This window comes from Phoca vitulina, unplaced genomic scaffold, assembly GCF_004348235.1.
Source record: "Phoca vitulina isolate PV1807 unplaced genomic scaffold, GSC_HSeal_1.0 scaffold3, whole genome shotgun sequence".
NCBI classification, from domain to species: Eukaryota; Metazoa; Chordata; class Mammalia; order Carnivora; family Phocidae; genus Phoca; species Phoca vitulina.
In genome coordinates, this window is record NW_022589706.1 from 10,548,338 (window position 1) to 10,620,426 (window position 72,089).

Here is a 72,089-nt window from a genome sequence, read left to right on the forward strand (position 1 = left end):
CATATATATGTATATATACAAATGATTATATAACATGCAGAAATATATAATCATGTATATATGTTTATTATATATAATGTATATAATCTCATACTCTCTTAAGAATCTTCAGTAAAATTTTGAACACTACTTAGGGAAAATTTATAAGCAAAGCACAAGCTGAGTGACAGCATGGAGTCCTTGAAGTAGGATGGACTAGAGTTCTAAGTGTAGGATTTATTTTCTGGCTCTCCATCAGTTATTGACTATGAAATCTTGAGCAACTTCTCTGACTTTTCTGAGATGCAGTTTCCTCATCTATAAAATAGTGAGACCATTGACACCTATGTCATTGGACTGTTGTGTTGGTTTAAATGAAATAAGATACACTTTATAGATTGCATTGCACCTGCAAGTGTTTTCTATTTAAAGTATAAATGCATAATTACTTTTTTTTTTTGAATGGGGTCCTTTACATATATAAGAGCCCCAAGCCTGAACAAGATGAAACTGTTGCTGGAGTAGGATGCTCAAGACCCATCCTCTATACTCACCCATTACCCCTGACCTCAGCATAGCCTAGAAATTCAGGGCTCAGAAGTGCAGTTTGCACACTATTGACTGGGGGAAGTAAAACAGTGAGCACAGTCTATGTAACCTGTACCTAAAGTTGAATGTTTCAGTTCTCTCTCCACAGAATATGGATCTGACTATACTGCTCCTAACATTCCAGGAGCCAGAGGCAAAATACCAACGGAGAGCCACATATCACATGTCTAAATAGTTATAACTTAAACTAACATTCCACTAAATAAAATCTATCTTCCCTTCTGTATTGACACGCATGCTTTCAAAATGACCTAGAAGGCCAGCCTTAAACTGAGAATTTCAAATTCCTTGGAGTTCTGACCTCGGGTCTGTGTGACCCCCAGTATATCTTCCCTATCTTCCCATTTCCAAGACCACCCCATACTACAATGGGCTATGCACACATGCCAGTGGACATTCCAGTGAACATGCCAAAGGTTGATTCATACCGCACAGCAAAAGATCCCAATTCACTCTTGGCCACCTCTGTGTCTAGGGAGCATACACTGGCAGAATGAGTTTCCATTAAGACTGATCTGAGAAAGAAGCAAAGGCAGGCTGTGGGAGAGGGTAGAAAGCCTCTGCAGCTTGGAATCCCAGGTTTCCAGTTTCTCGAAGCATGTTGTGGGAGGGGAGTTTGGGCTATAAGATAGATGTGCATTCTTCGCTCCTTCAACTCTTCATACTATTGGAAGGGTACTAGCTAGAGGAGAGTCATGGCAGAACTGCTTTTACAAAAGTCTATGTGGGGAAGGAAGTTTGTAATCTTGACACAGGCTTTTCTGATGCTGCTTTTGGTACAGTGGAGGACTGTTGTGTCAATTCAGCCATCTTTGCCCGGTCAGTTGTTCCTAGTAACTGGTATCACTCATTTGACCAGTCTTTCACGAGGAAATGGAAACTCTGAAGACAAAATAGAAAACCCTACATTTTCGACATCTGTAGGTGGTGATGAACTTGTATTCATCAGCTTGAGCTGCCATAACAAAATACCACAGACTGATGGGTTAAAAGCACAGAAATTCATTTTCTCACAGTTTTCCAGAGGTTGGAAGTCCAAGATCTAGGTGCTGGCAGGGTTGGTTTCTCCAGAGGCTTCTCTCCTTGGCTTACAGCTGTTTGTCTTTTCACTGTCCCTACACGGCCTTTCCTTTGTGCACATGCATTCCTGGTGTCTCTTCTATATCTAAGGACATCAGTCTTATTGGATGAGGGCCCTACCCTTATGACCTCATTTAAACTTAATTATCTCCCTGTAAAGATCCGATCTATAAACATAGTCACATTGGGGGCTTTACTGATATCATTTAATGAATTCTTAACACAACTATGTAAAGATGGTATATTCTCACTAATTGTTAAAAGAATCTGACTTTAATTAAGATGCCCAGGAATATTTAAGCCAAAAACTGCTACACTATCACTTTGCCTTCTAGTGGCTCCGGTACAGGTAGACTAAGATCTTCCCTTCTGCCCAGCTTAGAGTTGCCCAAGGCAATGTGGAAGAAATACATTGCAATAGGATTTAGGTTCCCACTAATTCTTTAAATAAATAATAGCAACGGCATCCCTGAACATGTGGACACTTCTGTGTTCCTGAATTCACAATGTCAAGAACCATGTATAATAAACAGTATTTTGGTAGAAATTTAAGGTAATGCTTATGTCTTAACCACATGATTCCATAACATGACATTAGTCATAAGGGGCTTGATCCTGTTGCCTTTGGTTTATTTTCCTTTTCACTAATTCCTGGCACCACATGCTCCTTGATGAAAATGGAAAGCCTTCCTAGAATGCAGTGAGGAAAAATAAAGTCTCAGCAAAGTTGGTCACAATAATGAACAAATGACGAAACCTCACAAAACAGACATTGATTGAAAATATTATGTGGGTTTTGTTGTTGTTGTTGTTGTTGTTGCTGCTGCTGTTTTGGCAGCATTCTGAATTTCTAATCACAGCCATTGCTAATCAATAAAGAAAGGGTGTAACTTTTCTGTGAAAATCCTTCTCTTCTTTGGAAGTTAGCTGCAGAAGCAAGCACTGGCTGCAGGAGGCATTACTTGTTGCAGCATCTGGCTTCCCTCATGGCTCCAGATGCAGCTTTATTGGCCATGTTGGAGTTGCCTCTGGGCCTGGGGTTTTGGAGGAGGCTGCTGTTTCGATTTTTTTAGAATATCTTTCTTCCTGGAAGCTGTTTTCCTTTGACTAACCTTCAATTTTCATTTGTGAACTAGGAAAAGTGGAAGTTAAAATTTCTTTGGGCTATTTTCATATCCTAGAAATATAAAGCAAGACAAATCTGCCAGAAATAGTCTTTATTTAATACTCTAGTTAAAAATTATGGAATTATAAGTAAACTGTAAAATATTGTTTCAATAAATTTTGAATATTTTACTGTATATAATTTTTCCTTTAGAGATGGATTAAAAAATAGAGAACATATATATTTTGAGGGTGTTTTTTAATGAATAATATTGCTACTTATAAAATCATGTTTTATGAACATTATTATTACTTAATATTATGACATCAGAAAAATTTCCACTTCTGTAATAACTTGTGTCTTTATTTTTGTATTTTTATAATACCTGAGCATTAAGATAATTTTCACAGGAAAGAATAAGATATCCAAGTAACCTTTAGATATGAAGAACAGAAGGAAATTGAATTGAGCTAATAGTGGGAATTACATTAAATAGATTTAACATGAACCTATTTCATAGGCCTTTACAGTAAGCTAAATTATAATGAATAAACTATATAAATTTTGTTCAATAGACCAATTACAATTTTTATATAGGAGATGGGGAGATAGGTTGAGTAGGCAATGTGGAGAATAAAGATATAGTGTGGTTCCTAGTATAGAAATAATGGTGCCAGTCCGTCAACTGGCATACATGACAGAATTTGCTGGTCACTTCTGTAGAGAGATTTTTCAGGTCTAATAAAGGGAGAATATTCAAATAGATTTGAGGGGGGTTATAATAGGCCCTGATCTTAGTCCAAGCTAAGCCTGGACTAAGACAAACTGCATTGTCCAATATTCCTTGTCCTTTGGTCTGTTAGCTAGTGATTCTATCTGCATTCAGTGCAACCCACTTTGAATTACATTTTATCTTAGGCTTTCTTTGTATTTGTGGCATAGTTAGATAGCTAAAACAGTGACTTGGGTAGTTTTGATATGTCTGAGCACCAAGATGTCATGAAGGTCAGGACACTCAAAAAATTCATAATAAAAAATGACCTGTTGGTCCTTAAAATTCATGTAAGTGTATATGTTTGAAAGCTGGGTGCTGTTGGAGTAAGAAGGCCTTGCCTAAGGACCCACAGGTTCATGATTTTCTCTTCCTGGAGGACATTGATTATTTGGGATTTGGGAATTTATGTCAAGGGCAAGGGTTTGATATGAGAGAATTATGTTGAATATGTGTGAGTTGGGAAGGCTGCTGCCAAACCCTACAAGCCCCACACACATACACTCTCATACACGCATACACACATATATGTAGGTTTAAACAATAAAGTATAGAATATATAGACTTTCCTGTCAGGTAGATCTGTATTCATAACTCAGATTTACCACAAAGTTATTTAAACTCTTACCACTTTAACTTCCTTACGTGTAAAGGAAGACACAAATCCTTATTTCTGAGGATTATCATGAAGATAAAATAAAAAATATAAATATATATGTGTGTAGTGGAATTCCTGTCACAAGGGAAGTGCCCAGTCAATGATACCTACAAATATGGTTTCAACAAGTCATAGCTTTATCTAAGTTAATTAACTTAAGCTTGACCTGACATAACATATCATATATTCTCAGGAATATTCATTGGATCAATAAATTCTTGTAAAACTGTGTAGTCAAGATTAGTTTCTGAGATCACTAAGTTTCTACGGGCACTTAGAAACTATTTGGGTATAGATAGGCAGGAAAAAAGGGAGTTTTTTTGCAGTGATGTAGCAGATTATATTTTCTAAATATGTTCACAGTATTATCTTCCACCCCACATGATCTCCTGAAATGTAACATGTCATCCCCCAATAAGAGATGTACCCTTGAATGAGGAAGGGGTGTAAAGGAGTCCTGTAAGCACTTTGACCAACAGAATAGGACAGAAGTGGGACTCTTCTATCTGCTCCAAGTGTGACTCTAAACTGTTCTGGCAACTTTTGCTCCTGCCTCTTGAATTCCGGCTTCTATGTAAGAAATGTGACTTCTCTAAGATCAACATATTTGAGAAGCTCATGCAAGTTGAAAGGACCCTAGAAGATGATCTATCATGTTGAAAAAGAGATCAAGGAAAACTAAGGTTCCAAATCTGTGAAGAAGCCATTTTTGTATCTGATCCTCCAGCCCCAGATACCCTAGACTGACACAACATGGATCAGAGATCAACTGTCCAGCTGAGTCTTTTCAATATTCCTGACGCACAAAGTTGTGAGCATGGCTATTTCAAGTTACTAAATTTTGGAGTGGTTTATTACTTATCAATAAATAAGCAGGATACATAGTAACAGTTTAATTATGATTAAAGATGGTATCTCTAATTTCCTGCCACTAGACTGCATTATATTGGTGTCTCTCTTCTTTATTCTGCAACTTTAAAATAGTTGTATAAATAAAACCTCTAGTGATTGAGTCAATCAACTTGGAGAGTCTACATGAATGGGAAGAAGATTCTCAAAACTTTAATGATGAGGATGTAATGATCAGATAATAGCAACTTAGCTCAATCCTTGCCAGGTATTGATCCCTAACTGAATAAGCCTATGTGTGACAGGTTGTGTAAGGGTCACAGGCAGCAGGCGAAAATTCTGTATGAAAGATATTATAAGAGTTACTTTCAAATTTGAGCCTCAACTATGGGTTCAATAGTACCATATTCTGAGATTATAAAATGCTAGATTCTAATAGTTTTCTCCAGAAAGTATGGATTTTGAAAATGGATACACTTAGATTCACTCTTCCACCCACATCACTTACTTAAATTCTCTAAACCTTAGTGAGTTTCTTCAAGTATTAAAATGGCTATTGTAAAGACTAAATGTGTGAAATGTACAAAGGGCTGCAGTACACGTGTATATCTTCCCTGTCCTCTCCTAAGCTCAGTCTTAGCTCCTCATTCATATGGTTAGAGCAATAGCTATCATTCTCTCTCATGACCCAACAAATGAATCCAATGAATTCTTTCTCAAAGACAAACCAATGAATCAACCCAATAAATCCAGGGATATGACCCTAACCTAAGACTGCCTGATCACATTACTTCCCCAAAATTAAAAATAAAAAAAAAAGTATACTAAAAAAATCAGTTGAAAATGTATGCCCACACAAAAACGTGCACACAAATGTTTCTAACAGCTTTACTTGTAATTGTCAAAACTTGGAACCAACCAAGATGCCCTTCAATAAGTGAATGGAAAAAAAAAACAGTGTATTATATCCATAAAATGGGATATTATTCAGTGATTAAAAGAAATGAACTATCTATCAAGCCCTGAAAAGACACAGAGGAACCTTAAATGTATATTGCTAAGTGAAAGAAGCCAATCTGAAAATACTGCATAATGTATGATTCCAACTATATGACATTCTGGAAAAGGTAAGACTATGGAAATAGTAAAAAGATAAGTGCCTGCCTGGGGTTTGGTGGAGAAGGGAGGGAGGAATGAATAGGTGGAGCACAGGGGATTTTCAGGGCAGTGAAAGTATTCTGTATATTTCTCTAATGGTAGTTATGTCATTATACATTTGTCAAAACCCAGAGAATGTACAACACAAAGAGTAAACCCTAAGGTATAACTATAAATTTTAGTTAATCATAATATATAAATATTGGCTGATCAATTACAACTAATTAGTATAAATTACTATGTACCATATTAATGTAAGATGTTAATAATAGGGGAAATGCAGAGGGTGGGTTGGTGAGATAGCAGATGAGAACTCCTTTCATTTTCTCCTCATTTTTGTGTAAATTTAAACCTGATCTAAAAAATAAAGATGTGGTGTGTATACACACACACACACACACACACACACACACACACACACACAATGGAATATTATGCAGCCATCAAAAGGAATGAAATCTTGCCATTTGCAACGACATGGATGGAACTGGAGGGTATTATGCTGAGCAAAATAAGTCAATCAGAGAAAGACATGTATCATATGACCTCACTGATATGAGGAATTCTTAATCTCAGGAAACAAACTGAGGGTTGCTGGGGGGTGGTGGGAGGGTTGGGGTGGCTGGGTGATAGACATTGGGGAGGGTATGTGCTATGGTGAGCACTGTGAATTGTGTAAGACTGTTGAATCACAGACCTGTACCCCTGAAACAAATAATACATTATATGTTAAAAAAAGAAGAAGATAGTAGGAAGGGAAAAATGAGGGGGGGGAAATCGGAGCGGGAGAGATGAATCATGAGAGACTATGGACTCTGAGAAACAAACTGAGGGTTCTAGAGGGGAGGGGTGTGGGAGGATGGGTTAGCCCGGTGATGGGTATTAAAGAGGGCACGTACTGAATGGAGCACTGGGTGTTATACGGAAACAATGATCATGGAACACTACATCAGAAACTAATGAAGTAATGTATGGTGATTAACATAACATAATAATAAAAAATAAATAAAATAAAAATAAAAATAATAAAGTCTATAAATTAAAAAATAAAATAAAATCAGCCCCTCTTTTGTAGGCAAAGCCAAGTTATATGCTGTTGGCAGAACACATAGTACCATTGGCAGTAATATGCTGCTGGCCCCTTCATGAGGAGAAAAAATCTAAAACAGTATCATGATGACAAACTTCCCCCAAAAGCAGAGGGACACAGAGACAGATCTGGCAGCATTTTAGTTCCTGATTCCATTTGTTCCTGAAGTCCAGATTTATTCCTGACCTCCCTGTAGCTTATTGTTCATCCCTTACTTAAACTCTGGGAGTCAGCATAGCACTATTTCCCAACTTTCCCCTTAAAATCGTTTTCTTTTACCTACAGCTAAGAAAGCTAGTACTAGCACTGCCAAGGACCTCCAGAGCACCTTGTACATAGTACTCCACACTACATGGTTCCCAAACCTAACAGTGAGGCAGTACTTGTATTTTATACTACTTTTACAGTTGCAAAGAATTATCTTCCTTCATTATTCATCTTCTCATATGTTTTCAAACTGTATTATTATGTAGATTTTTCCCCAGCATTTTCACATAATTAATGTAACCTCCACCCTGATGTTCAGAACAATCTGTAACCAAAAAATTATATTTTGATTTCTTAGAAATACTTTGAAGTGTTTAAATATGTAAGTGAATAGAACCAGGACTCATCATTTTCTGAAAAAGTAATTTTAAAATATACTCTACAAAAATATTGTGTTAGGAATGTCAAACCACAATACATGTGTTTTGTGAAAAGGCCGAAACATCTGTTTCAGGATGAATAATGGTTAAAAATGGACTAGAATATCATAGTTTCTTCAAAGCACTTCGGATTGTCTTTACATAAATTTACTCATTTGTTTCTCAGAACTGGGCTTTTTCTCTTTTTCCCTTTAATGCATGAAAGAACAGCAAAACTCAGAAAATTCAGTGACTAAAGTGCCCAGAAGCCAGAGCACAAAGCTGGGTTGTGTGATTGCTTGGACTTGAACCTGTACATTCTACCCTTACATTCCATGTACGGTCTACTGGTCCACAATGTTACTGACACATCCATTCAGCAAGTACTTATTGGATACATACTATAGACCAGGTGAGAATCCAGTGTAATTAGGCAAACCTAATGCTTTTTATCATGGTCTTTTCAAACTAAGGAATAAGAGAATGGCATTTGTAAGTAATAATTAAAATATAATAACAGTTCCTCAAAAAAATTAAACATAGAATTACCATATGATCCAGTAATTCCACTGCTGAGTTCAAAGCAGAGACTCACACAGATATTTTTATACCAATGTTCCTAGCAGCATTATTCACAAAAGTCAAAAAGTGGACAAAACCCAAGTGCCCATTGACAGATAAATGGATAAACAAAATGAGGTATAGACATACAAAGGAATATTATTCAGTCCTAAAAAGGAAGGAAATTGTACCTACAATATGGATGAGGCTTGAAGATATTAATAGTAAATGAAATAAGCCAGTCAAATACTGAATAAGTCTACTTATATGGAATTCCTACTGTAATCAGATTCATAGAACAGAAAGCTAAATGTTGGTTGCCAGGAGCTGGGGGTTGGGGAGAAGGAAAATTAGTGTTTAAAGGGTATGGAGCTTCTGTTTAGGAAGATGAAAACAGTTCTGGGGATTGATTGCACAACAATGGGAATACACTTAACACCACTAAACCATACACTAAAAAATGGTTAAAATGGTAAATTTTGTTATGTATATTTTAAAGAACTAAATATAATAATAAGACATTTCATGTACTGTATTAAACATGTTATACATATCGATATATTTTAATCTCAACAACAATTATGAAGGATATGTCACTATTTTTCCCCATGTTACACATGTGCAATCTAAGAGGTTGAAAAGATTCAATCTAAGATTCAGAGTATGTCAACTATTCTTCAATAATAAAACTAAAGATTCAGAGAGTGACCTATTTTGAAGTTCACTCAGCTAGATAATGGCACAGCTAGGATGTGAACACAGTATTCTTTAACTCCCAAATGTGGCGTATTAATCACCACACTACAGATTATCAATAACACATTGAAGCTACCATACCTTTGCTCTCTGGCTTCCAATATTTTGGTTGAGAGGCTATCTGACAGTTTTGTCTCTCTGTGTGTTTATACTCCTTTGGAAAACATGTCTTTTTTCTCTTGCTTATCCTTTGTTTTTCATTGCCCACAAATTTACTGTGATGTAGCTAGGTGTGACTTACCTTTGGATTTGTATTGCTTGGAGTTTATAGAACTTTGTGAATCAACATTTTAGATTGTTTGTAAGCTTTTTAAGATTCTTGGCCATCTTCTTTTCAAAATTTTAACAATATTTATTAATTACTTTAATGCTAGATACATTTACCATGACCCAAAAATCAGTACTCACTTTTCTCTACCATACCTTTCTTCCATGTTTCAACCTATCTGGGTTTTTGTGGTCGTGGTTATATGTTTTTGTTTTTGATTTTTTATTGACGTATCTTCCCGTTCACTAATCTTTTAGTTTTAGTTTTTTTTTTTTTTTACCTGAGGAAAATCTGCTCAAATGAGATTTAAAATTTGTTATTTTATTTTTGACATTTAGAATTTGATTTTATTTTTTATAGATTCCAGTTTTCTGATTAAATTATTTGTCTTTTCTTCTATTGTCATAAGCATATTAATCAGTTATTTCAAAGTCTAGGTCTGATATTTATATCTATATCTGATATCTTTCCTGTTTTTTCTTTTGTTTTTCAAGATTGGTTTACTTTGGTAATGGTGTCTTTTACATAGTTATCTAGAACGAGAGAACTCATAAGAACACAACAATTTTGTAAAACAGTTCTCAGAGAAAGCTTTATAGTATCAGATAAGCACAGAAATTTTTACAAAAGTCTCCAAAGAAAATACAAAGCCATCACTTAAGAAATTTTCATACCAGGCAGTATCTGTTTCCAAATACCCTCCAGTGGAAAATAATTTTCATATTTTATTTAGAGAAAGACAGATGTTAAACTTCAGGTTTTCAGGGATTATTCACTAATGTCCATTTAATATGAATTCCTTCATAAAGTTAGATCGTATCTGAGGACTATGTCCATATATTTTTCATGAAAACTTTGGATGCCAATTTCTTTTGTTTATTGACAGTCTATTCTTCTAGTAGCAGGATAGAATCACAGAGGTATTTAAATGCATTTTATGGTAAATCCAAGCGTTGTTTCTCTTTCTTGTTGACAGTCAAGAGGAAAGTATTTTTCTGGGCTTTGACACATAACCTCAAACGAAACAAACAAAACAAAACTTATGATACACACAGGGCAATGATGCATATTTTCCTGTTGCTTAAAATCTTAGTTTGGCCATGAGTCAGATGTCAAGAGGCAACCTCAGAGGAAGATCTCTTTCATTGACTGGGATAGTATTCATATAGATGAAGTCACAATAATGTAGATGCTTATAGACACTGTACTGGAAAATAAACATCCAATTGCAGTGGTTTTGTTTCAGTGCTGGGCATCTTATTAGGAAAATGGCATAACTCACAGCTCAGTGAATCATGTAGATGGGTCAAGAGGGGTGAATGTAAGCTTGTGGTTGGGAGCCAACCAAATTTTATAGTGATGAAATCAGTATTTCTTGAAATCAAATTGACAACTGGTGGTGTCACAATCATAATAGAAAAACATAATATGCTCATTATACTGTGGCTTGTAAAATGTATGTACATCATTATCTGAATAGCATTTTGTTTTTTATACTTGTCCTGTGATGTAGGTAGGGCAACCTGGAAACAGACACAAGGACTTGTCTGAGATCTTCAAATTAAAAGTATAAAATATAAAGCATCAAGTTTAGAATTTAAAACAAACCTTCCATTTGTCTTCTAAGAAATCTGCAATTTGACTTTTTGAGCGCCTACTAAAGGTAAAGCAGTGAATTTGGTGCTTGGCCAAGAGATAAATATCAATTTTGGGGGTTCAAAATCTAATGAAAGAGATCAAATTTAGTGAGAGATCCTCTTTTTGGGGCATTGCCCTCAGCTGAAGAATGCCTCTTCACCCCAAGGTAAAGCCTCTAGGCAATTCTTGTCAGTAAGGGGGAATAGTGCCCAGGCCCTATTGTGTCTATTTGGGACAACTCTGAAAGACCCCCTCAGCTCCAAAATTCCCTATAGAATCAGCTGAGGACTTTGTTGTGACCTCCCTGCAGCTCACCATATCCTCCTTCCCAATCCTGCTTCCTCATTTCCACATAGGTGCCACCAACAAAGTTCTCAAACACATATCTACTTCAGAGTCTATTTTTTAAGTGCCGCAACCACATTTCTAAGGGTTGCTAAAAATATATAGAAATGATAAATGTGAAAAAAGTATTTCCTCTATATGAAACACTGTATGAACATAACTATGAAATCCACTGTTATATGAAACACGGTATTAACTGTAAGCGGCTTCAGAGGCTATTTGAGAATAATGGTTGGGATATCAAAGACAATACATTGGGGATTAAGTCCAAACTTCTCTACTAATCAAAATTTTATTAATTTGTGGCACCTGGGAGGCTCAGTGGATTGAGCATCAGACTTTTGGTTTGAGCTCAGGTCATGATTTCAGGGTTGTGAGGTTGAGCCCAGCATAGGGCTCTGGGCTCAGCATGGAGTCCACTTGGGATTCTCTCTCTATCTCTCCCTCCCTCTTTGCTCCTCCCCCACACACATGCACTCTCTCTCTCTTTCTCAAATAAATAAAATCTTTAAACAATTTTATTAATTCTTTAATAAAAATTAGTGAAATTCTTGCACATGGTTAAAAAGAGAAACTGCGTGGAAAGTTCTATGTTCAAAAGCAGTACCCTCCTATCTGACCCCCGCCACCATTGCACCCACTCCAAACTTTTGTTAAAATTTTATTACCTTAAGGAAATCATTAACTTTTGAATGATCGTCTCAAATCTCTATTAATTGTTTTATAAATCTAGGTAATATCTTGACTTGATAGGATGTTGGGTAAGGATATTAGCAATTTTCTCTTCCTTCTTCCTCTTGCCTCCATTTGTTTATCACTATTGTGTCTTTATGCCTTAATTGGCAAGGTCTGACAATGCTCAGTAACCAAAATTCAGTCCTTTATCCCATGAAAACAAGTGTACATTTTTGTGACTCATTCAACATTGTGTAATATGGAACAAAGGATAGTGTACAGTTGACATTTGCTTTACTATTGCCTCAGCCTAATAACTTTAATGTTGCTGTGACCTGGTGTCAGGACAAATAGCTCTCTCTTCTTACCCTCCACTGATTGCTTAAAATCATGCTGCATTTCGGTTTGCATATTATTTTGAAGATATATATCTCTACTTCTCTTCACAAAATTTTACTTTCATTTCTGTCTCTGAGTTCTTGTGTGTGTATGCCCCATAATGGCTGCCTCAGTCCCAAATTTAAATGAGCTTTCCTTTCCAGGGGCACTTGGGTGGCCCAGTCTGACTCTTGATCTCAGCCCAGGTCTCAATCTCAGGGTCATGATCTTGAGCCCCATGTTGGGCTCCACACTGGGTGTGGAGCTTACTTAAAAAAAAAAAAAAATTAAATGAGCTTTCCTTTCCAGACACTTCTCTCATGTTTACCTAGTCTACGGTTTCTCCAACATGGTGCTATTCACATTTGGGGGCTGTATAATTTGTTGTTGTGGAGGTTATCCTGTGCACTGCAGGATGATTGGCAGCATCCCTGGCCTCTGTCCCCTAGATGCCTGGAGCAATTTTCCTTTCCCCAGTTATAAAACCAAAAATGTCTCCAGACATTGCCAAAAGTCACGTGGAGCTTAAAATAATCTACAATTAATATCCACTAATCAATACAAATTATTTATATAACCTAACTTAACCTATGCATGTTTTTGAGACTGAAAACTAAAACTGCTCCTTTTGGTGAGGTTTTTGCTCCTTGCCTAGGCCTTTAGACCGGTTCACAGGGAATAGAATAAAAGCTGTTGTCTTCAATGGGTCTTGTGGTGGGTGTATTTCTCTTTTAGAAAGATTGATGGGCAGGCTGACATAATTACCAACAACACTAGCATGGTGTTGAAAATGTTTTGCCAACAAAGAAAACTGAGTTGATAAGGCTAAACATAATTTGCAAGAACTGCTTCCTCACAGAAAGCCTTGATATTGATATTATTCTAGTTGTGGGTTCATGATTTCATCTATGTGACCTTCTCATTAATAATCGTATGCCAATTATAAGCACCAACTAACCATCAACAAGAAGAAGGGTGTTAAAGGGAGAGCCAAGGCAGAACTCAATTTTTATTTTGTTGTAATTTTTCAGCAAGGGAAATAACAATTCTAGGATTTAATGGTCCTCTTGGTATTGAAGAGGTTTAGGTCTAGGATTTAATGGTCCTCTTGCTCTTCACCTTGCCCATCCCCCAACCAGCTTTTCAGGAATTATAGGAATTATAGAAGGGAAATCTGGATTGCATTTTAAGAATAGGAAATCCGACTTAATACCCTTAAATTCAAACCAGTGAATACATTTTCCCAACCTTTAATTCCTCAATCAAGAAAGAACAGCATACTGGAAATCTCTAGAAGGCAAGTAACATATTTTTAGTCCCTTCTATGTCCAGATAATCAGAGAAGATGTTTAACCTTCTAATCCTTTTAATACTTACAGTGTTTACCATCTCCCCTCTTCCCCTATTTCCTCAAAAAAATTAAAGAATTTATGAAAAATCTTACCATGAGTCACAAGTAGCACTTTGGTTAAAATCCATGGCTTCGGTTATCAGAACTCATTCTGCTCTTCTGCCTTCAGAGACCACGATAACTCTCCTTAGAAAAGAGATGAGCCTTTATACTCCTTGTGGGCATAGCACCGCACATCTGATGTGGAGGAAGTAGTTGCTCCTCTCTGTTCATCTCTAGGGGGGTGTACTTTATGCACTTTCGTGGAGAGTAATGGTACATAGAGGTTCCTAACTCTAGTAAACTACTACTGGTTTGATTACTGAACCTTAATAAGTCCATTTAAGAGCCTTATTTATGAAAAATGGAATATCATTTCACCACAGTGTATGAAGTATGCAAGGAAACTCATAAGTTCATAAAGAGTAAGAATTTGTACTTTTGATCCCAAAGAATTAACATATATTTCCTGCCTGGTACTTATATAGCAGACTTTGTACTAGGGCTTTGGGATACAAGGTTATGTAAGCATAGTCTCTCTATTCATTTTCTAGAGTTGCTGTAACAAATCACCAAAAATGAGAGGATTTAAACGACAAAAATTTTTCTGTCACAGTGTGTAAGCCAGAAGTCAGTAAGCAAGGATGTCAGCAGCCCTAGGCTCACTCTGAACCTGCAGGAAAGGATCATTCCTTGCTTCCTTCAGCTTCTGGTGCCTCCAGGCATTTCTTGGCTTGTGGCTGCATCTCTCTATTCTCTGCCTCTGTCTTCACATGACCCCTTTCCTATGTCTCTTATAAGAACATGTGTCATTGGATTTAGGGCACACCCAGATATTCCAGGATGATCTCATTTTGAGATCCTTAGCTTAATTACATCTACAAAGACCATTTTTCATACTCACAGGATCTAGGGTTTAGGGTATGGAACATAATTTGGGGGAGCCACCATTCAATACCTTACAGACTCTTACCTGAAGGACCTTGCAGCTTAATATGGGAGACTGAATAGGCAGAAAAGTGAGATATAGATGCTGAGACAGAAGTTGGTTTAGGGGGTAATGAGCACACAAAGGAATAAAACATATACCACCTGGAGAAATTCAAGAAAATCTTCACAAAGAAGGGAACCCTTGAGCTTGGTCTTGAAACACAGGAGGAATGAAAATACAGGAGAATAAACTAATTTGGGCTTCAAGAGGAGAAAAATATACTATATTCCATCACCTGCAGATGTGTTTTGTTTGGTCCACAGGATACTTGCCTATATAATGTTTAAAGATTAATGGAATGAGTTGCCACCATTTAAACCTGGGATATTTCAGGATGTCCTGCTTCTTTTGAAAAAGTGAAGTATCTAGCAATGTTGGGGCTATATTAGTGCATGACAAAAGTCATCTGAAGCTGATTGAAAGTACTACCTTTGGATGGGACCTGTACATTTTAAGTTTTAAAATATCCCTGTAACTGCCTCTTATATACATTGTAATTAGGTCAAGTGTCAAGTGCCATTTGTTGTTATTGGATTTCTTGTATAATGGAGTTAAGAGGAAAGACGAGTTTGGGTGTCAGGTGGCTCAGCTGGAAGAGCATGCCACTCTTGATCTCAGGGTCATGAGTTTGAATCCCACATGGGTTGTAGAGATAAATAAAACTTAAAGAAAAGGTGGAAAGATAAGTTTAATCTTATCTATGTCTCCATTAAAAGTGGGAAAGTCTGTGATAGAGAGGACTTTGTGATTTAAAAAAAAAAAAAAAGTAAGAAAGCATACCTGTGTATGGAAGGGAAGAATTTTCTTTAAATGAAAGTGTCTCTGGGGTAAAAATTGAAATTTTATTATAATTGCTTACTTCATTTATATTTCTTGTGTATTTTTCTTCTGTGAGTATTTGAGCTTTCCTCTCTTGACTTTATATTTTATACCTGGGAAGATGTATTGAGAAGTAAAGAGATCTCTAATATATAATGATCTATAATAGCCTTTACTGCTATCTCATTGCTAAATAGGGAACTCATGTTTGGGAAGAAACTGGACATGCAGGCTTGAAGCCAGGACATGTTCTAAGCATTGACTATTCCTCTTCCTCAAAAGCCTGGCCACCTAACTAGAAGGAACCTGTTGGGTATCACTTGCCTGTGGTCCAAAACTCCAAAATATTCCTGCACAGCGGATTAGCTACTGGCAATACATAACCATCCATTGCTGTAGGCCGAAGAATATTTGGGCTCCCTGCAGGGCTATAGGTTTGGAGGTGTTCCCCATGCATGTTTCAGATAAGAAATGTCCATCTAAATCCAATAATTGGCTAATTATGCAATTTATTATGGTTTTTTTAATAGTAGAAATTGGTATCCCACAGTAAGAACTCCAGTTGAGTTAGGATTTGGGATTAGGATAAAAACAGAATTTTACTAAATAGAAATGGAGAGCTCTTTGTCTGACAAAAATTCAGGGCTTGCCAATTTACAAAGTCCAAAATCATTATTTGGTGACTAATAGTATACAGTAACACAAAAAGGAGATCTGGCACTTCAGTATGAAAAAGGTCTTCTGAAAGAGAAGGCCAAGAATCTTTTGCTCACAATGGATCAAGACAATAAAGTCCCCAAACAAATTTTAAGTCTTAGGGCTCAAGGCTACAACCTAAATAATTAAAAACTAATTCTGGTGAGTTCAGGGAAGATGGTGGCAGAGGCAACAACATAGATTTTGTATTTTCCCAAATGCCCACAAAAAATCAAAAGAAACAACTACATAGTGAAACCCAAACCCAAAGCAACACACACACACACACACACACACACACACACCCACACACACACACAGTCAAATAAGAAAGTATCCCCATGGAACCCAAAATATAAAATGGTGGGGGGAAAAATCACCAAGTGTCGCAAGACTGAAAGTTAAGGTAGGGTATTTGGAAACAGTACCTAAGGAGCCTTGCTCACTCAAAGAATGGGTAATTACAGAAGGCTTTTGTCAGGGCCCTTTGGGGCTAAAAACAGTCTGTCATTTACGAACTCTAGAAACTGACTAGCTAGGGAGCCATTCCAAGACAGGGCCTCACACTGAGGAATACTGCTGTAAATGGAAGCAAAACTGGGCAGGATATGAGGAAAATAGGTGAAAAATAGACATGACCGAGATACAAGGGGAAGAGAGGAACCGAGCCAAGGAATCTCAGAAATTAAGGTGCCATATTTTACATTATATGAAAATAACAGAAAAGGAAAAATCTAGCTGAACCATATCTTCTTTGTTTTAAATTTTTAAAAGTTTTTTAAAGTTTTTATTTTAATCACTTGAGGCTCAACATGACAAGTACACTCCTTAATCCCCATCACACATTTCACCCATCCCCCCACTCACTTCCCCTTTGGTAACCATCAGTTTATTCCCTATAATTAAGAGTCTGTTTCTTGGTTTGTCTCTCTCTCTTTTTCCCTTTGCTCATTTGTTTTGTTTCTTAAATTCCACCTATAAGTGAAATCATATGGTATTTGTATTGCTCTGACTTTTTTCACTTAGCATTCTACTCTCTAGCTCCATGTTGTTGCAAACGGCAAGATCTCACTCTCTTTTATGGCTGAACAATATTCCATTGTATATATATATATATATATATATATATATATATATATGTATACCACTTTTTTATCTATTCATCAATCAGTGAATACTTGAGCTCCTTCCATATCTTGGCTATTGTAAATAATGCTGCAATAAACATAGGGATGCATGTATCCCTTTGAATTAGTGGGTTTTTTTTAATTCTTTGGGTAAATACCTAGTAATACAACTGCTAGATCATCCAGCAGTCCTATTTTTAACTTTCTGAAGCACCTCCACACTGTTTTTAACAGTGCCTGCGCCAGTTTGCATTTCCACCAACAATGCACAAGTGTTCCTTTTTCTCCATATTCGTGTCAACACCTGTTGTTTCTGGTGTTATTTTAGCCATTCTGACAGGGTTGAGGTGATTTCTTATTGTAGTATTGATTTGCATTTCACTGATGATGAGTGATGTTGAGCTTTTCATTTGTTGACCATCTGGATGTGTTCTTTAGAGAAATGTCTCTTCATGTCTTCTCCCCATTTTTAATTGGAATACTTGGCTTTTGGGTGTTGATTTGTATAAATTCTTTATATATTTTAGATACTACCCTTTTATCAGGTATGTTATTTGCAAATATCTTCTCCCATTCAGTAGGTTGTCTTTTTTTTTTTTTAAGATTTTATTTATTTATTTGACAGAGAGAGACACAGCGAGAGAGGGAACACAAGCAGGGGGAGTGGGAGAGGGAGAAGCAGGCTTCCCGCTGAGCAGGGAGCCCGATGCGGGGCTCGATCCCAGGACCCTGGGATCATGACCTGAGCCGAAGGCAGATGCTTAACGACTGAGCCACCCAGGCGCCCCCCAGTAGGTTGTCTTTCAGTTTTGTTGCTTAGTACCTTCGCTGTGCAAAAGCTTTTTATTTTGTTGTAGTCCCAATAGTTTATTTTTGCTTTTATTTCCCTGACTCAGGAGACATATCTAGAAAAATGGTATTATGGCCAATGTCAGAGAAATTATCACCTGTGTTCTCTTCTAGGATTTTTATGGTTTCAGGTCTCAAGTTTAGGTCTTTAATCCATTTTGAGTTTATTTTTATCTACGGTGTAGGAAAGTGGTCCATTTTCATTCTTTTGCATGTAGCTGTCCAGTTTTCCCAACACCATTTGTTGAAGACACTATCTTTTCCCCATTGGATATTCTTTCCTCTTTTGTCAAAAGATTAATTGACCATATAATTGTGAGTTTATTTCTGGGTTTTCTATTCTGTTCCATTGACCTGTGTGTCTATTTTATGCCAGTACCATACCATTTTGATTACTATAGCTTTGTAATATAACCTGGAAGTCTGGAATTGTGATACCTCCAGTTTTGTTTTTCTTTTTAAAGATTGCTCTGATAATTTGATGTTCTTTGTGGTTCCATACAAATTTTAGGATTGTTTGTTCTAGTTCTGTGAAAAATGCTGTTGATATTTTAATAAGGATTGCATTAAATGTGTATATTCCTGTGGGTAGTAGCGACATTTTAACAATATTTGTTCTTCCAATAGATGAGTATGGAACAATTTTCAATTTCTTGATGTCATCTTCAATTTCTTTCATCAGTGTTTTATAGTTTTCATAGTACAGGCCTTTCACCTGTTTGGTTAAGTTTATTCCTAGATATCTTATTATTTTTGGTGCAATTTCAATGGAACTGTTCTCTTAATTTCTCTTCCTGATGCTTCATTATTGGTGTATAGAAATGCAACAGATTTCTGTAAATTGAAATTATATACTGTGAATTTACTGAATCCATTTATAAGTTCTAGCAGCTTTTTGGTAGACCCCTTCAGGTTTTCTATATACAGTATCATGTCACCTGCAAATAGTGAAAGTTTTACTTCTTCCTTACTGATTTGGATGCCTTTTCTTTTTCTTTATTGTCTGAATGCTGTGGCTAGGACTTCCAATACTATGTTGAATAAAGTGGTGATGGTAGACACCCTTGTCTTGTTCCTGACCTTAGAGAAAAGGCTCTTGGTTTTTCCCCCATTAAGGATGATGTTATCTGTGGGTTTTTAATATATGGCCTTTATTATATTGAGGTATGTTCCCTCTAAACCTACTTTGTTGGGGTTTTTTAATGAATGGATGTTGTATTTGTCAAATGCTTTTTCTGTGTCTCCTGAAATGATCATATGGTTCTTATCTTTTCCCTTATTGATATGATGCATCATGTTGCTTAATTTGTGAATATTGAACCACCCTTGTAACCCAGGAATAAATCCCACTTGATCTTTGTGAATGATTTTTTTAATGTATTGTTGGATTTGGTTTGTTCTTATTTTGTTCAGGACTTTTGCATTTATGTTCCTCACAGATATTGGCTTGTGGTTCTCTTTTTTTGTTGTGTCTTTATCTGCTTTTGGTATCCAGGTAATGCTGGCCTCATAGAATTTGGAAGTTTTCCTTCTTCTACCATTTGGAATAGTTTGAGAAGAATAGGTATTGACTCTTCTTTAAATGGTAGAATTCGCCTGTGAAGCCATCTGGTCCCAGACTATTGTTTGTTGGGAGTTTTTTGATTACTTATTCAATTTCCTTGCTGGCAATAAGTCTATTTAAATTTTCTTTTACTCCTGTTTCAGTTTTATTGGGTTATATGTTTCTAGGAATCTATCCATTTCTTCTAGATTGTCCAATTTGTTGGCATATGGTTTTTCATAATATTCTGTTATAATTGTATTTCTGTGGTGTTTGTTGTTATTTCTTGTCTCTTATTTGTGATTTTATTTATTTGGGTCCTTTCAGTTTTTTTCTTGATAAGTCTGGCTTATCAATTATATTGATTTTTTCAAAGAATCAGCTCCTGGTTCCATTGATCTATTCCACTGTTTTTTTAGTTTCTAGATCATTGATTTCTACCCCAATCTTTATTATTTCCTTCCTTCTGCTGGTTTTAGGTTTTGTTTGTTCTTCTTTTTGCAGCTCCTTCAGGTGTAAGATTAGGTTGTTTATTGGAGATCTTTCTTGTTTCTTGAGGTTGGCCTATATTGCTATAAACTTTCCTCTTAGAACCACTTTTGCTGCATCCCAAAGGTTTTGAATCATTGTGCTTTCATTTTCATTTGTTTATATGTATTTTTTATTTCTTTTTTTTATTTCTTGGTTAACCCATTCATTGTGTAGCAGCAGCATGTTATTTAACCTCCATGCTTTTGTGGTCTTTCCAGAATTTTTAATGAGGTCAATTTATAGTTTCATAGGGTTGTGGTCATATGAGATGCATGGTATAACTTTGATCTTTTTGAAATTGTTGAGGCTTGTTTTGTGGCCTAATATGTGATCTATTCTGGAAAATGTTCCATGTGCACTTGAAAAGAATATGTATTCTGGTGTTTTAGGATGGAATGTTCTGAACATATCTGTTAAATCCATCTAGTCCAGTGTGTCATTTTCCTTGTTGATTGTCTTTTTTGGACAATTTGTTCATCCATGTAAGTGAGGTGTTAAAGTCTCCTGTTATTATTTTATTATTATTGATTGGTTCCTTTATGTTTGCTATTAACTATTTTATGGATTTGGGTGCTCCCATGTTGGATGCATGAATATATACAATTGTTATATCTTCTTGTTGGATTGTCCCCTTTATTATTATACAGTGTCCTTCTTCATCTCTTGTTACAGTCTTTGTTTTAAAGTCTATTTTGACTGATACATCTATCACTACTCTGGCTTTCTTTTGACATCCATTTGCTTGATGAATATTTCTCCATTCCTATTACTTTCTATTTGTAGGTGTCTTTAGGTCTAAAATGAGTCTCTTGTGGGCAGCATATAGATGGGTCTTTTTTTTTTTTTTAATTAACATAATGTATTATTTGTTTCAGGGGTACAGGTCTGTGATTCGTCAGTTTTACACAATTCACAGTGCTCACCATAGCACATATCCTCCCCAATGTCCATCACCCTGCCACCCCATCCCTTCCACCCCCTTCCACTCCAGCAACCCTCAGATAGGTCTTGTTTTTTATCCATTTTGTCGCCATATGTCTTTTGATTGGGGCACTTAGTACATTTACATTCAAAGTAATTATTGATAGATATGTATTTATTACGATTTCATTACTGGTTTTGTGGTTGTTTCTGAAGATTTTCTCTGATCTTTTCTTGTCTTTTTCTCTGTCACGATTGACTGGTTTTCTTTAGTAATATGTTTGGATTTCTTCCTCCTTATTCTTTGCATATTTATTAGTGGTTTTTGATTTGTGGTTACCATTAGGATGGTGCATAACATCTTCTGCATATAGCAGTCTGGTTTAGTAGCCATGAGCTCCTTTATTTATTTATTGTTTTTTTTAAATTTATTTTAATTTTTTCTGGGAAACTCTATCTCTCCTTCTATTCTGAATGATAGCCTTACTGGATAGGGTATTCTTGGCTGCAGATTTTTCCCATTTAGCATTTGAATATGTCATCCCCATTTGAATATATCATGGCACTCCTCTGACTTCGCAATTTGCTGCTGAAAAATCTGCCGATAATCTTATGGGGTTTCCTTTGTATGTAACTGTCTTCTTTTGTCTTGCTGCTTCTAATATTTTTTTTTAACCACTTTTTTCTGTGATATTTTGTCATTTTTATTACAATTTGTCTTGGTGTAGATCTTTTGTTGATTTTGTTGGGAGTTCTCTGTGCCTCCTGGATCTGGATATCTGTTTCCTTCCCCAGATTAGGGGATTTCATCAAATAAATTTTCTGCCCCTTTTTCTCTCTCTTCTTCTTCCAGGACTCCTAGGATATGAATGTTATTGTTTGAAGGAGTCACTGAATTCCCTAAGTCTATTCTTGTTTTACATAATTCTTTTTTCTCTCTTTTGTTCAGCTCAATTACTTTCCATTACTCTATCTTCTAGGTCATTAATTCATTACTCTGCTTCTTCCAGCCTGCTGTTCATTCCATCAAGCATGTTTCTCATTTTGTTTACTAAGCCCTTTATCTCTTCTATGTTATTCCTTATCTCTGTGTTAATGGTCTTACGGATATCCTCCACTCTTCTCTCAAGTCCAGTGAGTATCCTTATGATCATTGATTTAAATGCTCCATCAAATATGTGACTTATATCTGTTTCACTTAGACCTCTGGCCGTGGCCTTGTCGTGTCCTTTCATTTCGGACAAATTCCTCTGTCTTCTCATTTTATCTAAGTCTCTGTGCCTCTTTCTCTGTGTTAGGAAAGTCAGCTATTTCTCCTGTTCTTGAGGGTAATAGTTTTATGAAGAAGAAGTTCTGTAGTGCCCTGCAAAGTAGTGTCTCCTGGTCTCCAGGGCCTGGTGTTTCCCAGAGTGTCTCCAATGTGTGCTGTGTGTGCTCTGCTATTGTTACCTGGCTGCATTATCCTAGAGGTCAGTTGTCTGCAGAGGCTCCCTTTGCCAGTTGTGGGCAGTGTTTGGTCCCTGGTCTGAATTTGGTGCATTTTACCTATGTGTGCTCTGTTCTGCTTATGAAATAAGTGTTGTTACCCCACCCCTTGCCCCGGACCAAGATTCACAAAATTCCCTGCCTTTTCTCCAAGAGCAGCTCCAGTGCCTCTGAGATCTCCTAGAGTCAAGACTGCTGACTTTTAAAACTCCAGGCTTTAAGCCCTACTGGTTGCAAGATCTCACAAATTTTGGGCCCTCTTGCTTTCCAAGCCAGTTGCTCTGGGAATCATCTTCCCCATGCATTCTTTGTGTTAGTCTGTCTCTTACCTTTATCCATGACTATGGCTCCTTCCCCACCTCAGTGGCCTGATCCATTTCTCTCCCAAGCCACATATCCACACTCCTACTCACTTTGATGTGGCCTCTTACCTACCTTTAGTTGTGAAGTTTGTTCTGCCAGTCTTTAGGTCGATTTCTGGTGTATTTAGGATGATATGATGATTATCTACTTGCATTTGTGGGATGAGACAAGCCTAGGGTCCTTGTATTCCACTGCCATCTTCCTTCCTACTCTGAATCACAGCTCTTCTGAAAGTTTAGAAAAAGCTAAATTCACATAAAGATGAACAACAGAAATTTATCAAGTCAGATCTAGTACAAAGTTATTACAAGATGGAAAAAGAATAAGGAGCAAAATGGTAACTAGATATAATAAAGGCATACCAGATAGAAGTCCAAATAATACCAGACAATAGTCAAAAAAATAGAAGTCCAAATAAAATAATATGTGATGTCAAAAAGGCTATAAGTCATTAAAAATGATACAATATATGAAATTCAACAAAACCAATTTTTAAAAACCAAGAAATGAGTTGAAAGTAATAAAAAAAGAATTAGAACTTAAAGAAAAATGTTATTTCACAAATATATACAAAACTAAAAGGAAATTAAGAGTCAGTAAACACAGTAAATAATGCCTCAAGAAAAATAGAAGGTTAAAAATTTTTAAAAAGTAAAGAAAGCAATTAAAGGGATTCAAGAGAAAGCAAATATTGAAGACAGGCAAAAAAGATACAGTTTACAAACAATGAAAGTCCCAGAAAAATGAAAAACAAAACAAGAGAACAGAAAAAGAATATTAAAAGCTATAATTGAAGAAAACTTTCCTCAAATAAAAGATATAGATAAAACTATATATAAAAAGCATATACTATGTACCAACTCAGAAAAATTAATACCAGTAAATAGTATAGTAAAATTTGAGGATGTTAAAGAAAAAAAAAATCTTTGAGCAATGAGACAATAATAGCAAATGATATATAAGAGACATAAAATTAGATCATCATCAGACTTATTATATATATGTTTATATATTATATATTTTTATATATATTATATACATGTAGTTGAGAATAAACAAGAATTACAAAAGAAAGACTAAAGTGTTTAATGGCTTTATGATCTGATAATGTGGATATAGACAAATAATGAAAAGCAGGATTGAGGATAACATATGGACAAAAATTTAAGAGTTTTCAGTAATCATCAATTATAACTTTATCTACCTACCTACCTAACAATGAAAAACACAGTAGCGGTAAGCATCTCTGCACCCACATTTTAGTCTTTGAATACTATTTCTTACTAAAAGAATTTAACCCTTCTTCAAAAAATCTGGCTGAATCCAAGTTTAAAGGAAAAAAAATGCACAATGAAGCTGGAATATCTTCATACACCAGATAGCAAAATGTGATATCAATAGACTCAGAAAAAAACTTGAAGAGGCCACCACTGATGACAGATGGGAAAAATTGAGCTTCAATAATGATAAGAATTGTAATAGATTGAAATATATCAAACATACTTAAATCCATGAGTTTATAATGATTAAAAAACTAATTCATCTTTTATTTTTTTGAAGATGACAGGGAACAAATTTATTATTTTGCAAATTGAATAAATGATACAAACAAATCAAGCAGTTATCTTATATGAACTGTATAACTGATTAAACAAATAGCAGAAAAATAAAAGGATTTTTAAAATAAAATCATGGCTGTTAAGATGAAAATTAAGTTTCAGAATTAGAATACCAACAATTTCATAATCCCTAATAAATTAATGAATTTAGACATTGAATATCACTGGCTGCTAAAAACACACAAGAACAAAATCAAACCAAAGCATTATGTTGGAAGGACAGAGCTGTCTATATTTTACCAAAGGGATCAAACTTCAGTATGATGAAGTGTTCAGATAGAGCAGACAATTTGAAGCAAATACAGAGATCAGAGGAATATATTGAACCACACTATAAATATGCAATCAATAAAATCCAGACTGTGAGAAACTCTGTAAATAAAATGCCTTGAGTATCTAAGGGATAAACTGTAAGGAAAAGAAATGGAGTTGGGGGAACATATAGCTTTAAAGAGAAAAAAACAGTATTAAGTTAAAAAAAAGTGCTACTTAAGGTGAAAGAATGGTCTGGAATGTCTTGAAGTTACAGGACATCTGTACAGTTATTAATTATAGTTTGACTTCTTTCCAAGGAACTCAGTAAACATTGTAACTTTCTTAAATTAGGAGGTAATTTTCTACCTGTAAAAGTTGTTGCTGATGGGGCGCCTGGGTGGCTCAGATGGTTAAGCGTCTGCCTTCGGCTCAGGTCATGATCCCAGGGTCCTGGGATCGAGTCCTGCATCGGGCTCCCTGCTAGGAAGGGAGCCTGTTTCTCCCTCTGCCTCTGCCTCTCTCTCATGAATAAATAAATAAAACATTTAAAAAAAAAAGTTGTTGCTGAAACATAACAGTGAAAAGTTTTAGGGAAATAAATGACCATATGATGTTTTTAAAAAATATATTATTTGAGAGAGAGAGAGAGAGTGCATGCGAGTTGGAGGAGGGGCAGAGGGAGAGGAAGAGAATCTTAAGCAGACTCCCTGCTGAGCACAGAGCCCGTTGCAGGGCTCCACCTCATAACCCATGAGATCATGACCTGAGCTGAATTCACGAGTAGGACTCTCAACTGACTGAGCCACCCAGGCGCCCTCGTATGCTGCTTTTAACTTCATTTGGTCCTCTTTCCCACCTCTGTAGTTGCAAATATTCTATTTTCTTTGATAGCTTGTCATTCCTCAGATCTGGGCCTGACACATCAACTCCTGAGACACTCTGTTCTGATCATCCTTTTGCACTTAAATATTTACTAGCTGAACAAATTTATATTCCTCAGGAAAAGAAATTGTGTTGTTCACTCTTAATCATACTATATAGAGCTGCCGATGTGAGAAGTGGTTGAAAGTCAGGGCTCATAACTGAATCAGCAGTGATTTGAAGGATCTATGTCAACCACCATTTGTTTTATCCATGGCATCTGAATATCCATGAATGTGTCTCAAAGGCTTCTCATGATTCCTTGTTTTTAGCAGCTCTTGAAATATTTCTCTTTGGTGTCCTCCTTCCCCTCCCCGCACATACATAGAATCTGAAAAGGCAAGTACTCTGTATGCTGTGTAGCTTATTATTTAAAGTCATATCATCTCTAGATATCCTCTAATTCTGTGATAATTTGTTTAGTCATGTTTTTCCTATATGGTAGCATATGAGCATACAAAGGATTTTTCATTATTTGTTTATATGCTCGATGCCTGGTCTCCCCACACTTAGACATTATGGTTCATGAAGACACTAACTATATTTTCCTCTTCATTAAACCTAGTGCCTAGCATCCTACTAAAGACATAGAAGGTACTTAATATCTATTAAGTAAATGCCCAAGTGACTAAACAAATATAGCTTGCTAATATCCGCCTATAAGTGCATCATCTGAAGTAAATACATGATTCTAAATGGAATCTAACTACTACAGAGTACGTCATCATCTACAGTCTCTTGATCTGGATATTCCATGGTGTTAATGTAGCCTGTGAATTATGGAACTGTTTTCCCCCTCCTTTCTAAATAGTATGTCACACAGTCAGCTCATACTTAATCTGTTGCCAATTTAGTCTCATGTCATATAACTTGTACTTATCTCTTTCTTCCCCAACCAAATTTTACTACTGGCATTTTTAAAATAGTGCAATTTGCTTATAAGAGGAAATTTAACAGGGATAAATACATTTTCCAGTCCAAGAATCTAACTGTTGAGATCTTTCTGAATCTCCCAAAACATAAACTATCTTCCTCAGATTTATAGCAGCAATAAATCTGTCTTCATACAAGGCATCAATGAAGATGTGGCAGGATGAAGCCCCCTACAGAACACTGGAGACCCAAGTGTCCTTTTTTTCAGATTGATGTAGATCTAAAAATCAATGACATTTTGTATTCTTCCTCAGTATTGTTACTAATCCTACATTCTTTCTGTTTCCAACATAGCTTGGTAAAAATCTGATAAAAGTTGAATACTAGGCTGACCTCAGAGTGAGACCATTGTGAAAGAAAAAGAGCAAGTAGAGATGAGAGAATCATTGACTGAATAACCCATTAATATTATCAAAATGATAAGGATCATTTATATTGTTTATTTTTCAAAAAGGTATTTTGACTTCCTGTGATCCTCTTTTATTTATGAGTCCTCACAAACCATCTTGTTAGCATTTTTTTTTCTAGAAATTTGTAGAAATCAGTTCTTTTTCTGGTTCACAATTTCTGAAATGTATACTTTTTTTTCAGAAATTTGAGAAAATATTTGCAAACACCAACACTAACAATTTTATAAAATACGGCTTCATGGATTTCAGTACCCTATACAGTAAAAGGATAAATGTAGTTTATAACAAGCAAGTATTAGATGCTGAATTTGTCAAAGTATTGGAAAATTAGTCAGGATCTAATGATATCACATGTAACAGCTGATTTGTTTGAAAATGTTTTTGGACGTCTACCTATTGCTGGATATGATAGCACCTACAATTTCATTTTTACTCTTATTTTACATGCCTCAAGTTCAAAAAAAAAAGTTCTTGTATTAGCAAAATAGTCAATCTGTGGAAGATTGATGGGTGGAACAGACAGTTCCAAAAATGAAAATGCTTATATTGTCTCTGTAACACTTACAGAAAAAGTGGTTACAAATATCAGAAACGTTTTTCATCAAATCTGATAGCTCAGACTTTGGACTTTTTCATTTCTAACCATACAACAGTCACTTTGTAGATAGGTAAACCTTGAACATTTTTTAAAATCTTTCAGGGACTTCCCCCTCATTAGTGATAATGAGATAACACTTTATGTTGTGTAGTTTGGGAATGTTAAAAGAAGGTGGTAGGGGCGCCTGGGTGGCTCAGTCAGTTAAGCGGCTGCCTTCGGCTCAGGTCATGATCCCGGGGTCCTGGGATCGAGCCCCGCGTCGGGCTCCCTGCTCGGTGGAGAGTCTGCTTCTCCCTCTCTCTCTGCCTACTTGTGATCTCTATCTCTCTGTCAAATAAAAAAAAAAAAAAGAAGGTGGTAGATTTAAAGCACCTGTGATAATACTTGACATACAAAGAGAGCTCAGTGTTCGCTTTTCATGGTGGCTCTGATAATGAATAAGTGTTCAACTGTTCTTTATTTTGCATCTAACAATTCATCTGTTAATTGTAAATGAGCTATAATAGAATATAAAATCACAACGGGTATTTTTCTGTGTCTGTAACTGTAATCCTGCTGGAACAATTTTGGATCATCCAGCCTAATTCAACCCAGATTTGACAGAGGCAAAGAAAAATTAGATTAGGTGGGGCCTTATAAATTTCGTAACAGTAGGGGGGCTGTTTTTAGAGTATGATTTCCTTCAGCCAAAAAAGCCCAGTTCTGAGGGAACAATGGGATATGTGCTAAGACTTGGCCCTAAAGACACCAAGCTTCATTAATTCAGCGCCTTGACCAAAAACGTGTTAAAATAGGTTTTGTTACTTTTCCACAGAACTCAGAACAGTCTGTATCCATGCTTATGGGAAATGAAAAAGAGACCCAGATTCAAATGAGAAAACTAAAACGAAATATGGGAAGCGAAAGACCTGAACCAATTGTGGTTTATCTACATTTTATAATAAAGAGATTTAAAATCACTGAGATTTTTCTATCAGGACTTCATTGAAGTAGCTGAAAGAAACATTGTCATTAAAAATAAAACATATGGTGGCCACATTCAAAGGGAGAAAAACTACAGTTTCACCATTCCTTAAGAAAATGTGTCATTAGGCTTGATTTTGCCTCTTAATTCTGGATTATGGAGTAAAGAAGAAAAACCAGAGTATAATTTCTTTTATGAGTTATTTTGTTTTGAAATCATCTTTCCATTTTTAGGAAAAAAAATCAAGAAAAATGCCACATTATAAAATTGGAAGTCCTTTGAGAATTTTCTGAGAAACTTCTATAATTCTATACAATCCTATTCCAAAGAATACTTACAAACTGTTTTCCCTTAGATGACAGCTTAGCCTGGCTATGATCAGAGTAAGTGGCTTTGATTCCCAGCTATATGACCTCCTAACTGTGTGATTGTGGATAAATTACTTAATCTCTCCAAGGCTTAACGTTATCTGCAGAAAGGTGAAAACAATTGTAATAGTGAAGGATAAAAAGATAAGGAATGTAAAGTACTTAGCACGGGTCTGATATATGTCCTCTCAATAATAAAAATATTAAACTTATATGTTATATATACATTATCAAGTATAGTATTGTTATTATTTGGAACCAGACTGCCTAGTTCTAAATCCTGACTTTGCAACTTACTAGCCAAAGAATCTTAAACAAGTGACAATCATTTTGTGACTTGGTTTCTCGGCTACTAAAAAGGTAATAATAACAGGCCCTCCCTCTTAGAGTTGTTATAAGGATTAAATATGTTAGGGTATGAAAAACGTTCATGTATAAAGCCCTGGCATTTAATAAGTACCACGTAGGAGTTAGCAAGTACTATTGATATTGTTTTCATTAGGAATATTACTCTTTGAGATTTTCATCTTTTCCTACCAAATCAGAGTGATGGTACAGAGTGGGAGAAAAGTTGAAGAGGTATTACTATACACCTAAAAATAAATGAATATTTTTTGATTTTCTCTTCTAGAAAGAGTTCACCTTTTCTTGCATCCAGGGCTCTGCCATGATTTCCCTGCCATCTAAAGACTATATTTTCACCTCCTCTCCTTCCTTAGCTCTCTGAACTTGTCCTTCAGCCTCCATGTCACATTTTACTCTAGAAAGCCTTCCCTCCACCTTCTCCCAGCATGCACCCCGCTGTGGTCCTGGAGTGCAAGCGCTGTATTGTACTCCCCATATCACAACATTGCACCGCTGTCCATGGCCTGATTAATTACCTTTGTTTCTTACAAAATGATAACCACTTTGCAGGAGAGGTCCCTATTTATTTTACTTCTCATTATAGATCCTCTCTGGCATAATACATGGCCATAAGATATTGCCTTGGGTATTCATTAAATTAACAGAGGAATCTGAACAGGCCAGTGTGTAACATTTGCATGGCTTGGGACAAAAATACAAATTAATGACTATCTCAATATCACTTTATTTTTTTTATTACTATCTGCACTTTATTTTTTTGTATAGTTTTTTTATTAACATATAATGTATTATTTGTTTCAGGGGTACAGGTCTGTGATTCATCAGACTTACACAATACACAGCACTTACCACAACACATATGCTCCCCAGTGTCCATCACCCAGCCACCCCATTCCTCCTACTCCCCTCCCCTCCAGCAACCCTCAGTTTGTTTCCTGAGATTAAGAGTCTCTTATGGTTTGTTTCCCTCTCTGGTTTTGTCTTGTTTCATTTTTTCATCTCTTCCCCTATGATCCTCTGCCTTGTTTCTTAAATGCCACATACCAGTGAGATCATATGATAATTGCTGTTCTCTGATTGACTCAATATCACTTTAAAAGCAATAACAGAAATATCTACTTTCTTACTTTGATATGCTTAAGGTTATTGTTTTTATAGAACTAAAATTTAGGAAAATATGAAAAATTAATATCTTACCACAAGTGTGTAAATATTTTATTGATGTTCTGGAGGTATCTGGAAGAAAAGCCAAAAGCAGTGGAAATATATACAAAATCCTATATTTTTATTGCAGTAAAATCAGTGTGTTGCTTATAAACAACTTCATATAATGTGTGTACAATTATAGATATCTAAAAAATGAAAGTAAAATGGAACTGTATCTAAGATGTTGACAATCCGAATGTATATTCACTAAAAGTAAAACTTAGCTATAAAAACAGAAAATTTAATTTTATGCTTTTCAAAAACAACTTTTCTGAAATTCTAAAAAAAAACAAAATTAAAAGGCTAAATACAGAAATTAATAGCAAATTTTAAACTAAACAAAGCTGAAATTCTGATTTTAATTTTAAATTAGTTACTATATTAGTTACTATATATTTTATATTATGATTATAAATATGTAACACTTATGTATTATGTATGTATATCTACGTATCCATGAAATACATATTGGACCTTTGGGATATACAAACGATCGACATTTTGATATGCAAGAATATATTCTATCCATGCTATCTCAGATCAGAATTTGACCAGTTAACTTGTCTCTGCTCTTATTTAAGCACTGCACCGTCAAGTCTTCCCTGAAATCAAAAGCAGTGTTCACCTCAGACATCAGAGGCATGACAACTACGGTCTTTACAGAATTCAGATGCGGTTGTCTTTCATTTGAATGACATAGGGGCAGAGGAGTGAAGAAATATTTCTCTAGGGCCTCAATGGGGTCGGTCATGACAGCAAATGTTTAGGGTTTCTGGATTGTGTTTCAATGTGCTGAGTACTGGACCCCAAGTCACAGAAGCATCCATGAGTTCTTTAATAAATGTACTTACTTTTTTTTTCTGTTAGCGATATGTTGGGAGCTCCAAAGAAAAGGACACAAGGAAAAGACCCCTCTTGGCCAGACCTCAGGATGTACTGAGTGGGAGTCATCTTGTATACTGTAAATAGGTCATCGATAGCCTGTCTGCTTAACCTCAAGTGAAACAAAACATGGCTCCCTGAAGATGGAAACTGAGACTTTTCATCATCTTAAATCAAGCAAGTAGCGAAGTGCCTGGTACCAGATCTCAATGCAAATTTAACAAACAAATGAATGAATAATTGAATGGACAAGTTAATGCCACAGTGGTAGGCTCCTTCTAACTTCTGTAAAAACTTAAGAAAAGATAGACTGGCTTAGCATTCTTTTGGGACTTTAATACTCTAGTACATCCTTCCTTACCTCCCCTTACTTTCCACCCCAATTGTTATAATGCACTTCATGGACATTCTAGAGTGAGAATTTGAGTTTTCCATCTATCTTTACTCATTATAGACAGGAATATAATTCTTCCTTGATTTGGACTAGTATAGCATTCATATTCTATTTATATCCTATGAACATTAAAGCATTCACCTTGAATAAAAAACATTCACTTTGGTCTATATGTATTATATTGCATGAAAATCTGTGTATTAAATTTTTTTTTGTTTCCTCCATGTTTACCGCTGAAACATATACAAGATTACTAGATGGCTTGCAATCTTAATCTCTTTTAAAATGAATCCTGGTACTACTGCGTTATCTGACAAAACCATATTTCAGGAATTTTTCTGAAATACCAGAAACTCTGTAGGCATATCCATGTGACATATACACACATGCACACACGTAATCCTATAAGATGAAGAAGCATCAGTGATGTTCATCATGAAAAGCTTTTGTATGTATGTTTGTGTATGACCTATATTAACAAAACTTCTCCAAGAGAATTAAGTGAAACCAGACAATTGTGGGTTTTTATTTTCTCTTTTTAGAACAGTTTCTCTTATAAGATATTCAAAGAGTATAGCTGTCAAATGTCTTTTTGCAAGTTCACCTAACGTATTGTTTCCACATGTGTTAAACTTACAGCTCACTGCTGACTTGGACACAAGAGGGTATCCAGTTGCCAAAGCTTTCGTTGAAAGGCAATTTTATTCTGTTTCACTGTGGAGATATTTGGAGAACATTCTGATTCAAGAAATTCTGAAAGGTTTCTTCATACAAACTATAGCTTAACTTTATAGAAACTTTCCGTTAATTATACCTAGATGTTTCATATATGTGCCTGTGGTGGGATTTTCAGGCATATTCTTAATCTTTGTGGAGTTTCTACATCTTTGAGTGTGGTCCCACACAGCAAAACTAAGCCAACAAGCAGCAGCAAAGTCCATTAATGTGCTGCCTGCTCAGCACAAATATTTTTCTTTTTTAGATCATCATCTCTGATATTTTATATCTGATGACCCAGAGGCAAGGATAGGTTTTAAGTGAAAAAATAGTCCAGGTGTACACACACACACACACACACACACACACATGATTATGATATCCTACTCGTCATTAAAAAAAAAAAAAAATTCACACACACCTTGGTCTATAGTTACTATGGCCAAAAGCTGTTGTGTATATTCAAATAGTATTCTCCCACTCTTCCTCAGTCCCTCCCTCCCTCTTTTCCCCTCTCCTTCCCCATCTCTTCTTTAACTCAACAAATAACTGAGTGCTGAGTATGTGCTAGGTGTTATTTCAGGTTTTCAGTGGCAGAGTTAGAATACTACATAAGATAAATAGGGCCCCTGACATCAGGGACTTTGTATTTGAAAGGCAAGAAAGCTTACCTAGTCACAAGTAAGCAAGTTGACAGGTTGGATAAAGTTAGAGAATGACTGGTCTCAGGAAGAAGATAAAAGACAATGGAGGGACAGAAAGTTATTTGGGGGACCCAGGGAGGTGGGACAGAAAGGGAAACCTGTTTGAAGTGACAAGACAGGGATGTGCTGCTTCAGGTCTAAAGCTGATTGAGGTCTTCCTCTATTGATTTAGTACTTCCCTGACCTGTATCTTTGATTTCTGGGCTGGAGATCTATTATATTTTGCTGCCAAGCCTCCCGCTTTCCCTCCTCCTGGGAACATCAGCCATTGTACTGAGAACAATTCTTTCACCAACTCTAACTGTTCCCAGAGGGTTCCAAGTCATAGTGCCAGCCTGACCCTATAGCGGTACATGTGGCAGGCTTAGTCAATTATATTTCACCATCCTCTAGTCATAGCTAGTGGCCCATTGATGGACAGGTGGGTACCGTCTGGTCAGACAAGGTCTTTCTCTAAGATTGTACATACTGATGCTGACTGAGAGAATTTCTCTTATTTTTATGGAACGTGAAACAATATTGTTTGGATCCCTAGACTCAGCCCCAACCTCAGATGTCACAGTTTGAGTTAGTATTTAAATTTTCTTCCTAAAGTTATTTGATATGGGTCATTGTCACTTGCAACCAGAAAAGTCCTGACTGTATATGTGCACTCTGCTGATTTATTTCCATTATATAAATATACCCAAGCTTCTCTTGTTAAAAACAAGACAAATTACATTTTCCAATACCATGTCCTCATCCAGATACCATGTCTCATTCTTTTTCTCTTGTCCTCTGTCTTCTTTTTCACTAACTCCTTATTAAGTTGTATGCCCTCAATCTATTTCTTTACTTTCCATTAACCAGTCGTATTTCAGTCTGCCTCTGTTTCCACCATACAACTCTGAATTTGTTTTTAGCAAAATCACTACAATGATAACCTTGTTGCAAAATCCAATAGATACTGTTCAGATATTGCTCTGTATCGCCTAAAATAAAGAGATTTTCTGCCATGCTGGTTAAACCATCATTCTGACTTGGTTTTCTACCTACCTCTCTGATGATTCTTCCTCTCTTGATTACTATTCACCTTTAGTACCTGTGTCTCTCTTAAATGTTGTTGTTCCCCCATTGGTGCTCTCTTTGGAACTCTTCTCTTGATGTTCTTTCCCTAGACCATCGTAGACCTTCTCTGGGTTTTAATTGCCACATATTCCCAACAATTCCCAAGTCAATATTTCCTGCCCAAACCTGACTTCAAAGATCCAGACACATACATAAAGTAGCCCTTTAGACACTACCTATAGTTTAATAGAACCCTCACATTCAATATTTGCCAAACGTAGATCATATTCTTCATGAAGCTCAGTCCACCCCCTGTGTTCCCCAGCTCAGTAAAAAGCACCAGATGCCACCCTGTGTTCCAAGCCAGATACCGGAATCTATGAGGCAGTTAAACCTGTAGGGCTATCCTGAGCCTGAAATGAATTATGTAACACACTGGCCTGAAACGCTCAACAAAGAGTAGGCACGAAAGAATGAAAGATATGAAGAGAATCAAACCCATTTTAAGGAACTGTGATATATACAAGACATAAATGACTCGTAAACCAGGTACATAGACACAGGACCACATTAACTCATTTATTTAGTCTTCTATTAAAAGAAAAAAAACTCTTCTCCACTTCCTCAGCACAAAACCCATACTGCTTCTTAACATAGGCTGCAGGAATGCCTGAAAAATCCCTGCTCATCCTTCACTGGCATGTTAAGCTTTATCTTCTCTTGGGGACCTCTGGGCATTGCTTGCTGCCTCCTGAGGGCTCCCCCACTTCCTGTGCATTCCTCTGTATGAACATTTATCACATTGTGTAGCTATTATTTGTTTACGAGCCTCTCTCCACTATAGGCTTTGAACTTCTTAAGTTTGAGGGCCCTGTCTTAACCATGATGTCTCTAAGTTTGATGTGATGCGAAGTTCTCTGTGAAACATGCACATTTTAAATGGCCTATAAAATCCTCCCTCCCCTAATTACAAACTTGTGAACCGGGAGGCATTCCCAGAAAAGCAAAATGACTACAACGTTCAATGCATTTTCCCCTTTGTGTTTCACAGACATGTAGCAAAGCAACATTAGCTTACCTTCCTCCAGTAACAATAAATATATGTAAATTTGGTGAATTTAACAATTAGGTTTTCATATTGAATACCTGCAAATTTGTACTGAGGATTGGCCCCACCATCAACTCAGACTGAGAAAATTTGTTATGAGGAACATTTGCTTATCTCAGCTGTCTTTGATTTACTCTGTAGCTTGACTCCCAAGTGGAACCTTTTGATTTGAGTTCATTTCATGACTAATGCTATAAGATGCTGATTGCTTGAATTAAAGTCTCTTTGCTTCTCAAGCTATTCACATGCAATCATTAACAAAAGAACAAAACAATGTCAGCCTTCCAAGATCTAAAGCGCTCCATGTAGTGTTCCCAGGTTGGCTACAATACGAAAGAACTGAGAGTGGTAGTAGGAAGGTGTCTGGCCTCTTGATCTTCCTTGAAGGGTATTTTCTAGGTCTTGGTTCAGATTTTTGAAACTCTTTCATTAAATTATCACAATATGAGAATAAATGGATTCAGCCTACCTATTGCTCAATGGCCACCAAAGTCTTCATGAAAACACGGGTATTACTTTCCTATAGCTTCCATAAAAAAACAAAAAAGCAAAAAAACAAACCACAATTTCATGTCTGAAAAACAACACAAACTTATTACCTTATAGTTCTGGAGGTCAGAAGCCCAACAAGTCCTCACTGGGCTAAAATCAAGATGTCTGAGGGGTTGAATTCGTTACTGGAGGCTCTATGCGAGAATACATTTCCTTGCTTTTTCCAATTTCTAGAGCCCACTTTCCTTGTCTCATGGCTCTTTCCTTCACCGTCAACACTAGCAATGTTGAGCCAAATTGCTTACACTTCCATCTCTCTGGTTCTCTCTCTATCCATCTTTCTCTCTTTTTTTTTTTTAAGATTTTATTTATTTATTTGACAGAGAGACAGAGAGAGACAGAGAGAGAGCACAAATAAGCAGAGTGGCAGGCAGAGGCAGAGGCAGAGGGAGAAGCAGACTCCCCGCTAAGCGGGGAGCCCGACGTGGGGCTCGATCCCAGGACCCTGGGATCATGACCTGAGCCGAAGGCAGATGCTTAACTGGCTGAGCCGCCCAGGCTCCCCTCTAGTCCATCTTTCATTTATAAGGACACTTGTGATTACCTTGAGCCCAGCTGGATAGTCTCCCCATATCAACATCAGCTGATTAGCAATCTGAATTCCATCTGTAACATTAGTCTCCTTTGCCATGTAACCTTACAGGTTCTGGGGATTAGAATATGGACATTTTGAGGGGCCATTATTTGGCCTACCACAATTTGTAAGAAAAATCTTGATTGACAGTTGCCAGGGAAAATACAGGATGCCCCAATATATTTGAATTTCAATTAAACAATTAGTCTAAGTATGACCTATGCATTTTTAGTAAATTTTAAATATTTCATGGGACATACTTATATTTTTTAAAAAAATCATTATTTATATGAAATTCAAATTTAACTGGGTGTTTCTTATTTTTATTTGTTAAATCTGGCAACTCCACCAGGGATAGAAGTAAGTAATCCTGATTTCTGATCTAGAAACAAAAGCATCACTGAAACTCATTACAGTGTTGTATTTAAAAGTGAAATTTATGACTCTAACCCTATGGGAATTGTTAAGTAAAATGTAAAATATCTTTCTGATGGAATAAATGTGCCAATTAAAATGTTATCTTATTAATTCTCTAACAGAGAAGTCATGTGACAGTGTTATGAAAAAAAGCCGGATACAATATTGCATACAAATTATAATTATAACAACATAAACAGAATAGTTTAGGACCACGAAGATATTGGAAGCAAATACTCCAAAACATCAAGAGTGGTTTCACTTTCTTGGTAGGAATAAGGGTGATTGTTTTAAATTTTCTTTGTACCTTTTTTCTCCTTCCTTAATTTATTTCATGTATTGCTTTCATTATATAAAGATATAATAATATGTGAAGCGAGCAGATAATCGTAAAGTGTATCCTGCATCTCCAAGAAGTATTATTTTTATGATAGAGATAGTTAGGCTGCATTGGAGCAATACCAGGATACTTAGTATATATGAAATTTGTTCACCATTTATGAGTGGAAAATATTACATATTAGTGTATTGTGGCCATTCTGCAAATTTTTTTTACACTCCATTCTGTCCAAAAGTAAACATCAAAATATAGTCTGTTTCCTTTAAATTAAATTCATTCAAATGTCTGTTGGCTTAATAACACTTGAGAAAACATATCTCATTGGGGGTATTTAAAACTGTGATACAATCATGCAGATAACAGCATCAGGAATCATTGTCACACAACTTCAATGCCTTTGTTAATTAGCAACATTTGTGAGAACCTGGTCATTTCCAGCAACTTGCTCTTTTGATTAATGTCTTGAAAGTAAAGCCAGCTGTTAATTATGTTAACAACCAATTCCTTGGGAATCATCATAATCCATTTTAATGGACTGACAATTATTATTAATCAAACCCAGAGACCTGAAGAAGTGTTACAAATTTGAAAATTCAGCTTTGCTGAGCATCAGGGGATAAGACATGTGTGCAAGCAAAGAATGACAGAAAATTTATTCTCTTTTTTTTTTAATGAAGAAAGCAGTGCTTTTTTCTAATTATGTGAGTAGTCCTTTGATTGTAGTATTCAGCTAAGCCTCCTTTCGTGATGCAAAACAGCAAGCTACAGGGTGGAAAAAATAATTCAGAATTAGTTGTTTGGCATACTGCAGAAAGAAAAAGGATGTTAGACAGAATTCAGCAAGAAACAGAAAAATAAACAAAACCTGATACTGTGGCCATAAGTTCAGAAGAAAGGTCAATGGAAGTAGTAATAAGCTAGAAAAGAGGACCAAGGAGAACTCTGGGTTTTCCTTCCTGCCCTCATCCTCTATCATTTGTTACTTCTAGTCATTTGTTTTGGTAAGTGATCAAGAGATTTATGACTTTCAAACCATTGACAGCATAGGTAATGTCCCATACATTAATTCCTGGTTCTGGAGCCACAGGCTTTATTGATGGTAAATATTTAGTACATTTGAAAAAGACTCAAGTAAAAGAGTATTAATGCATTCTATTTTGCATTTCTGGTTAACAAATCTATATGAATAGCATTCATTCATTCATTCATCCAGTGCTAATTATCTAGCTTCTACTCTGTGAAAGACTATGCTGTAGGTCCTACAGATATTCAGATGAGCAAGAGAGATAAGGCCTTGCCCTCAAGGAGCTCACTGTGCGTTGAGAGGAAAGCAAACATGTAATTAAGTGAATAAATATATAATTCAAATAACTGTAATTTGCTAATAAGAAGTGTAGAGAAAATTAACAAGGATGATGTGATAGAGGTTCAGTAATAGACAGGGAGGGCATGTTAACTTAATGGTATAAACAAGGGATGATTCCTTTAGAATGTGGTATTTGTACATAAACCTGAATGACTGGAGTCAGCTAGGCAAAGATTTGGGGGAACAGCGTTCTGGGCAAAGGGTGCTAGCACAAAGTTTCTAATGTAGTAAGGGGCTTGGTGTGCTTAAGGAACCAAAAGACCTGTGAGCTTGGAGCATAATGAACATTGAGGTGGAGAGTTGTAAAATTTGAGCTGTAGACTGGCAACGCCCAGATCTTAGAGGGAGTGCATGACCATAGGAAGGCTCTATTCTGATTGCATTGGAAAGCAATTGGCAGAGTGTTTAGCAGGTCAGAGACATGATCTGAAGTTAGTCTGTTCCTAAGAGCAAAGGTTTTTCATGTGAATAATGGCAGAGACAATTGATGATATAAACACAGGAGTAGATTCTAAAATCAAATTCTGTTTTTCATATCTTTCCAACAAAACACAGTTAACATTTAACAAAAAAGAGTTTGGTTTTGAATTGATAGGCATTAATTTATTGAATACTCTTTTCTTTGTGAAGCTGATTGATTATTCCAAAATTTCTGCTCAATTATAAATACCCCATTATATATCATAATAATGATCCATCCTAACTAGTTTGTGTCTGAAGCTGGAAGAAAGCGTTCTGGTTATATATTCAGGGTTCTCAGCACAGACAGGGCATTGGAATATGGCAAAGACAAGGGCCCCCATATATTAGGCAGGAACTATACCCACTACAGGCTGGATCTCCATTGACCACTGCCTCCTTGATGTGTTTGGTTTCCAACCTTACTCTCTATCTTTGTATCACTTGCTTAAGATTCAAAGGTCTCTGGTAAACATCTGGACAGCCTGTTAGAAAGAGTTCCAGTGGGAAAGTTTGAGGACTTACCCAGGGGGTGTAAAAAAAAAAGAAAGTGATAAATTCCTATGAATTCCTTAAACGAACAGATGAAGAGATTGATATCGGAATCATAAAAGAACTTGCTCTAGATACCTGAGCTAATTTGGGACAGAAATATAACTAGAATCCAGGTCCTTCATCTTTTATATCATTTACTTTCCACTGCACCGCAGGGCACACCTTACTGTGTTTTTATGGAAATCCAGGCTTATCCACACAGGCTAGACCTTCTTCCAGGAACTTTGTTCTTCCTTGCTAATGTATTGAGTAGGCCACCTCAGCCTGTGTCTATTAATCAAGGTTTAAAACAAGCAAAAAATAAGTTTTGCAGCTTTCAGAATTTTAGGGAAACATCTTATGTAAGACACACACATATACACACATATATACTCAATGCTATATGTGAATTCGAAGTTTTAAACCTTTCATTGGCTTTGTCATAGATCATTGTTTCATAAAAAAATGAATAAAATGGCTAAAAATCCCAGAGAAATTCTGAAAACAAGATTGAACACAATTAAGAAACGATGTGCTCTTATTCTTGACAGATAGTTATTTTTCTTCTCTGGCAGGACAAAGTTCTGCCTCGATTGATATTTCAATAATATGTAAGTATTGGATCAAGTTTTACTCCAATACTGCCGTTCATAACTGTGACGTAGGTAAGAGTTAGACTAACTTCTTGCTTTTGCAGGAAAAATGTACTGACTGGGATACAGGAGTCCTGGCTGCTCATTCCAGGCAAGTTCTAGAAACCTCTCTGATCTAGAGGAAAATACTGGCTTGCACTAAGTTCTCAATTTACCCTTTGTAAAATGAGATGGTTGTAGGGAAAGCTTTCTAACATCCCTCTTTATTTCTATAATTCTATGAGGTTGCATAATTGGAAAAAGTCATGGATTGTGAAGCTAGTCTTAACTGAGGCACTAACTAGCTGTGTGACTTGGTGCACATCTCCTTCCCTCCTCTGAGTTCCAGCCTTTTTATCCTTACACAAAAAGGACTATGACTTGCAATTTTCCTTATGGATTAAAAATTCAATTTAATGATGCAAAGAAGATAAGGCTTTTTGAATTATGTTGTTTTCCTGTTCAGAAGATGACTTTGTGCTGTATCTGTCTTCCCAGGCCCCTTGCCCATTAAATGTGTATGTTTATAGGGTGAGCAGCTGGGTTTTGTAGCACACACTATGATATAAGAAAAGATATCATAGACAGGACAATGTACAGTTTTTAAGAGATGTATGTATATTTTTTTTCTATGTTTGGAAAAAATTAACCTGAAAGGAATTTGAACCTCTAATTATTCACATGATATTTTAACTAGTTGATAATTTCTGAATATAGATAGGGCTTAAGTGGGTCCTAATGCATTTCTTATTGTATAGCATTATCAAAAGATAAAAAGGCATATGGGCCTTTTCTACACATAATAATAATAAATGTTTTCTTATGTATTTTAGAACTATAGAAAAACATAAAATATAACTCAGTTCTAATTCTGTCACCCTAGGCATATTGAGTTCCTATCATATTGGGGTACTACTCTCTTGTATTTTTATATTTGTTTATAATTTGGACTATAATATAAATGCTTGGTATCATGTTTAATTTTAAAAATGTAATTATTTTTGATATGGCAATATGGTTTTTAATATCTTAGAGATCTTTCTTGGCAGTAAATAAAAATTAACTCTTATCATTGAATTTTTTTCTATTTTATTGATTCTTAATTATTTAATTGTTTTATATTTCTAATTTTCCTATTATTTTATACTTTAGCTTTGCCATGTTGTATTATATATAATTCATTCATGCGTTAAACTCTTACTAAGTGCTTTCTATGTGTCTGGCGGAGTGTTAGGTTCTGGGAAACCCAATAATAAATAGCACATGGTCCCTGTCTTTGAGGAATTTGCATTTTAGCTAGGGAAAAGTCATGCAAAGAATGTAAGAGGTATCATTGTAAAAAAAATAAATAAATAAAGACCTAGAATAACAGAAAACAAAGGGAACTTAAATCTATCTAGTCATGATTGAGGAAAGAAATGAAGTAAAGTTGGAACTGCATCAGAAATAAGGAATGAAAATTTATCAGACCAAATGTGTGGAAAGAGCCTATATATGCAAGTACATAATGAAAAGCTCACCATGATAGGGGACATGTCTATAGTTTCCCAGACCAGCTCAAACAATGATGAGTGACTGATAATGAGTTAATAAAATAAGCTAGGGCCAACCAGAAAGCTGTATGTACTATGGGAATGGATTTTGAAAAATATCTAATAACAACACTAATGACAAAGATAACATTTACTTAATATTTGCTCTGGGCTAAGTACCGTGTTAACCACTCAATATGATGTGGTGTTCCCTACTATTACTGTATTCATCTTAGAAAGAAGTAAACTAAGTCACAAATAGAATAAGTAACTCAACTGCACAGAAGTGATGGTGAAGCGATAACTCAGTGGTATGGGACTCTACAGGCAGTGTTCTCACCAACTTCTGAGCCAGAGCCCCACAACGCCTCCCTGTAGGCTATGACAAGCTTCTCTGTAGACATCAAAGAATTAGAAGGATAGAAGTGAAAAACCATGCTCTACAAAGATCTCTCTATTGGGAAGGAAATATTTGTTTCTTCCTCTGGCAATCTCCCTTGCTTCCTATATTGTGGCATCCTTGAATTACAATAAAGAGAACTCCTTTGATTTATATTTAGATGAATTTGCTTCCCAGCACACATCTCGAGAAAGTTCCCTGCAATTGTTTAAAGCTTTGTTTTTTGACCACAGGCCAAGAAAAATGCTTTTCTCACCAACTTCCCTCATTTATCATTTTTGTATTAGGGCCTCAAGCAAATAACCTTATTTCTTCTATGATATTAACTTACTTACAGTAATGATAATATTTATGTAGTAGCTTCACCCATGAATACCATTATGTTCAACTAATATTGATCATGAGCTGAATGTCATAATTTCAGGACCAAGCTTATGCCTTACATGTGGACCTTGACTGGTAAATAAAGGGGCCACTAGAAAGTCCATTAGCATTTAGCAGCATGGCTTCAATGGTAGATTTGCAGGAAAAGGGGACTCTGGATAAATGTTTTGGAACTTTTGACCGATCTGTTTATGAGACCAAGGTATGTGAGTAAAGCTTTATAAATTTCCCTAAATTTAACCTCAACTCGGAGTCTTCTTACTCTTCCTCTAACTGCTTTAACCAACTGGATTTTTTCAAAAGCAATTGGAGTATTTTTCCACTTTGTGAACCTATAGTTTATTGCAGATATAGAGATGTGAATAATTTAGAAAATGCCTATGAGAAGGTAATGGAAGTGATTAAAAGTTTGGAAAGTAGGTCATAAAGGAAAACCAGGGAAGCCAGGAAGAAGTAAAGAAGAAAGGGTACTTAATAAATTTTTATGTTCTGGAAGAGATGGTATACAGATGGAGACAGTGAATGTTTCCTCTTTTCTCATTTAGACCAAAAGAAAAGAAGTTGTGCTAAAGCTGAAATATGAGGAATTAAGGTCTGACTTAAATATATATAGAATATATATATTATAGAATCTTCTCTGCAGTTTTTTTTAAACATGGTAGTTTATTCAATTTAATTAATACAACACAAATAATGACTCGAGCACAAGTACTATGTAGAGATAAATAAGTCATCTAGCAGTTTGGGTGGATGGGGGACCATAAAGAATAAGTAAATTAATGCTAAAAGAGAGATAAGTAGAAGGAAGAATGGCAGTGCTGCTATATCTAGTATATAATTAGAAATTGGAGATGAGAATCAGGGGCTATAGATAAATATGTAGAAGTCATCAGGGTATAAGTGATATTTTGAGAAAATAGAAGTGAGTGAAATCTTGAAAGAATTTTCAACAAAAACTGAGTCTTCGTTTTGATGAATTTAATCATATGACCAGATCCTAGATTTTCTGTTTTGTGATTATAGAACGAAGTTTTCTCCTAGCAAACCCATATATACAACCATTGCAGATGTGTATTTTATTTTAAATGTATTCTTTCCTTGTGTGTGTGTGTGTGTGTGTGTGTGTGCTATAATAGGTTTTAAGAGATAAAGAAAAAATAATGCTGATAATTCTAAGTAGGATTTATACAAATGTTTACATTGGAGAGCCAGACAGCATATACTGAGATTATTCTAAAGTCGAGCCGATGTAACAGGTGAAATGATGATAAAGCATTTGACTCAATGCCTTCTCTTCCAAGAGCTGATAATCTACTTGGGAGAGAAACAAACATAAGAAATGGTGAAAGTAGATTATTTTAACACATGGCACCAGAATTCATAGAGGGGTCTCTTTACTTATATAGTCTAAAAAAAAGAGACATCTATCTTTCAAATATGAGGGAAGGATTTTATAACAATAGAATATTTGAGATCTTCTGTAGGAGACATGAGGAGAACTTTGCTTTTGTTTCTGATGTGAAAATGTGGGTGGTGACTGAAAATAGATGTTCAAAAAAAAAAAAAAAGGAATAGAAAGTAGAAATCTTAATGATCCATCATCTATTATCTTAATAAAGAGAAAAAGCCAAGAAATGTGATGGTCTTTTTTAATGGTGTGATGCTTAAATTAACTTAAAATAGTTTCTCTTGATGAACCCCCCTCTGTCTTCTAAGTAGACAAAATAAGTATACTCAGTGTCACCTAGTAACAAGGCTAGGTGTGATGGTTCATTTTATGTATTAACTTGACTGGGCCAAAGGATACCCAGATAGTTGGTAAAACATTATTTCTAGGCATGTCTGTGAGGTTTCCAGAAGGGATTAGCATTTGAATCAGTGGACTGAGTAAAGAAGTTCTGCCCTCCCCAGGTCAGGCATCATCCAAACCACTGAGGGACCAAACAGAACAAAAAACTTGGAGGAAGGGTGCATTTTTGTTCTTTCTTCTTGAGCTGGGATGATGATCTTCTCCTGCCCTCTGACATCAGAGCTCCTGGTCTCAGGCCTTCAGATTCTGGGACTTATGCCATCAACTTCCCATGTTCTCAGGTCTTTGGTCTCAAACTCAATTATACCAACTGGCTTTCCTTGTTCTCCAGCTTGCATAACCACATGAGTTGATTCCTAAAATGGTCTCTTTCCTCTCTCTCTCTCTCTCTCAATCTTTCTATTCTATTCTATTCTATTCTATTCTATTCTATTCTATTCCCTCTATTTCTCTGAAGAACCCTGGCTAATACACTAGGTGATTCAGATTAAACACCTGTTCACGATAGCAAAAAGTGACAGGCAAGAGTTTTCTTTGCTCAAAAGTATCAAGAAGTTAACAAGGAAAAAATGATGGTGGGGACAGGAGTTAGGAGAATATAGTCCTGTGCTTGCTCTAGGAGCACATGTTAGTTGCAAGGAACTGCTGAGAACCCAAGAGGTCCTGAGATCCTCATAAACCAGGGGATCTAAAATGTGGAGTTCAAGGCTGCCCATAGGAAGGGGCATGAGAAAATCTACACACATTAGGACAGGACCCTGAAAGGCTACATTTTTAAAGAAAGGGTGAACTGGAAATAGAAACTTCTGGCATGGCTCAAAACATCTCAACGCATATTAACCCCTAAAATTAGACCTATGTCATATGGAGTCACCAGCACCTCCAGACACCTTGAAGAAGCAAGTTTGCATCCGACCTGATGAAATATAATATTATTCTAAGTCTCAAATTATCTTTAAAATTTGTTCACATACATTGTCTAGTAGTCAATAAAAAATCATCAGACATGCAAGAAAAAAAGACAGTATAAACACTAGAAAAACACTCAAAAGGACTTAAGATAGTAGAGTTATCTGGAATAATTTTAAAGTAGCTTAGGATGTTTAAGGTGATAAATGATAAGATTGAAAATTTTGGCATAGAACTAGAAATTATTTTTTTTTAAAATGAAAGAACCAAATAGAAATCCTAGAACTGAAAATACAATATTAGAAATTAAAAACTCAGTAGATTTGCTTAACAGAGGACTTGACATAGAAGAAGTGAGAATAAAGTAGACAATAGGTCAGAGGAAAAATTTAAAAAGGACAGAGAAATGCAAAAGAGAAAATAAAAGACATAGTGAATACAGTGAGAAGAAATAACATGAGTAATTGGGGTCCCAAAGTAGAGGAGAGAAAAAAAAAGGAGAGAGAGAGACAGAGAATATGTTAAGGAATAATAACAGAAAAAATTTACCAACTTTTAAAGACATCAAATCACTGCATCAAAATGGGGCTTCTGATTCTAGATATAATATAAATACATTCCACCATACTCATCTCACAAACTACAACAACAAAACAGAACCATAGAGCCAAATTTTCTAAAACAACTGACAAAACACTTTGAAAGTTGCAGAAAAGGAAGACTGTCCAGGAGTCTCAGGATTTGAGGAACAAAACAATGGTATTTCCTTTCTGCATCTTCAAAGACTATGGACAGCACCCAGTCTATCTTCACAACTGTGCAATAAGGAGGTAATGCACATTCCCTCCTCCCCAACAATAGAGCTGGGGGAGGAGTTCAGAAGGGAGGGAGTTGCAGAAAGAAATTTGCAAAATCTGTGTATGAATTCCTGAGCAGACCTCTAAGTGGCTCATGCATGAAACTGACAAGAAACAACACAGCAAGAGTTGAGAACTGAGCAGGGATCTGAAATACAACGTAGGATTCAGGTTAGCCTCTGGGAAACACACAAATGCAGCAGAGCAAAATAGCACTGCAAAGGCTTTGAAAACAAATTGACATTTTAATTACAGTTCACAAAAATGTGCATTTTTTTGTGGCCTAAACAGGTTGACTGCCTGCTAAATAGATTTTAGGAGCTGGGGTCTCATAACATAATACACATAATTTATAGGATAAAATCCCAAATTACGCATCATAGCAAGAACCACTATGACCTCAGTATCAATGAGAAAAGGCAATAGAAAATTGCTAACACTGAGATGGCACAAATTTGGAATTGTCTGACAAGGATTTTAAAGCAATATATGGACTGAATGTTTGTGTCTCCCCCTACCCCAAATTCATACCTTGGTCCCTAAGCCCCAATGTGATGATATTTTGAGATAAGGGCCTTTGGAAGGTAATTAGAATTAGATGAGGTCATGAGGGCAGGGATTAGTGCCCTTGTACGAGAAGATACCAGAGAACTTGCTTAAGCTCTCTCTCTCTTTCTCTTTCTCTCTCTCATTTCCCATCCTGTGAGGACACAGTAAGAAAGCAGCTATCTGCTAGCCCAGAAGAGAACTCTCACCAGGACCTGACCATGATGGCAGCCTATTTTGGACTTCTAGCATCCAAAACTATAAGAAAATAAATTTCTGTTATGTAAACCACTCAGTCTATGGTATTTTTTTAATGGAAACTTGTAACAGACTAGAAAAGCAACTTTCGTAAAAGTGCTCCAGCAAACAATTGCAAATCATCTTGAAAACAAATGAAGAAAATAGAAGTCCTCAGTAAAGAAACAAAAGATATAACATAGAACCAAAAGAAAGTTTTGAACTGAAAAATATAGTAATGATAAGCACAACAACAAAACATCACTGGATGGGCTTAATAAAAGAATGGAGATGACTGGAGAAATTATCAGTGAACTAGAAGACATATCTAAATGAATTGTCCAATCTGAAAGCAAAGAGAAAGTAAACTGAAAAAAAATTGAATAGAACTTCAAACCATAGATATCTCAGGAAAAATAACAAACATGGCATTCATGTGATCAGAGTCCCAGAAGAAAAGAAGAAAACATAAGTCTGGAAAAATATGTGTTATATTGGCATAAGTGTAGGTATGTAGAATGATAAAATAGTATAGATTCCAGAAATAGAGAGTACATAAAAGTCAATTGATTTTTGTCAAAAGTATTAAAGTAATTTAATGGATAAAGGAAAATCTTTTCCATAAACGGGGTTGACACTAGACATCCATATTTAGAAAAAATAATAATCTTAAAACTTTACCACATATATATAAAAGTTAATTTGAAATGGAACATGGACATAAACACAAAATCTATAACTATAAAAGTTCTAAAAGAAAACATCAAAGGAAATCTTTGTGACCATGTGGCAAACAACTTTTTTTAGACATAGTTCCAAAAGAAACAAACATAAGGAAAAAATTAATAAATTATATTTAATAAAACATTTTTTTAAATGCTGCTTTTTGAAAGACACTGTGAAGAAAAAAAAAAAAAGGACAAGCCCATAAGTGACATATTAGGATAAAATATTTGCAAAATATATTTGTAACAAGAGACTTTATCCAGATTATACAAACAATTCATAGTAAGAAAACAACCCAGTTTTTAAAAATGGCCAAAAATTTGAACAGTCCACTAAAGAAAATACACAAACAGCTAATAAGTGCATGAAAAATTTCTCAACAACATTAGTTATTGGGGAAATGGAAATTAAAACCACAGGAACTATTGACATACTCACTAGACAGATAAAAAGCTAAAAACTAAAAAGACTGGTGATAGCAACTTTTGGTAAAGATGTGGAACAACTGAAATTAGTACACATTGCAAGGGGTATAAGATGTGAAAACCACTTTGCAGTATCGAACTACTTTGAGTGTTTCTTATAAATGTAAATAAATAATTTCTGAAAGATAGAATTCTACTCCTGGATATCTACCAATAGAAACGAGAATATATGTACAAATAAATATTTGTACAAGAATGCCCATAGAAGCTTTACACATAATAACTCCAAATTGGAAACAACCAAGTTGTTTATCAGTAGATAAATAGATAAACAAACTGTGCTATTCATTCAACCAAATAACTATTCAACAAGAGAGAAAATAACATGCAAAAATCTCAAAAACTCTATGATGAGTGAATGCAGACATATGCAAAAAATGTGCATACTGTGTTTCTCCATACAATTCTAGAACAGGAAACATTAATCTCTAGTGACAGAGAGCAGATATTCATTTGCCTCATCTGGAATGAAATTGTGGAAACAGGTATAAAGGAGAACAAAGGAAATTTTTGGGGTGATGAAATGTTGTATATTTTAACTATGGTGATGGATACAATATTCTTTTTTTTATTTTTTTTTAATTTTATTTATTTATTTATTTATTTATTTATTCATTTGAGACAGAGAGATACAGAGAGAGAGAGAGAGTAGGAGCAGTGGGGAGAGGTGGAGGGAGAGGGAGAAGCAGACTCCCCACTGAGCAGGGAGCCTGATGCGGGGCTCGATCCCAGGACCTGGAGATCATGACCTGAGCCGAAGGCAGACGCTTAACGACTGAGCCACCCAGGCGCCCCTGGATACAATATTCTATACATTTTTCAAAATTTACCAACTTCTATGCTTAAATGAATGTATTTTATTAATATATATTATACCTCACTAAATTTATGTATATATTATGCATATGTATACACCCAATTTGATACATAGAGTGTATATGTATGTGTATTTACTTATGTGTTTATAGTATATGTGTGTGTGAATGTATATTTTTTCATAGAAAAAAAAAGGAGAGTGAAAACTTTATCAGTGTTCCTTAAAGAAAGATTTTTATAGGAATATAATTCTTCTAGAAAGTCCACTACTATAATATAGCATGCAAAGTAAGAAAATTAAAAATAAATTCAAGATGGATTAAAGACCTAAATTGAGACCTAAAACCATAAAAATCCTACAAGAGAACACAGGTAGTAACCTCTATGACCTTGGCTGTAGCAACATTTTTCTAGATATCTCCTGAGGCAAGGGAAGTAAAAGCAAAAACTCTTAGGATACATACAAATAAAAAGCTTCTGCACAGTGAAGGAAACAGTCAACAAAACAAAAAGGCAACCTACGGAATGGGAAAAGATATTTGCAAATGACACACCTGATAAAGGGTTAGGATCCAAAATATATAAAGAACTTAGACAACTCAACACCCAAAAACCAAATAATCCAATTAAAAAGGGGCAAAAGACATGAAAAGATATTTCTTCAATGAAGACATCCAGATGGCCAACGAACACATTGAAAAGATGTTTATTGTCACTTACCAACAGGGAAATGCATATCAATGCTACAATGAGATATCACCTCACACCTGTCAGAATGGCTAAAATCAACAACACCAGAAATAACAGGTGTTGGTGAGGATGTGGAAAAAAAGGAACACTCATGCACTGTTGGAGAGAATGTAACCTGGTGCAGGCACTGTGGAGAACAGTATGGAAGTTCATCAAAAAGTTAAAAATAGAACTACCCTATGTCCCAGGAATCTGGGTCACCCAAGTGTCTGTCCATTGATAGATGAATGGATAAAGAAGATGTGATATATATACAATGTGATAGATACATATATGTATACAAACACACAATGGCATGCTATCATTATATATATATATATGATGTGATATATGTATATATGATATATATATGTGATGTGATACACACACACACACACACACACACACACACACAATGACATACTATAGTATTCAGCCATAAACATAATGAGATTTTGCCATTTGCAACAACATGGATGGACCTGGAGAGGATAGTGCTAAGCAAAATAAGTCAGAGAATGACAAATACCATATGATTCCACTCATGTGGAATTTAAGAAACAAGACAAATGAGCAAAGGTGGGTGGGGAGAGAGAGAAAGAGAGAGACAGACAGACCAAGAAACAGACTTTTAACTATAAAGAACAAACTATAGTTACCAGAGAGGAGGTGGGTGGGGGGATGGGTGAAATAGGTGATGGGGATCAAGGAGTGCACTTGTGATGAGCACCAGGTGATGTATGGAAGTGTTGAATCTCTATACTATACACCTGAAACTAATATTACACTGTATGTTAACTGGAATTAACATAAAAACTTAAAAAAAAGAAGAAACTGAAAACAGAAAAGAAAATTAATGCCCACAGAATTAGATACCTTGAAAATCAGAAAAATAATGACTGCAACAGAGAACAAACTGAGCTTGCCACAGGGAAGGGGGTAAAGGGATGGGCAAAATGGGTGGAGGAGAGTGGGACATAGAGGTTTCCAGTTATGGCATAATTAAGTCATGGGAATAAGAGGTACAGCATGAGGAATATAATCAATGATTCTGTAATAGCATTTTATGGTGACAGATAATGGCTACAGTTAAGGTGAGCGTAGTATGTAGAAATGTTGAATCGGTATATTGTATACCTAAAACTGATGCAATGTTGTGCGTCAACCATAGTCAAATAAAAAGTTTTAAAAGATTCATTATATTACCATCAGTTATACATTCAGTGACCTTCATAATTATTTATCTTAAAATTAAATTAACTAATTAAATGCAGCAAAGAATGTATTGTTTAGAGGCACTTATGGTAGTAATTGATGGAATAAATACTGATTTTCTAAGGCAAGCAAGGTTCTCAATGTGACAATTTTGTAAAGCTGAATTATTTTAACAAGCTCTTAAAATTCAAATATATTTTTATGTGTTATAGACACATATGGAAATGATATATTTCATTTTCTTCAGCAGCCAGAAAGATGGTTATCAATGTTAATTTCCTTTGTTAAGAAAATTCGGAATGATCTCTTGGATTAGCTTTCATAAAATTGTTGCTTCACTATTAACATGGTTGTGATATTCTTTAACAGGCACATTTCTACATCTTAAATGGCTATTAAATATAGAAAAAAGGGAACCTCAAATTTGATGTAAATGATATTTGATAAGTGTGTCCTTTAGTGACAATTAATTATTTTAGTCCTTGATAATATTCCCAGGTCTCTAGAAAAAGATGGGGGAAAGCCAATTTCCTTTAAAAAAAAAAAAAAAAAGAAAAACCTGTGTTTGGGTTAATGTTCCTTTCTAAATGAAATTGTGTTGCTTATTTCACAATCTCAAAAGTTTACAATTTTTAAAACAAGTAATTTGCGTTTCAAAGATAATTTGAGATTTCCAGGTCATTGAAAAACTGTTTCCTTTTGTATAAATGTAGTAAACACTTTAAGAAGATAAAGAAAAAATGCAAAACACCTAAACAAAATTAGGCACTTTTTTGTTTTTAGCTAGCTGGCATATACTCCTCAACTCTACTTCAAACAGATTTATTAACAAAATATGAAGGGCTTAATAATTTTCAAAGAAAAATATTGCCTCTGGAAGTCAAGGACCTTTTGTGTCGTGAGCCAAACGTGTCTTCTGTGTTCCAGATACCTCTCAACTTTCTGGTGGGAATTTTGCAACATGCCATTTTTATAAAGGTTAAGAATTATTGGATCAAATGTGGATGTAATTCCTAATTTTAAAATATAATTAACAATACATACTTGAAAATCTTTATTTCCCTAGGACTATTTGTTCCTCATGTGAACAGGTCTAATTTTGTGCAACTCTGCAGAGAGCACTTTCTATGCCGGCCAGCAATCCTGCCTGGTAGCATATCCATTGAGTCTATCCAGGGTTGTGTGTTTAGGGAATACAAATCAGAATTCTTTGTTTTTCCTTTCTCCCACTGACTCAGGAAATAACATACAAAAGGTAAAAAATGAGTAATTTCACCCTTCTTGAACCCACACTTTCTCCTCACCTCACTCCAGCCCCATCACAAATATCACAAATCTTAGTATATGTTGAATATCTTGGCCTTTTTCTAATTAAAGGCGGCTACCCAATTCCCCAGGCAGTGCAAAAACACTTCAGGTCCTAAAAAGAAGTGACTTTCAAATCGAAAAGCTAGTAAATAAGTCAGTTTGAAGCCCAAAAGCAATTATCATTACAGGGAAGTATTTTGTTAAAAGTCTATCTTGAGTTGGCTAGTTTGGGTTTTCTAGTAATTGGAAGGCAGACAGACAGCAATTTCGATCCCAAACATTCATACAAAGACAATTTCTCCACATTATAATGACACTTAGGTAAAGATATTTATGCTAGAGTTGCCTAAACAGCAACAGTGTTTGTCACTCTCAAAAACTCTGTGGGAAAGAGATGATTTTATCTTAAACTGCATTTATATAATTCTAATTATACCCATATTACTGGAAATTTTAACTGGTTATATAATACAATTCAATTCAGGATCTGAGTCTTTATTTGATGCAAATCACAGCACTTAACTTCAGAAAGGAGATGATTATCAAGGTGGTTAAAGTACAAGTAATTTAAAATTTGCAAGGAAGGAGTCGAAATCCCATTACACAAAGCACAGGAGAAATTTTGTAAACAAAGGGCAAAGGGCCATGGAGATGCAAGGAAAAAAAAAACTGTAGCAGCTGGTCCTGGGAAAAGGGTGAGGTAATGAAGGAAGATTTCATGGAGAAAGTGACATGTGAGAAAGTCTTGCAAGACAACTTTATTTCCACAGGCAAAGATGGAGCAAGAGGGCTTTCTAGAAAAAGGAATGGTTAAAAGCCTGGAGATGGAAAAGCGTGGGGGTGTGTTATGGAAGCAGAAGCCATAAGGTTTCAATAAAGGGGAGAACATGAATAAGGTAAAAGTAGGCAATGTGTCTTCACTGCAATCTGTGACAAATATGTGAAATTTCCCATTTTGAAGACGTGGACAGCCAATATATTATATTTTGCAGGAAGTAATATGATAAGGGCCATTTGGGGATAAATAAATAAATCGACATGGAGAATAGAATGTTGGAACTGGAGACACCAAATGGAGAGTTGTGACTCACCAGAGGTGGCTGAAGCAAGAGAACTAAAGGAAATGCAGGTTGCATTCAGTCAGGCGCCCTTGGCATAAAGAAAGGGAGCAAATGAGAAAGGCGTAGAATGAACAATTTACAAAATGCTCGAAAAGGGTGAAAGAAAGGGAAGGGTGTCATTATGAATCAAGGTTTAAGACCTAAAAATTTGGCAAGATGATTGGATAGAAACAAACTTGGGGAATTCAGTTGGAGATATATTTAAACGAAGTGGCAGTGAGGATAAATGAACAAGAATTCCTCTCACTACCATAGCATGAGCCATCACTGCTATAAAGACAAGACACTAAAATTACATTCATTCATTCAGAAAGCACTTATTCTCATTGTGTCAACTATATTTCAGTAAAAAAGCACCTCTTCTAAAAGAGAAAATAATTGAAAATTCTGTATGCATTTTTATATGTACTTCACATGATAAAAATAATAGCTAATATTTATTTAGGATTTTTTTATATGCCAGGGCCATTCTCAATTATGTAGTCATTTAATCCTCATATCTCCACCTGATAGAAGATCAGGTTTAGCAGGGCTGGGACACTTAGCCAAGGATACACAGCTAGTATATATCACAAGCTTGGCTGAAATCAGTACCTATTTGTTTCCAAAAAAGATGCTTTTAGTCTGTGTTATGCTATCTAAATTGCTATTGGAATCCAAGGAGTTGCAGTGGGTAAAATGATAACAAGAAGGTATCTTAGAAGACACTGAATATGTAACTGAGTCTCGAAGAATTATGGAGGCAGTTGGATGTAAGGCAGATCAGGAGAGAGTGCCAGGGGAGGAAGGGCTTTCTAGAGAGTGAAAGCAGCCTATACAAAGGCCCGGAGGTAAGAAGCAAGGCATGTATAGGGACATGCAACACATCACAAGTTTATTATTCTGTCCTAAGATATCTCTGGGGAAGTGAGCACTATTAGTCACCCTGCCATTACTCTTTGAAAATGATATCAGAAAGTTATTAGGGAAGGAAAAATAAAATAAGATGAAAATTGGGAGGGAGGCAAACCATAAGAGACCCTGAACTCTAGGAAACAAACTGAGGGTTGCTGGAGGGGAGGTGGGTAGGGGGGTTGGGATAATTGGGTGATGGGCATTAAGAAGAGCACTTGCTATAATGAGCACTGGGTGTTATAGGCAGCTGATGAATCACTAAATTCTACCTCTGAAGCTAATAAAAAATAAAAATTCCTTGTTCAAGAAAAAAAAAACTTATTAAATTAGATCTCAATTAAGCAGAGGCCTCAATTAGATTGTGTCTCACAAAATATTATTTTTCAATAAGAAAAAGAAGAATGACAAGTGTTCAACCCTCTTTCAGGCAGTCAGTTGGGCTAGAGCACAACTGAACCTCAATCTCTCATCTGTTAGGTAAGGTTTGGCAAGAACGACTCTGAGGTCTAATAACTAGAAGAAAACAAACTCCATTACTCTGATTTACTGTTTCTATTAAAGAGCATCGATGACAGGAACTATTTGAAGTGAGATATGGAGGTTTTGACCTCCTCTTTTATCAGAGTTATTTTGGGGTGGGATGGTAATCAAAGGTTTGTGGTCTGTGATACTGTGTGGTTAAGACAAGCAACAGGAGATACATTTAAAACTATTGATCCTGCTGCATACTGTCAGGGTTGGGATCCTGATTTTTATGAACTGTGTGACCTCTGGCAAGTGTAATTGTCATAGCTTGCTGTGTAACAAGCTATCCCAAATTTGGAAGCTTAAAAATAACAAATATTTATCACACACAATCTATAAAGGTCAGCAATACAGGAGAGGCTTAGCTAGCTAGATTTGGTTTAGGATCTCTAATGATTTGGAGTCATCTGAACACGCCCAAGAATCCAAGTTGACTTCTGTGGCTATTGGCAGGAGGTTTTAATTCCTCACTATATAGGTCACTTCATAGAGCTGCTCACAGGTTTGGTAATTGGCTTTCCCTAGAACAAGTGATCAGAGAGATAGAGACAGACAGAAAGAGACCAAGGCACAGTGTTTTTATAATTTAGTCTTAAGAGGGGCATCCCATCACAACTATTCATTAGAAATGAATCACTAATAGCAGAAAGAGAAATTAAGAAAATGATCCCATTTAAATTGCACCAAAAATAATATCATATCTAGGAATAAACTTAACCAAACAGGTGAAAGATCTATACTCTGAAAACTATAAAACATTGATGAAAGAAATTGAAGATGACATAAAGAAATGGAAAGATGTTCCATGCTCATGTATTAGAACAAATATTGTTAAAATGTCTTTACTACTCCAAGCAATATACACATTTAATGCAATGCCTATCAATAAATCAACAGCATGGGGCACCTGGATGGCTCAGTTGGTTAAGCGTCTGTCTTTGGCTGGGGTCATGATCCCAGCATCCTGGGATTGAGCCCCACATCTGGCTCCCTGCTCGGTGGGGAGCCTGCTTCTCCCTCTCCCTCTGTCTGTTGCTCACCCTGCTTGTGCACTCTTCTTGAGAAAAAAAAAATCAAAAGCATTTTTCACAGAATTAGAACAAACAATCCTAAAATTTGTATGGAACCACAAAGGACATCAAATAACTAGAGCAATCATTAAAAAGAAAAACAAAACTGGAGGTATCACAATTCCAGACTTCCAAGTTATATTACAAAGCTATAGTAATCAAAATGGTATAGTACTGGCATAAAATAGACACATAGATCAATGCAACAGAACAGAAAATCCAGAAATAAACTCACAATTATATGATCAATTAATCTTCAACAACAAGAAAGAATATCCAATGGGGAAAAGACAGTCTTTTCAACAAATGGTGTTGGGAAAACTGGACAGCTACATACAAAAGAATAAAAATGGACTACTTTCTTACACCCTAGATAAAAATAAACTCAAAATGGTTTAAAGACCTAAATGTGAGACCTGAAACCATAAAAATCCTAGAAGAGAGCATAGGCAGTAGTTTCTCTGACATTGGCTTTAGCAACATTTTTCTAGATAATGTCTCCCGAGGCAAGGAAAATAAAAACAAAAATAAACTATTAGGACTTCATAAAAATAAGAAGCTCCTTCACACTGAACAAAAATAAAAGACAACCTACTGAATGGGAGAAGATATTTGCAAATGACATGCCTGCTAAAGGGTTAGCATTCCAAATATTTAAAGAACTTCTACAACTCAACACCCCCCAAATAATCTAATTAAAAATGGACAGAAGACATGAACAGATATTTCCTCAAAGAAGATATCCAGATGGCCAACAGATGCATAAAAAGATGTTCAACATCACTTACCTTTAGGGAAATGCAAATCAAAACTACAATGAGATATCACCTCACACCTGTCAGAATGGCTAAAATCAACAACACAAGCAGCAACAGGTGTTGGTGAGGATGTGGAGAAAAAGGAACCTGCATGCACTGTTGGTGGGAATGTAACCTGGTGCAGGCACTGTGGAAAACAGTATGGAGGTTCTTCAAAAAGTTAAAAATAGAACTACCCTCCTATCCAGCAAACGTGCTGCTGGGTATTTACCCAAAGAATTAAAAAAACACTAATTCAAAGGGATACATGCACCTCTATGTTTACAGCAGCATTATTTATAATAGACAAATTATGGAAGCAGCCTAAGTGTCTGTCCATTGATAGATGAATGGATAAAGATGTGGTATATATTCACAATGGAATATTATTCAGCCATAGAAAAGAATGAAATATTGCATTTACAATGACATGGATGGAGTTAGAGAGTATAATGCTAAGTGAAATAAGTCAGTCAGAGAAAGACAAGTACCACATGATTTCATTCATATGTGGAATTTAAGAAACAACACAAAGGAGCAAAGGAAAGGAAAAGAGAGAGAGAGGGGCAAACCAAGAAACAGACTCTTGATTAAAGAACAAACTGATGGTTACCAGAGGAGAGGTTGGTGTGTGTGGGGGGGGGGGGGGGGGGTGAAATAGGTGATAGGGATTAAAGAGTACACTTACCATGATGAGCACTGAGTAATGTATAGAATTGTTGAGTCATTATATTGTACACCTAAAACTAGTATAACACTGCATGTTAGCTATACTGGAACTAAAATAAAAACTTATTAAAAAAAAAAGGAAATGAATAATTAAGTCCAGACCAAACTCAAGGGGACAGGGATTAACCTTCACTTTTTGGGATAGGAGTATCAAAGAATCTATGGACCTACTTTTAAACTGTCACAGAAAGTTACCTAATTTCTTAGTGTGAGTTTCCCCTTCTGTAAAATAGAGACACCAATAATATCTACTACACAGGTTTTGTGTTAGCCAGAGAACAGAGCCAATAGGATGTGTGCATGTATGTGTGTGTGTGTCTGTGACTGTGTGTAAGTAGAAAGAAAGAGGGAGAGATTTATTTATTATAAATAATTGACTCACACAATTATGAAGGCTAATAAGTCACAGGACTTATAGATGGCAAGCTGGAAACTCACAAGAGCCAATGTGTATTCCAGTCTGAATTTGAGGGCCTGAGAGAGTCACTGGTATAAGTTCTAGTATGAAAGCCATCAGGCTCAAGACCTAAGAAGAGCCAGTGTTTCAGTCTGAGTCTGAAGGCTAGAAAAGACCAACGACCCAACTCAAACACTGAAACAGAAGGGGTCCCCCCCTAATCCACCTTTTTGTTCCATTCAGGTCTTCAACTAATTGGATGGGAACCTCCCACCCCCACCACCGCCACCACTAGAGAGGCAAACTGCTTTACTCAGTGTGCCAGTTCAAATGTTAATCTCATCCAGGCACAACCTGACAAACACACCTAGAATAATGTTTGACCAAATGTCTGGGCACTTTGTGGCCCATTCTAGTTGACACAAAACTTACCATCCCAGGATTGTGACATAAATTTAGTTCATTGATAGTTGAAGAATGCTTAGAACAATGCATAATGAGCATTTGTTACTCTCATTTTCAGATGAGACTAATTTCTACAGAAGTAAAGTGACTTGGTGGTTAGTAACACATAAACTATTAAATCTTAATTTTTCTTTCTATTACTGTTCTTCTTTTCCATGACTTTATAGGCAATCAGGGAACTCTAATTCCCTTGCCCTGTAAGCAAAGTAGCATTTGCATTCATTGATGGTGATATAAGATGTTGACTATATTTATACTTTTCTGAATTAATCATTACCTTCTCCAGGTGATTTCCTTGGAAATAAAAGAGAGTTCATTAAAATGTACTGATAGGGGCAGCTGGGTGGCTCAGTTGGTTAAGCGTCTGCCTTTGGCTCAGGTTATGATCTCAGGGTCCTGGGAAGGAGCCCCACTTGGGAGCTCCCCCCGCTTGTGCTCTCTCTCTCTATCTCTCTCTGTGTCAAATAAATAAATAAAGTCTTAAAAAATGTATTAATAAATTGCCAATATATGAGCCTAACATCCAAGGAGGGAAACATATTAGGTCAGGTTCACCACAGCGTGTGACAGCTTCATTGGGTTGTGCTCTCCTTTATAAAAGCACCGAGAATTTCAGAGAGGGAAAGCAGTTATATGATATAAGGATATAAAGAAAGAGGGAGCTGGACACAGCAAGCCTTCAACTTTCCCCAAATTAACTCTCTATCAGAGTGTGTGGAGAAATGAGAAAACACTGTAAACCAAAGGAACACTTGAAGCTCACCTCCTGTGTTCTTACCGCTGGTCTGTAGGCTTCCTCTCAGTGAGGTTTGTGTGGGACCCATTAACTGAACATGAAGAATCCACCCCAGCAGCTTCCCACTGCACAGCTGTTTCTGAATGCCTTGGTTCTGGTCTCTGAAGAAGACATAACCTAGGGAATATTCCTTCAAATACATAAAATCTCCATAAATCCCAAAGTGCAGGTCCCTCTCACTTTTGGCAGGCAGCAAGATGTTTCAGCTCTTAAGCTAGAATTGCCTCTTCAGGGTCACCAGGTTATTATGGAATTGCAGTAAAACAAAGACAGGCTTCCCGTGGAGAGTTTTCAATAATGTCTTCTTTGTACACGAGGAAAATGCATCAACATATTAGCCCCCATTGTCTTCTCAGGCTCTTAGTTGAAGGGAAAAGGACAATAAAAAATAGAGGGGAAAAAAGGAAACAGATCTTTGAGTAGCAAATGGATGAAGTTATGCTCCAGGTCTTGAGAGCAATGTCGGGATATGCTTTTTAATTTTTTAAAAATGTATCATGTCATTTGAATAAGGCAAGACCACGTGGAAAACAGAAAGCTATGAACAAATTTGTTGATCAATAAAAGATGAAACAATGTGAAGTTATCATTTGCATAAATTAGACTCCTTAAGTCTCCTTCTCTTCTCAGATCCAAATTTTTCTACACCTGAAGAGATTTGGACAATCTGCTGGCCTGGATGGCACTAACTTTGGCAGGCGTGCCGGTTTAGATGGGGAAGAGAAGATGGTCCACATTCATGGTCCTCTACTTTGATGGGTTATATCAGAATCATGTGGAGGGCTTGTTAAAACAGACTGTGGAATGCTACCCTCAGAGTTTCTAATTCATTAGATCTAACTGGGGCGCAGCAATTTGCATTTCTACTAAGTTCCCAGGTGATGCTGATCCAGGACTACACTCCCAGAACCACTTCTGTAAGGAAAGAAATAATGGTCTGAAAGTTCAAAAATGGGTTTTGTTTTGTTTTGTTTTTTGTTTTGTTTTGTTTTCTAATACCAAGATATACTAGTTTGGATACTTCACACCTTGAAAATTACTTATGTATAATAAACTATACAAATCTACCATGTATGCATATACAGTCTTTCACAATTAAAAAATTTTCCATGTATATTATCAAATTTGCTTCTCCAAGAAGCTTAATGATATGGAAAGGGCAGTAACTATTAAATGATACAGTCAATAAATGAGAAAACGTGACACTTATGTGGCATAAGAGTAAACACCTTGAAGTCAGTGATCATATCTTATTTATATTAGTATCCTTAAAACTTAGCAATGTGAACAAAGCATTTACAGGTCAAGAAGTCTTTCATTAGTCAGTCACATTTGCACATAACTCCTAAGTAATGGAACCAGAGATCAGAGTCCTGTGACTCCAAGTGCGGTGTTCTTTCTAATTTTCCATAATACTGTCATATCAGAGTTTCTCTGCTCCTAATCCCCCTTCTATTTGTACAACGTGTAATAGATCAAGAGCAGCAGTGAATAAGCCACAAACACTAACCTACTTGAGTGGCAACAATGGCATCTTCACCTCTTCCTTCGTAGGAAGATGCCTGACACACAGTAGGTACACCACTCATGTTTTTGGGGTTGAATTGCATGTTTCTCTTCCCTACCAGCTTTACAAAATCATGACTGTATGTGTCTGCCATCACAGAATCTCTGGCAGGCCTCAAGCTTGGGGAATAAGTTTCAGGGAAACCACAAGCCGTGGAAGAGAGCCACCTGGGGTTTGATCCATATGGTTCTGGCTTCTTCCTTGTGGGAGGGAAGCAGCCTCTTTAAACCAAAAAGCTTAGGAGGGGTGCCTGCCAATTCTGCTAACTGGCAGCTCCACTCTGCAACCCTTGAGCTTGCTGTGCTATGTTTCCAAGTCCTCAAATGTGTTCAAATCAAGGGAATGCTGCTGAATTGAAATGGATTTCCCCATCACTGCAAGGAAACAAGGAAAGCCTTAATTTTGACTTCTAAGCAGAGTCCCAGAGGGAGTATGCCTAATTAGACCAAGGATCAAACTCCTTCATGCCCTGCCAGAGAGGCTCACTGAGTTTCTATGGGCCGGTGGCCATAGAATCTGTTTTCTGCTCACAGTGGCCTGGCTTCCCAGAAAAAAAACAAAACAAAACGCAAACAAAACAAAAAAACATAATGCATGTTATCTTATCCAAATAATTTATAATGTTGGAAGATGTTTCCTATATCAGTAATAGTCTAAACTCTGTGTTTCTGGTATTTTCACAGAAAGTAACAGCTCTCATAAATGTCCCATTAATCATAGCTATACATTTTACTTGGCTATTTGAATAATTATATGCTAAATAAAAAGTTAGGCCTTCTTTGCAAAATATGAGCAACTTTAAAATAACTTCCACAAAATCCAAGCCATTTGTCTTTATTTACAAAACTAGCTGTAATATTCATATAAGCAACAATCTCCATATAAAACAGAAAGTTTTCTGAAAGCATTTTAAAACTAAAAATCAGGTTGTACTTCTTTAAAGAACTCATAACCTTAAATAGACATAAAATTATCTTTACAAAAACTAGATATAATTGTACAAATATTTTCCTTCCCGGGGTCTCAGTGACAAAGCTGTGTATTTATAAATCAAATGAACACATTTGAGCACTCTATTTGTATTATTAAACCCCACAAAATAGAGCTGTCTGGACATCTTTATGTTCTGACCAACTTTGAAAATCCCAGTTGCCCCAGGAGAAGGGCCTAAGATCCTGAGGATTAGAAAGACAAGCCTCCAAGGGCCAGGTACATGGGGCCAAGAGTGGGGTAAGCAAGAGTGAAGACAAAAGTGAAGGTTAGAGGTGATTTGTAAAGGGCAGCTGTAGCTGATGCAACAACAAGTTATGAGAAAAAAATTAAATTAAATTAAAAAAAAAGTTTACCATGGGAACGGGGACAGAAAGAAGCCAGATGAGAGAAAGGTTATGTGTTAGGAAAGTGGATTGGACCGTAGTCAGGTACCCAAGAAGGGCCTACTGGACAATGTGACAAGTCCTAGCTGCTGTACATTGCTTCTTTTGTGATTTCAACTCCTCTGATATAAAAAGACAGTAAATACAGGCTCTTCTTGCCTGACATCGACATGGTTTCTAGGAAACTGTCTTGTAAGGAGACAAATTTATCCAACAAATATTTATTAAGCATTAATATACACCAGACACTACACTACGTGCTATTTATACACTGTGTTTGCACTGCGAAAACTCATAACCCAGTTGGGGAAACAAGCATTTAATATTATTTGAATCCAAGTAAATGTTTTCTGAATTATTGATTGAACGTGTGTGCGTATGTGTATATGTGCATACACAAACAATCAGAAACCTGTAATTGGAATAATTTCAGCAAAACATCCTGAAATAATACCAGATTAAATATTCAGCAAGACAGGTCAACCACTGAAATACTTCCAAAATGATCCAAAATCACAGGTTGGTGTCTCAGATTTACTGAGCATTTGGAGCCTGGAAGTTTGTGTTTCTCTCTTGTTACTATCCCTACTTGAATCCCTTGAACCACTTAGAGTCTGTTTTATTCCATCTTATTGATATGTAAAAATCAGATCAAATATGTGGAACATAGAAAATATTTATCAAATGCTTACTATTTGTATGATAAGAAAGTACTAATGTCACATCATGAGGTAACCAAACCCTTTATCCATTCTCTGAGTGGAGAAGTTTCATCAGCTGCTTGCATGGAGTAGGGTCATGTTCAGAGGAAGGGATCCTTCTTGTTACTTCTCCATACTCTTTACACTTACCTACCTACCACAAGTCCTCCCCTGCATGACTTCTTTGCCAGGAGTGGAGTGTCTTCACTAATTTACACCCCCAACACATACACACATACACACACACACACACACACACCAGGAGTGATTTTTCAAAGATCTAAATTTATATACATCACCACTACTACATAAGCTTCTGAAATATCATTTCTGCCTATACAACTGTGATTTTCTGTTTATTTTCAATCCCTCAACATCTGAGGAATATTGTGCTTCATTAACAGTGAATTCTAGAGCTGGCATTCCAGTTCAAGGAGAGGACTAGAATCTCCTTGGTTTGTTGGAATAAGGACGTGGAGGGCAATGCTACAGGTGTCTGAAAAAGCACCCCAGTTGATGTTCTTCCGTAGAGGCAAGCACAGCAATCCCCTTCCCCAGCCTCACTGAGACTCACTGAGTTCCTTGGCATGATCTGCTAGCCTTAACAATCAGGCTAATTAGTGCGTTTCCCTGAGTACAGTGTCCTTTTTAGTAAAATCAAGCTAACAGTACCTGTTTTGCAGGGTCGTTCATTATAAGTACTTACAAAATGAGGTATGGGTGGTGCCTGGCACAGTGCCTACAAGGAGTAAGCACTCAATGCCTGAGACTAGAGGGCCCTTTATGGTCTGGCTCTAGACTAATAATTTATTTATCTCTTCCTTATTTCTCTCATGTACCATATGCTCTAGTTACACTTTCCAGGATGACTTTTTGTCTCCTCATCTGGCTAAAGAATATTTCTCTGTTTTCTACTGTTTTTAAACCAGTGGGCTCCTATTCATCCTTTGCTGTCCAATACAAATGTTAGTTTTTCTCCTTAGCTCTTTTGTTGGATTTACCCACCAAAGCACAGGGGAATTAATCCTGATCTATGCTTCCTGTATTTACATTGAATTTTCTGTATTTCTTTATTATAATAGAAATCATAATTTTAGACAGATAAAGAGATAGATTCATGGATGATAGAAAGGCAGATAGATAGATGATAGACAGACAGACAGAGAGGTAACTCAAGTCACCAGAAACTCTCTAAGATCAAGGACAGTTTCTTATTCATCTTTTTTTTCTTTTTAAATTAATAAACTTTTGGTATTTTTAGAGCAGTTTTATGTTCATAGCCAAACTGAGGAAAGCACAGAACTTACACATACCCAACCTTCCCCTCCTACACATTGCCTCCCCACCATCAACATTGCCCTTTAGTGTGGAACATTCGTTATAATTGATGAACCAACATAATTATCAATGCAAGTCCAATGTTTATGTTAGGGTTCATTCTTTGTGTCATACATTCTCTGGATCTTTACAAATATATTATGACATGTATCTACAATTACACTGTCGTATAGAATAGTTTCACTGTCTAAAAATACCCCCTACTCCCTACTCCACCCATGCATCCTTCCTTCCTCATCCTTGACCTCTAACAACCTCTAATCTTTTCACTGTCTCCATTATTTTTCCTTTTCCCCAATGTCCTACAGTTGGAATGATATAGTGTATACCTTTACAGATTGACTTCTTTCACCTAGCAATATGCATTTAAGTTTCCACTGCGTGGTTTTGTAACTTGATAGCTCACTTCTCTTTATTGTTGAATAATATTCCATTGTTGGATATACCACAGTTTGTTTATCCATTAAATCTATGGAAAGATATCTTGGCTACTTCCAAGTTTGAGCAATCATGAATCATATTTATGTGGGTCTAGTTTTCGGTTATCTTTTATGTTTCATTGGTCTGTATGTCTATGCATGTCTATCTTTCACCAATACCACACTATCTTGATTATTCTAGTTTTATAGTAAGACTTAAAGTTTGGGGTCTTTTGCCTTTCTGTATAAACTTTAGAATTTGTTTGTCAATATCTACAAAATAACTGGCTAGGATTTTGATGGGGATTATCCTGAATCTATAAATCAAGTTTATCTTTATACTACCTGAAGCCAGCATAGTCCTTGGCATATTTGGGGGGCCCCATTTATTTTTATTGATTCTAGATATCCACTGAGACAAATTAAAATGGATAATTTTCCACCCCCCCTAAATCTTAAGAAAATATTTCTTCAGTGGTTGCTGTTGCAAAATAATCATCCCCTCTTCCCTATATGGTTGGAGGGAGGAGGGAAGGGGGGACCATGAAGAAGGATTGTGTCATATGGTCCACAAGGACAAGGAAACTTCTTTGCCGATAGTCATACCCTAACACCTGGAGCACTTCCTGCTCTATCATAGAACAAAAAAATAGATATTTTTGAATGTTGAATGAATATGTTTTTTGGCCAGAGACCAACATGCTGAAACAATTTCAGTTCCCCAATACACCGTGATTTCTCTGCTCTAAGTCCCTGGCCTGAGCTATTTCCTCTACCTGGGACCCTCTTCTTTCCCCACTTTTCACCTAACTAAATTCTACTCAACCTTCAAGTACCTGCTGCTACATTGCATTTTCCTTGTTTATATCTTCCATGTGCTTTGTTCCCTATTCTCTTTCCAAGGATTAGCACACTTTGGCATGCGTTAGGTACTCAACACATAATTACTGTTCGAAATAATATATTTCGCCCTGTTCAAGGATTCACTCAATATCATAAAATACATGTTTATAAATTGTAATTCCTGAATGAGTTATTCATACACAAAGGCCAAATCATTACTCTAGATTAGGGTCCATAATATGTTTTTGGATGTAGTATTGTAAGAGTATTTGGCATTTTCATTTCCCAGATCTATGGTGCAAACAGAATGGACACTCCAGATTTAAATTTTCTCTCTTATTGGAAAAATTGTCTCTAATATAGGAAGGCATCTTTCATCTCATCACCTTAAAGGCAGCTGTTCTCCATTTCCTGACTGTTCCAGTTGCAGCTTCTGGTCTTCTGCTGAAAGATTTCATTCCATTATTTATTACTCGACCTATTAAATGTCAATGGGAAGATTCCCTGGAAAGGTGTGTTACTGTGGTTACCAAGAGCTTCTCTCATCCCAAGAAGAGTCTGCTTTCTGGGGTGCAGAACAGGCTTTAAAATCAGCAGGAACAACACATGCTGAAGCAGAGATGTATGAAGGGCACAAAGAACCTGCTATTATTTTTAAAGCATCCTGGGAAATGCTGGAAAGGATTCTAGAGTTTTCTTTCAAAATGATAACTTATGGACAGTTTGAAGCAAAGCCATGGAAATGAAAAGACTTGATTCTCCTGCCATAGATGGAACAGTGACTTTTTATTCTCCTGCTATCTTCCCCCGCCTCAAAAAATGCATTTTTTATGAGAAAGTCAAATTAGCCTTGTCTTGCAGGCAAACACTCCTCACAGAACAAATGAGCCTTTTTTTTGTTGTTGTTGTTAAATTACAGAAACAGTGAAAGATTTATGATTCTCCTGGACAAAATCCTTTTGTTTTAAATAGTTGCCATTTTTCCATAAAGAAATCAGACACCTTGTTGGTGTTTTCTTATAGTAAACATAAGGTCACTGAAAGAACAGGCTAGATGAAAGATCACCCTGGTATTAAATTACTTCCATCTGCAAACACTGTAAATCCCGTAGACATAAAAAGAGAAGTTATGGTTAGAGTTCTGAAGTGTCATGTTTTTGGACTTGAAAAAAGTCCTTCTGCTGAGAACTTTATTCTATTGCCAAGATTAAGAAACATGAAGTCGTGACGCAGTAACTGGACCATGTCAAAAGCATTTTGCAGTAGAAATCTCTCTTGCTCACTTTTTCTCAGCCTTTTCCCTCCATTCACTTCTTGCATTATCTAACATTCGAGTTTATATTGGAAGAAATTGCTATGAATTAAAGTCCCATAGTGTTAGTTCTCAACAGGTTTTTAAGAACTTATTCAAGGCATACAGTTACTCTCCTCGGCTTTTCTTTTTACTGATTATACATTGTTTATGCTTGGGATAGAAATCAAAATGGTATTTTTTAGAAACAAGGTTATTTACATTTGTAATCAATTAATGTTATCCACAGTTGCAATTTGACTAAATTGCATGGTAGTCTTTAAGTAGGACTTTTTCTCATCCAAGGTTATTAGTATTACTGTAAGAGAGGGCAGTGACTGTTGTGCTCTTTTGGCTTCTAAGCATCTGAACTTCATTCCTAGTTTTGAGAAATATATTATTGCATGAGTGCAACCATCTAAGGCTGGATATTTGCTTCTGAATCCCCTGAAGACAGGACATGGACATGAGCTATCCACGTCCAAGATTTGAATCTGGAACAAGAGATGCAAAGTGGTGGGCAAGTGCCCAGTGCCCAGTGGCAGTAAAGATGGTGGTGAGACAAGCACTTCATGGTCGGTAGTAGAAGAAGGCATCATGAGAAGAATATATCCTATGATGTGGTCTTTACTGCTGTCCCAGCTCTCCCATTCAATAGTTCAATGTTTTTGGACAAAAGCTTTAATAACTCTGCTTCAGTTCTTTCATCTGTAAAGTAGGAGTATGAATAGTTACTATCCCACAGTACTGATTCAAGGGTTGAATGTGTTAGTGCACGTTGAACAGTATCTAGCACATAGGAAGGTCTTCACTAGCATTACCTGTATGAGACACGATGACCTTCCTGTGGGTGTCCGCATAGACTGAACCACATTCCTCAGCCTTCTTATTCATTCTCTCCAGTGTTATGTTTCTTAAATTAACCAGAATAATTTTCGGTTGAATACAACCAAGAATCCTGACTGAAGTCCATCTCTAAACTGATTTGTATTTTCAACCATGAAACACTTTCACACTAGAGACTCGTTTTAAGTTCACAAGTGGGGTATTTGTGAAAAAAATTGTTTCTCTTGATAGTGCTCTATTTGTGAAATGCTATTACATAAAATTTCTGTGTTTGGCAGTAGCTATTCTGGCAATATTGCCATGTTTATTTCTTTCTGTGGTATAATTAAGAGGTGATCCAGATTCTTGTAACTGAGAGAACTTTTGAAGTTCTTATGTCAAAGCAGAATGATTTTTTTAGTTCTGCTGAAAATAGAGAGGTAGTTTTGCCTATTTGTATTTGCCTATGAGTCCACAAATATGCCTCAGGGAAAGAAGAATAACAAGCAATATTTATATGCTCATAAGGACGACATGGATCTTCAACTCCTGAAAACACAGGACATAGGTCAAAGCTCTGTTTGGCTTTTGTCCAACACAGCCTGAAGATATTATGGAGACATCATCAGGGAGAAAACACCAGTGCAAACCACGTCATGACTGTCAGAAATCTGGTTCCATGTTTTAAGAATTCCAGAAAGTTGTCTGGGAAATAGTAACACCAGAAGCTTCCTTTGATTCCCTCTTTGATAAGATCTCTTCTCAGAGGGCTTGAAGGGAAAGAGAGAGATAAAAGATGATATTGACAAAAGTTCTAGCTGCTTCAAAGGAAATCCATGTGGTTTGCATGCCTTATATAACTCTTCCTAAAAAAGGAAGACAGCTGTTTGCTGTACGAAGTTCCAGACTGCTGTGGCCAGTAGCTTCAGGCCACTAATTACAGTTTCAGAGGCATGACAGAGGCACACTCTTTTAAATCTATCTCATATCCTTCAATATCTTCAATTTCTTCTAAGTGTGGGCTGCTTCTCATGACCTGAGATTAACCTAGAAGAATCAGATATTTCTCTAACTTGCTATATAATCATTATTATAATTTTTACTGATGAAGGGTAGAATGTAGGGCTCTTGATGGGCACTTGTTGAATTTCTACCCTGCATAGAGTACTAAGCAGATGTTGCACACATTTGAATAACCAGTTAGCTGGAAAAGCTTTTCTCTATCAACAATGACATATTTGCACTGCAGCAGCATGGTGGGGCTGGAAAGCACCGGGATAGGATTCAGTCCACCTCAACTCTTGCTCTGGCTCAAGTACAAACTGCCAGTGTGAGTTTAAATGAGACCTGTCCCTCTTTGTCGTCGGTGTCCTTACTTAAAAAAATGTGAGAGCTGACTGAGATCACCTCCAAGACAGTATCCAAGTCTAAACCATACATATAACACTTAATTTCAGAGAAAACTTTTTCCTAGTTAACAACAACGACAAAAATTCACAACACTCAGGTAGACCATATGTATCAGAAAATAGGATAATACCTTCCTTGTAGTTACAATCATTCCATTTATAACATGGATACATATTATGTTTGATCTGTTATGAAAAATACTTTACATACAAAATATCAGCAAATATTTTATTAATAATATCTGGTTATCAGAGAATATATTGAACCATTCATAAATATCATACAATACAATGATAATAATACTGAAGATAGTGTTTACAGAGTATTTATCATGTGCCAAGCCCTGGTATAATTGTTTCAGTTATATTCACTCATTTGGTCTTCAAACCAGCCTTGGTATTAGACAGAATTTATAACTCTTATTTTAGAAATTAGAAAATTGAGACAAGGCACAGAGTAAATGTGTAGGAACTGGGATTTGAATTGTGGCAGTCCAGCTCCAGATTCTCTGCTTTTCAGCACTCTGTTACTTAAAGTTGAAGGTATATCTGGAGAGCAGGCTAATCCAACAATTTATTTTGTAAGACTTGGATGAAAGAGTTAAAGCAGAATTAGTTCACATTCTAATTGTATAGTTTATTACTTCTGCAGCCTGAGAAAACTATTTGATTCTTCTAATATTTAGTGCCTTCACCTGTAAAATGGGGATAACATTATACAGAATCATCAAATGGATTTGATGAGAGTAAAAAATGTAAAATTGTCCAGCTCAGTTAACAAAGTAATTTATTCATTTTAGCAAATACTTATGGAATGCCTACTACGTGCCAAGCACTGGTATAAAGGTTATAGCAATAAACAAAATTCATGCCATTATGGAACTGACATTCTTGTGGGGAGACAGAGACTTTTAAAAACATTAAAATAAAAAAGAGAATTTCTGTGTAGCAAACATAGGAATTCTGTAAGTCAGGAATTCTGAAAATATGTTCCATGGAATAACATGAATGCTTGAGATATAGAACAGCTGGGACTGGAGGAAGACTTCCAGGACTGTTTCTTTACCTACATACCTGTTATCAGGACTGAGATGCCTGACACTCAGGCTCAACTGGGCTGCAAACATGTGGTATCTCCAACATGTTGAGATTTATGCAGAGAATTAAAATAGGATGATATGATCCTGAGTGACTGGGAGACTGGAAAATGTTCAAGGAAAGCCTCTCTGAGGAATTAATGAAGTTGACACCTGAAGATGAAGGAGGATCCAGGTAAGTGAAGATGAGGGGGGAGGATTCCAGGCAGAACTAGTACAAAAGGCTTGAGGAGAAAACATGGAGCACAGTACGATATAGAATGAGATAAGACCAATGACGTGGACAGGGACCAGGGTAACTGTGGCTCTCTAAGCCAGGTTAAAGTGTTAGGATGCTATTTATAAATCCATGGGAAGCCATTGTGAAATTCTAAGTTGGAGAAAGATAGGATATTAAAAAAAAAAAACAAAAAAAACAAAACACAAACAGGGGCGCCTGGGTGGCTCAGTCTTTAAGTGTCTGCCTTCATCTCAGGTCATGATCCCAGGGTCCTGGGATTGAGCCCTGCATCAGGCTCCCTGCTCAGCGGGAAGCCTTCTTCTCCCTCTTCCACTCCCCCTGCTTGTGTTCCTGCTCTTGCTATCTCTCTGTCAAATAAATAAATAAAATCTTAAAAAAAAAAACACAAAGAAAAGAAAAGAAAAGAAAGAAATATAATAAAAGAAAGAGCAATAAAATGGAATCCTACTTCAATTTCTTCTGGTCATGTCCACTACAATCCACCTCTAGTATATTCACAGTGGCTCTTAATTACGGACTTTCTTTGTCTCCTATTCCGATCATTTATGAAATAGAACATTCAAATCTCTTTCCTTTTCCAACAATATGCATAGATCATGTTTACAAAATTAATGTACATCTAAAATGGGGTCAGAATATTCGGGGGCTGCTGAATCTTATAAAAAGATACTACTGGTTTCACTCCAAATCTAGACAAAAACATGTCATTCATGTATTATTCATTCAGGCATCTATTTACTCAGCCATCTTTCCATTGATCACCAAGTATCAATAAGTGTCAATAACAGAAAAATGACCATGATACAGTTTCTGTTTTCATAGCATTTCTATGGCACAGAGTAATTTTTTTTTTTTTTTTTTTGGTAGAAAGTTGTATTGGAACACAAAGGAAGAAAAACAGTATCTGATACCTCAAAGTAGTAAACATCGAAGACTGTTTAGCAAGTTATGTGCCCTGGGAAAATACACTTAAGCTCATTAAAGTGGAATTTATGTCAACTGCTTATTCTTGACCCGAGAAGCTCCTGTCATACTCGTAGAAAACACTATATTTGGGTGCTTCTATTAAGATTACTTAAGCGAACTGAAAATGGAAGTCTTCCTTATGGTCTTTCTGTGCAGTGTTTGTCCATCATCAACAGTCCTCAGGAGCTGGATTCCTTCCACATGAAAGGAATTCCAAAACTCAACACATTCCTTAGCTTCCAAAGCAGAACCAAAAACTTAGACAATTGTTCCAGATGAATGGGAAAAACCCATGTGCTTGCACACACACACACACACACACACACTTATTTTGCAGAGAGCAGACTGGTGAGAAATGTGCCTTAGCAATTACTTCCTTCAGTTTGTTGTTATCTCTTATCTTTCACCTAACTCGTAAATAGTTTTTTTCTAGGTAAATATATTTGTCCAGACTTCAAAGATTTTAAGGCTAGGATTGACCAAAATAAACATTTCAGACTTGAAATTCTCAGTGGTCAATTTATTCTCCATAATTTATTACTGGCTTTCCAAATGGAATGGATCACCCCAAAGTCAGAGGTGGTGTCAAAGTCTCAAAATCAAGGTCATTAGAAGTCTGTCATCCATTTTTGGTTTTTCT